Below are 72,089 nucleotides of genomic sequence, written 5' to 3' on the forward strand. Positions count from 1 at the left end.
TTCAGCCACACTGATTATAGAGTTAGGGTGTAATAAACACACCTTAAACCAGCTTATATTTCAACTCTTTCTTGGACTCGAACTCAAGTTCTGTCGAAGGGTCATGAGGACTCGAAACATCAACTCTTTTCTTCTCCGCCGATGCTGCCAGACCTGCTGAGTTTTTCCAGGTAATTCTGTTTCTGTAATAAAGCTGTGCTGGTTCCATTCAAACACACTGATTTTAGTGTTAGGGTGTAATAAAGCTGAACTGGCTCCATTCGACGACCCTGATTTTGCTACTAGACTGTAATAAAGCTGAACTGGCTCCATTCAGCCACACTAATTTTAGTACTGGGTGTAATAAAGCTGATCTGGCTCTACTCAATTGCACTGATTTTAGTCTAGGGATATAATTAAGATGATTTATTTCCATTTAGCCACACTGATTTTGATATTAGGAAGTAATAACCTGAAAATGGTCCATTCAGCCACACTGATTTTAGTATTAGGGCGTAATAAAGATCAGCTGGTTCCATTCGAACACACTGATTTTGGTATTAGTGTGTAATCACTTGAACTATTTGCATGCGGCCACACTGATTTCAGCATTAAGGTGTAATAAAGCTGAACTGGTTCCATTCAGACACATTGATTTTAATATTAGGATGTAAAAAACCTGGGCAGGTTGCATTCGATCATGCTGAATTTAGAATGAGGGGGTAATAAAGGTGAGCTGCGTACTTCGAACACTCTGATATTAGTGTTAGGGAGTAATAAGATGAACTGGTTATATTTGATCACACAGATTTTTGTAATAGGGTGTAATAAAGCTGAACTGGTTCCTTCAGCCACACTGATTAGAGAAATAGGGTGTATGAAAGGTGATCTGGTTCCATTTCTCCACACTGATTTTAGTATTTGGGTGTAATAAAGCTGATCTGATTCCATTCGACCATAGTGAGTTTAGAATTTGGGTGTTATAAAGCTGAGATGGTTCCATTCAATCATATTGATTTTAGTATGAGAGTGTAATAAAGCGGAACTATTTCCATTCAGCCACACAGATTTTAGTGTTAGGGTGTAACAAAGCTGAACTGGCTCCATTCTACCACACTGATTTTGGTATTAAAGTCAAATAAAGCTGAACGGATCCATTCAGCCACACTGATTTTAGTATCATGGTGCAATAAAGCTGAACCAGTTCCATTTTGCCACACTGATTTTAATATTATGGTGTAATAAAGCTGCACTGGCTCCATTCAACCACACTGATTTTAGTATTAGGGTGTAATAAAGCTGTGCTGGTTCAATTTGACCTCACTGTGTGGATTCCATTCTATCACACTCTTTTCACTATTAGGGTGTAATAAAGATGAGCTGGTTCCATTCGATCACACTCTTTTTAGTATTCAGGTGTAATAAAGCTGATTTCACTATTTGGGAGTGATCAAGCTGAGTTGTTTCCTTTCGATCACAATCATTTTAGTATTAGGATGTAATAAATTTGAGCTGGTTCCATTCAGCCACACTGATTTTGGTATTAGCGTGTAATAAAGCTGTGCTGGTTCAATTCAACCTCATTGATTTCAGAGTAAGGGTGTAAGAAAGCTGAGCTGGTTCCATTCGGCCACATTGGTTTCAGTATTAGGGTGTAATAAAGCTGAGATGATTCCATTGAACCACAGTGATTTTAGTATTAAGGCTGTATAAAAGCTGAACTGGCTCAATTGGACCACACTGATTTTGGGATTAGACTTTAATGAAGCTGAACTGGTTCCAATCCTCCACACTGATCTTAGTATTAGGGTTTAATAAAGATGAGCTGGTTCTATTTGGCCACACTGATTTTAGTATTAGGGTGTAATAAAGCTGAGCTGGTTCCATTCGATCACACACATTTTAGTATGAGGGTGTAATAAAGCTGATTTGATTCCAGTCGACCGTAGTGATTTTAGTATTAGGGTGTTATAAAGCTGAGATGGTTCCTTTCGAACACAATGATTTTAGTAAGAGGGTGTAATAAAGCAGAATGTTTCTATTCGGCCACACTGCTTTTAGCAATAGGGTGTAATAAAGCTGAACTAGTTCCATTCATCCACACTGATTTTAGTATAAGGGTGTAATAAAGCTGATCTGGCTCCATTCAGTCACACTGATTTTAGCCTAGGGGTGTAATTAAGCTGATTTGTTCCAGTTAGCCACACTGATTTTAGTATTAGGGAGTAATAAAGATGAGATGGTTCCATTCAGCCACACTGCTTATAGAAATAGGGTGTGTTTAAGCTGAGCTAGTTCCATTCAGTCACACTGATTTTAGAGTTAGTGTGTAATAAAGGTGTGCTGGCTCCATTCGACCACACTGATTTTAGTATGAGGGTGTAATAAAGCTGAACTAGTTCCATTCAGCCACACTGATTTTAGTATTAGGGTGTACTAAAACTGAACTGGCTCCATTCGATCACACTGATTTTGGTATTAGACTTTGATAGAGCTGAGCTGGTTCCATTCAGCCCCACTGATTTTAGTATTAGGGTGTAATAAAGATGATCTGGCTCCATTCAATCACATTGATTTTAGTCTAGGGATATAATTTAGCTGATTTGTTTCCATTTAGCACACTTGTTTTAGTATTAGGGCGTAATAAACATGATCTGTTTCCATTCGAACACACTGATTTTGGTATTAGTGGGTAATAACTTGGACTAGTTCCATGCAGCCACACTGATTTTAGTATTAGAGTGTAATAAAGCTACCCTGGCTTCATTCAACCACACTGATTTTAGTATTAGGTTGTAATAAAGCTGCACTGGTTCAATTCGGCCACACTGATTTTAGTATTCATATATCACAAAGCTGCACTGTTTCCATTAGATCACACTCATTTTACTGTTAGGGTGTAGTAAAGCTGAGCTAATTCCATTCGACCACAGCGATAGTATTAGGGTGTAATAAAGCTGAGCTGGTTCCATTCGATAACACACATTATAGCATGAGGGTGTAATAAAGCTGATATGATTCCATTTGACCACAGTGGTTAAAGTGTTAGGGTGTAATAAAGCTTCGATGGTTCCATTCAGCCACACTGATTATAGAGTTAGGGTGTAATAAAGCTGAACTGGCTCCATTCGAACACACTGATTTTAGTATGAGGGTGTAAAAAAGCTGAACTAGTTCCATTTAGCCACACTAATTTTAGTATTATGGTGTAATAAAGCTGAACTGGCTCCATTAAACCACTTGATTTTGCTATTAGACTTTAATAAAGCTGAATTGGTTCCATTCAGCCACACTGATTTTAGTATTCGGGTGTAATAAAGCTCAGCTGGTTCTATTCAGCCACACTGATTTTAGTATTAGGGTGTAATAAAGCTGCACTAGCTCCATTCAACCTCACTGATTTTAGTATTAGTGTGTAATAAAGCTCCACTGGTTCTATTCGGCCACACTGATTTTAGTATTAGGGTGTAATAAAGCTGAGCTAATTCTATTCAACAACAGAGATTTTAGTATTAGGGTGTAATAAAGCTGAACTGGTTCGAGTCGATCACACTGATTGTCGTATGAGTGTGTAATAAAGCTGAACCGGTTCTATTCGGCCACACTGATTTTAGCAGTATGGTGTAATAAAACTGAACCAGTTCCATTCAGCCACACTGATTTTAGTATTAGGGTGTAATAAAGCTGAACTGGTTCCATTCAGCCACACTGATTTTACTATTAGGCTGTAATAAAGCTGAGCTGGTTACATTCAATCACACTGATTTTAGAGTTAGGGTGTAATAAAGCTCAACTGATTCCATTCAGCCACACTGATTTTAGCAGTAGGGTGTAATAAAGCTGAACTAGTTCCATTCAGCCACACTGATTTTAGTATTAGGTTTTAATAAAGCTGATCCGGCTCCGCTCAATCACACTGATTTTAGTCTAAGGGTATAATTGTGCTGATTTGTTTCTACTTAGCCACACTGATTTCAGTATTAGCGGGTAATAATGATGAGTTGGTTCCATTCAACCACAGATTTTAGCATTAGGGCGTAATAAACCTGCATTCGATCATGCTGAATTTAGAATGAGGGTGTAGCAAAGGTGAGCTGCTTTATTCAATCACACTCATATTAGTAATAGAGTGTAATAAAGCTGAACTGGTTCTCTTCGATCACACTGATTTTTGTAATAGAGTGTAATAAAGCTGAACTTGTTCCGTTCAGCCACACTGATTTCACTATTAGGGTGTACTAAAGCTGTGCTGATTCCATTCGATCACAACGATTTCACTATTAGGGTGTAACAAAGCTGAGCTGGTTCCATTTGATCATACTCATTTTAGTATTAGGGTGTAATAAAGCTGAACTGTTGCTATTCGGCCACACTGATTTTGGTATTAGGGTGTAATAAACCTGTGCTGGTTCTGTTCGACCTCATTGATTTCAGTGTTAGGGTGTAATAAAGCTGATATGATTCCATTGAACCACAGTGATTTTAGTATTAAGGCTGTAATAAAGCTGAACTGGACACGTTCGACCGTACTGGTTTTGGGATTAGAGTTTAATAAAGCTGAATTGGTTTCATTTTGTGACACTGATTTGAGTACGAGGGTGTAATAAAGCTGAGCTGGTTCCATTCAGCCACACTGATTTTAATATTAGGGTGTAATAAAGCTGATCTGATTCCATTCAATCACAGTAGTATATCACTGCTTGCTTGTCCCTACAACCACACCCCCCCCAACTTCTCTCCCCCCAGCCCCCCCACCCCCCACCTTAAACCAGCTTATATTTCACCCTTCTCCTAATATTCACTCAGTTCTGTTGAAGGATCATGAGGACTCGAAACGTCAACTCTTTTCTTCTCTGCCGATGCTGCCAGACCTGCTGAGTTTTTCCAGGTAATTCTGTTTTTCTTTTTGACACTGATTTTAGTATTAGGGTGCAATAAAGCTGAACTATTTCCATTTGACCACACTGATTTTAGTGTTAGGGTGTAATAAAGCTGAACTTGTTCCATTCAGCCACACTGGTTTTAGTATTAGGGTGTAATAAAGCTGAGCTGGTTCCATTCTGTCACACTGATTTCTCTCAGTTCAATGAGCATCAGAGACTCGTTTCTAAAAATGATGTGCGACTCCTTTAATCAAATGCTCTTGATGGTGAGAATGCCGTCTGTTGCTTGATGATACCATTGGGAAGGCACTTCAAACAAAATCATCTACACCCTCATTAAAGGACAATGCCCTTTGCTGCGGCTTAAATTGGTTAATGTTTACCAAGCTTAATGTCTCAGTCAGCCATTGGCTCAAGGTGTCTACCTGAGTGGCCCAGTCCTGCAGCTGAATGCGAGTGAACTGCTGCAGTACAATAAAGATACAAGATAGAATAAAGTCAAACTGCTGTTTCAAAACTCATGTACACTGGAAAAGATTATTTAACCCTTACAATTCCGTTACTTCCAGAAAATCATCTATTCCATTGTTTGTCATGACTGAGTGGTAATTCTTGCCTGTATGTCAGGAGACTGGAGAATCTAGTCGGACTCCATCTACTTAAGAGCTAAAATCTATCATGTTACTCCCAATGCAGTACTGAGGGAGTGCCGCACTGTTGGTAAGTGCTGTGCTCCAGATAAGACATTAAACTGAGATCCTGTTTGCTCCCTCAAGTAAAAAAATCCCACAGCACTATTCTGACCAAAATATCCCCAGTGTCCTGTTCAATATTTATCCCTCAATCAACATCAGATTATTTTGGTCAGTTTCACATTGCTGTTTGTGGGAGCTTGCTGTGTGCAAATTGGCTGCCCATGTCGACACTTCTTGAAAAACTTCATCAACACCCTAAGGTCATGTGAGGTGCTATATAAATGCAAGCCTTTCTTTCTTTCTTTTAGAGGTGCTGTCATCTGGATGAGATGTTAAGCCGCTCGGCCCCATCTGCCCTCACAGGTGGAGGTAAAGATCCAATGGGAATGTTGGAAAAACAGCAGGGGGAGCTTTTCTACAGTGACTTTAGGCGGCACTTATCCATCAACCAATATCACTAAAACAGGCTATCGGGTTATACTACCTCATTGCAATGTGGAACTTCATTGTGGAACTTTACTGAGTACAAATTAGCTGTCGCATTGCCCAACGTTATAATGGTGACTACATTACAAAAGGGTTTCACTGGTCGTGCAGAAGGGAACGGGATAAATACTTGAAGGATAGAAAATTTAAGTGTATGGTAGCGTAGTGGCTTTGTTACTGTGCTAGTAATCCCCAGGCCTACTCTAACAAACTAGAGAATGTGTTCAAGTCCCTCTTTTGGAGTTGAACAATTTAAAAGCAGCTAATTCATTAAATCCGGAATAAAAAGCTGGTTTTAGTAATAGTGATATTAGTAGATTGGCATCAAAACTCATCTGGTTCATGAATATTGGGAAGGAAACAAGCTGTCCTTACCCATTCTGGCCTTTGGACAACTCCAGATCAGAGAAACATAACCTAGTAAGCCAGTCAGTTTGTTGGAGCTGGGTATTAAATGCTGCTGGCTGTATCAGTGCTGCCCACATCTCATGGTCAATTTTTTAAAAATATATATATTGGGCTATAGGAACAGAGCAGGGAGGTTGAGACTAATTGTATAGCTCTTTCAAAGAGCTGACATGGGCACAATGGGTTGAATGGTTTCCATCGACACTATAAAATTCTATAAAGGAGCAGTGTTGTGTAAATACAAATCTTTCTTTCGCTAGACCAGCTGCTCAAAAGAAGAGAATCAGCTCACATTCTTTAGAGGGGAGGGTCTCAGATGCTGTGAGCTCCTCTATTAAAAGGGTCCTAATGAGGGGTTGTCTTTAAACTGGGATTTGATGATGAGCCTTTCACTTGAAGCTTGTGTGGCACATTGCAAGTATCTGTGGGTCAATGTGGAGGGTGGTTTAATTCCCTATGTTGAAGACAACGTTATGGCAATGTCACGACTGCCAGTGTTAATAAAGAGACTCATTAATCACAGCTTGACTCAAGTGACAGTGTGGCTGCCTGGCCGCTCCTGTCTGGGACCAAGTGAACCTCATTAGTAGTATTGTTTCAGCCTTGATTAATTGAAGAATGATTGCAGGAAAGCAGCACTGTGCACCGTCGCTGGGTATGTGGCTGCATGACTTTCTTTGAGCTAGTTGGTGGCGAAACATCACTTTCTACAAAACAGCTAATTGATAGTGACATGTGTGCCAGCTGTGCCATTGTGTTAAGGGACATTAAGAGTCTTCAATGAAAAACCAATGAGTTCTAGATGAAAACATTGTTGTGATGATGAGCCCAATCAATTCATGGTAAATGCGTTCTAGTAGATAAATATCTCAATTTAATTGTATAGAACTGTAATAACTGTCTACCTGTTCGCTCCCACTATCTACAATCCGAAAGGATCAAGTCCTTTCCCATTCACTCCCACTATATATAATCCCAATGGATCAAATTCTTTCCCGTTCACTCCCTCTGTGTCGAATCTCATTTGATCAAAAGCCCTTCCCATTATCCCTCACAGTGCAGAATTCCAACGGATACTATATCAGGTCCCAAAATAACAAACATTTTTCCATTCTTTTCCACTATTTGGAATTCCATGCAACAAAACCATTAACCATTTTCTCCCACAATGCAAAATCATAATGAAACAAGCTGCTTAAAATTCATTCCCAATATACAGAATCCTAGGGCAAAATGTACAGGCTCAAAGGGCCGACTGACCACTACTGCTCCTATGTTCCTATGTACAAAGAACCGTTTGGCAATAATGCTAACCATGCACTCTCAGTGAACAGAATCTCAATGGAACAATTCGTGCAAATTCAGCTTGCTTCAATAGAATACTAATCAGTCAAAGCCCGTTCCATTCATTACTGCAGTACAGAAACCCAATGGAGCCAGCTCCTTCCCATTCACCTACATTGAGTCAACTCCGCCATATTCCCTGACACTGAGTCAACTCCTTCCCATTCCCTGACACTGAGTCAACTCCTTCCCATTCACTGACACTGAGTCAACTCATTCCCATTCCCTGACACTGAGCCAACTCCTTCCCATTCACTGATACTGAGCCAAATCCTCCCCATTCCCTCACACTGAGTCAACTCCTTCCCATTCACTGACACTGAGTCAACTCCTTCCCATTCCCTGACACTGAGTCAACTCCTTCTCATTCACTGACACGGAGCCAACATCTTCCCATTCACTGACACTGAGTCAACTCCTTCCCATTCCCTGACACTGAGTCAACTCCTTCTCATTCATTGACACGGAGCCAGCATCTTCCCATTCAATGACACTGAGCCAACTCCATCCCATTCACTGACACTGAGTCAACTCCTTCCCATTTCCTGACACTGAGCCAAAACCTTCCCATTCCCTGACACTGAGCAAACTCCTTCCCATTCTCTGACAATGAGCCAATTCCATCCCATTCACTGACACTGAGCCAACTCCTTCCTAATCCCCGACACTGAGCCAAATCCTTTCCATTCTCTGACAATGAGCCAATTCCATCCCATTCACTGACACTGAGTCAACTCCTTCCCATTCCCTGACACTGAGCCAACTCCTCCACATTCCCTGACACTGAGTCAACTCATTCCCATTCACTGACACTGAGTCAACTCATTCCCATTCACTGACACTGAGTCAACTCATTCCCATTCACTGACATTAAGCCAACTCCTTCCCATTCCCTGACACTGAGCGAACTCCTTCCCATTCTCTAACAATGAGCCAATTCCATCCCATTCACTGACACTGAGCCAACTCCTTCCCAATCCCTGACACTGAGCCAACTCCTTCGCATTCTCTGACAATGAGCCAATTCCATCCCATTCACTGACACTGAGCCAACTCCTTCCCATTCCCTGACACTGAGTCAACTCCTTCCCATTCACTGACACTGTGCCAATTCGTTTCCATTACTTGACACTGAGTCAACTCCTTACCGTTCACCCACAGTGAGTCAAATCCTTTTGATTCACTGTCAATGAGCCAAAACTTCCCATTCCCTGACACTGAGCCAAATCGGTCCCATTCACTGACACTGAGCCAACGCCATCCCATTCACGGACACTGAGCCAACTCTTTTCCATTCGTAGAGAGTGAGCCAACTCCTTCCCATTCCCTGACACTGAGCCAACTCCTTCCCAATCAATGACACTGAACAAACTCCTTCCCATTCACTGACACTGAGCCAACTCCTTCCCACGCACTGAAACTGAGCCAACTGCTTCCCATTCACTGAAACTGAGCCAAATCCTTAGCATTCCCTGACACTGAGCCAACTCCTTCCCATTCACTGACACTGAGCCAACTCCATCCCATTCAACCACACTGAGCCAACTCCTTCCCATTCACTGACACTGAGACAAATCCTTCCCATTCCATGACGCTGAGCAGACTGCTTCCCATTCCGAGACACTGAGCCAACTCCTTCCCATTCACTGACACTGAGTCAATACCTTCCCATTCCCTGACAATGAGTAAATTCCTTCCCATTCACTGACACTGAGCCAACTCCTTACCATTCCCTGACACTGAGTCAAATCCTTTCCATTCACTGAAAATGAGCCAAAACTACCCATTCCCAGACACTGAGCCAACTCCTTCCCATTCATGGACACTGAGCCAACTGAATCCCATTACCTGACACTGAGCCAACAACATCCCATTCACCCACAATGAGTTGAATCCTTCCCATTCCCTGACACTGAACCAAATCCTTCCCATTCCCTGAGACTGAGCCAAATCTTTACCATTCCCTGACACTGAGCCAACTCCTTCCCATTCCCTGACACTGAGATAACTCTATCCCATTCTTTGACACTGAGCCAACTCCATTCCATTCACCGACACTGAGCCAAATCCTTCCCATTTCCTGATACTGAACCAACTTCTTTCCATTCACTGATACTGAGCCAACCGCTTCCCATTCACTGAAACTGAGCCAAATCCTTCCCATTTCCTGACACTGAGACAACTAATTTATTTCCCTGACATTAAGTCAACTCCTTCCCATTCAATGACACTGAGCCAACTCCTTCCCATTCCCTGACCCTGAGCCAACTCATTCCCATTCACTGACATTGAGACAACACCTTCCCATTCACTGACACTGAGTCAACCCCTTTCCACTCACTGACACTGGGTCAACCCCTTTCCATTCCCTGACACTGAGTCAACTCTTTACCAGTCACCAACACTGAGCCAAATACTTCCCATTCCCTGACACTGAGCTAAATCCTTCCCATTTCCTGATAATGAACAAACTCCTTTCCATTCCCTGATACTGAGAAAAATCCTTGCCATTCATCGACGCTAAGCCAACTCCTTCCGATTCACGGACACTGAGTCAACACCATCCCATTAGCTGACACTGAGCCAACACCATCCCATTCAACCACACTGAGCCAACTCCTTCCCATTAAATGACACTGAACCAACTCCTTCCCATTCACTGACACTGAGCCAACTCCTTCCCATTCCGAGACACTGAGTCAACACCTTCCCATTACCAGACAATGAGTAAATTCCTTCCCATTCCAAGACACTGAGCCAACTTCTTCCCATTCACTGACACTGGGTCACCTCCTTTCCAGTCCCTGACACTGAGCAAACTGCTTCCCATTCCCCGACACTGAGTCAAATATATCGCATTCACCGAATCTGAGCCAACTCCTTCCCATTCCCTGATACTGAGCCAAATCCTTCACATTCCCGGACACTGAGCAAACTCCTTCCCATTCCCTGACACTGAGCAACTCTATCCCATTCTTCCACACTGAGCCAACTCCATTCCATTCACTGACACTGAGCCAAATCCTTCCCATTTCCTGACACTGAACCAACTCCTTTCCATTCACTGAAACTGAGCCAAATCCTTTGTATTCCCTGACACTGAGCCATTTACTTCCCATTCACAGACACGAATTCAACTCATTCCCATTTCCTGACACTGAGCCAAATACTTTCTTTCCCTATCAATGAGTCAATGTCTTCCCATTCACTGACACTGAGCCAACTCCTTCCCATTCTCTGACACTGAGCCAACTCCATCCCATTCTCCGACACTAGGCCAACTCCATTCCATTCGCCGACACTGATCCAATCCTTCCCATTCCCTAAAACTGAGACAACTCCTTCCCATTCACTGACACTGTGTCAATTCCTTTCCATTCATCGACACTGAGCCAACTCCTTGCCATTCAGCCACACTGAGCCAAAACCTTCCCATTCAGTCACACTGAGTCAACTCCTTACCAATCACCAACACTGAGCCAAATCTTTCCCATTCCCTGACACTGAGCTAACTCCTTCCCATTCCATGACACTGAAACAGGTTCTTCTCATTCCCTGACACTGAGATAAATCTTTGCCATTCATCGACATGCAGGCAACACCTTACCATTCACGGACATTGATCCAATCCTTTCCATTCCCTGACATGGAGCCAATTCCTTCCCATTCACGGACACTGAGCCAACACCATCCCATTCAACCACACTGAGCCAACACCATCCCATTCAACCACACTGAGCCAACACCATCCCATTCAACCACACTGAGCCAACTCCTTCCAATTCACTGACACTGAGACAAATCCTTCCCATTCCCTGACACTCAGCCAACTGCTTCCCATTCCGAGACACTGAGACAAATTCTTCCAATTCCCAGACACTCAGCCAACTGCTTCCCATTCCGAGACAATGAGCCAAATCCTTCTCATTCCAAGACACTGAGCCAACAACTTCCCATACCTTGACAATGAGTAAATTCCTTCCCATTCACTGACAATGCGCCAACACCTTCCTATTCACTGACACTGAGCCAACTCCTTACCATTCCTTGACACTGAGTCAAATCCTTTCCATTCACTGAAAATGAGCCAAAACTTCCCGTTCCCTGACACTGAGCCAAATCCTTCCCATTCACTGACACTGAGCCAACTCCTTCCCATTCATGGACACTGAGCCAACTGAATCCCATTACCTGACACTGAGCCAACAACATCACGTTCAGCCACAATGAGCCAACTCCTTGCCATTCAATGACACTGAACCAACTGCTTCCCATTCCCTGATACTGAGCCAAATCCTTAACAGTCCCTGACACTGAGACAACTCTATCCCATTCTTCGACACTGAGCCAACTGCATTCCATTCACCGACACTGAACCAACACCTTCCCATTTCTTGACACTGAACCAACTCCTTTCCATTCACCGACACTGAACCAACTCCTTCCCATTTCCTGACACTAAGCCAACTCCATTCCATTCACCGACACTGAGCCAACTCCTTACCATTTCCTGAAAATGAACCAACTCCTTTCCATTCACTGACACTGAGCCAACTGCTTCCCATTCACAGACACGAATTCAACTCATTCCCATTTCCTGACACTGAGCCAACTCTTTTCTTTCCCTGACACTAAGTCAACTCCTTCCCATTCAATGACACTGAGCCAACTCCTTTCCATTCCCTGACAATGAGTAAACTTCTTCCCATTCCCTGACACTGAGCCAACTGCTTCCCATTCAATCTCACTGAGCAAATTGCTTCCCATTCCCTGACACTGAGCCAACTACTTTCCATTCATTGACACTGAACCAAATCCTTCCCATTCCCTGACACTGAGCCAACTGCTTCCCATTCCGAGACACTGAGCCAACTCCTTCCCATTCACTGACATTGAGACAACATCTTCCCATTCACTGACACTGAGTCAACTACTTTCCACTCACTGATGCTGGGCCAACTCCTTTCCATTCAATGACACTGAGCCAACACCTTTCCATTCCCTGACACTGAATCAACACCTTACCAACCACCAACACTGAGCCAAATACTTCCCATTCCCTGACAATGAGCTAACTCCTTCCCATTTCCTGATAATGAACAAACGCCTTCCCATTCCCTGACACTGAACCAACTTCTTCCCATTCCCTGACACTGAGACAAATCCTTGCCATTCATCAACGCTGAACTAACTCCTTACCATTCACCGACATTGATCCAATCCTTCCCATTCCCTGACATTGAGCCAACTCCTTCCGATTCACGGACACTGAGCCAACACCATCCCATTAGCTGACACTGAGCCAACACCATCCCATTCAACCACACTGAGCTAACTCCTTCCCATTCAATGACACTGAACCAACTCCTTCCCATTCGCCGACACTGAGCCAACTCCCTCCCATTCACTGACACTGAGTCAACACCTTCCCATTCCCTGACAATGAGTAAATTCCTTCCCAATCAATGACAATGCGCCACAACTTCCCATTCACTGACACTGAGCCAAATCCTTACCATTCCCTGACACTGAGTCAAATCCTTTCCATTCACTGAAAATGTGCCAAAACATCCCATTCCCTGACACTGAACAAAATCCTTCCCATTCACTGAAACTGAGCCAACTCCTTCCCATTCATGGACACTGAGCCAACTGAATCCCATTACCTGACACTGAGCCAACAACATCCCATTCACCCACAATGAGCCAACTCCTTCCCATTCAATGACACTGAACCAACTGCTTCCAATTCCTTGACACTGCGCCAACTGCTTCCCATTGCCCGACACTGAGTCAAATATATCGCATTCACAAAATCTGAGCCAATTCCTTCCCATTCCCTGATACTGAGCCAAATCCTTCACATTCCCTGACACTGAGACAACTCTATCCCATTCTTTGACACTGAGCCAACTCCATTCCATTCCCCGACACTGAACCAACTCCTTCCCATTTCTTGACACTGAACCAACTCCTTTCCATTCACCGACACTGAACCAACTCCTTCCCATTTCCTGACACTGAGCCAACTCCATTCCATTCACCGACACTGAGCCAAATCCTTCCCATTTCCTGACACTGAGCCAACTCCATTCCATTCACCGACACGGAGCCAAATCCTTCCCATTTCCTGACACTTAACCAACATCTTTCCATTCATTGACACTGTGCCAACCGCTACCCATTCACTGAAACTGAGCCAAATCCTTCCCATTTCCTGACACTGAGCCAACTGCTTCCCATTCACAGACACAAATTTAAATCATTCCCATTTCCTGACACTAAGCCAACTACTTTCTTTCCCTGACACTAAGTCAACTCCTTCCCATTCAATGACACTGAGCCAACTCCTTTCCATTCCCTGACAATGAGTAAACTTCTTCCCATTCCCTGACACTGAGCCAACTCCTTCCGATTCACTCTCACTGAGCGAAATGCTTCCCATTCCCTGACACTGAGCCAACTACTTTCCATTCACTGACACTGAACCAAATCCTTCCCATTCCGAGACACTGAGCCAACTCCTTCCTATTCACTGACATTGAGACAACACCTTTCCATTCACTGACACTTAGTCAACTACTTTCCACTCACTGACGCTGGGCCAACTCCTTCCCATTCAATGACACTGAGCCAACAGCTTCCCATTCCCTGATACTGAGTCAACTCCTCAACAACCACCAACACTGAGCCAAATACTTCCCATTCCCTGACAATGAGCAATCTCCTTCCCATTTCCTGATAATGAACAAACTCCTTCCCATTCCCTGACACGGAATCAACTTCTTCCCATTCCCTGATACTGAGACAAATCCTTGCCATTCCTCGACGCTAAGCTAACTCCTTACCATTCACCGACATTGATCCAATCCTTCCCATTCCCTGACAATGAGCCAACTCTTTCCCATTCACGGATACTGACTCAACACCATCCCATTACCTGACACTGAGCCAACACAATCCCATTCAACCACACTGAGCTAACTCCTTCCCATTCAATGACACTGAACCAACTCCTTCCCATTCCCTGACACTGAACCAACTGCTTCCAATTCACCGACACTGAGCCAACTCCCTCTCATTCAATGATACTGAGTCAAGATCTTCCCATTCCCTGACAATGAGGAAATTACTTCCCAATCATTGACAATGCGCCAACACCTTCCCATTCCCTGACACTGAGCCAACTGCTTACCATTCCCTGGCACGGAGTGAAATCCTTTCCATTCACTGAAAATGAGCCAAAACTTCCCATTCCCTGATACTGAGCCAAATCCTTCTCATTCACTGACACTGAGCCAACTCCTTCCCATTCATGGACACTGAGCCAACTGAATCCCATTATCTGACACTGAGCCAACAACATCTCATTCACCCACAATGAGCCAACTCCTTCCCACTCAATGACACTGAACCAACAGCTTCCCATTGCCTGACACTGAGTCAAATATATCGCATTCACAGAATCTGAGCCAACTCCTTCCCATTCCCTGACACTGAGCCAAATCCTTCACATTCCCTGACACTGAGACAACTCCACTCCATTCACCGACACTGAGCCAAATCCTTCCCATTTTCTGACACTGAACCAACTCCTTTCCATTCACTCACACTGAGCCAACCGCTTCCCATTCACTGAAACTGAGCCAAATCCTTCGCATTCTCTGTAACGGAGCCAACTGCTTCCCACTCACAGACACGAATTCAACTCATTCCCATTTCCTGACACTGAGCCAACAATTTTCTTTCCCTGACACTAAGTCAACGCCTTCCCATTCCCTGACAATGAGTAAACTTCTTCCCATTCCCTGACACTGAGCCAACTCCTTCCGATTCACTCTCACTGAGCGAAATGCTTCCCATTCCCTGACACTAAGCTAACTACTTTCCATTCACTGACACTGAACCAAATCCTTCCCATTCCCTGACACTGAGTCAATCCTTCCCATTCCCTGACACTGAGACAACTCCTTCCCATTCCGAGACACTGAGCCAACTCCTTCCTATTCACTGACACTGAGCCAACACCCTCCCATTCACTGACACAGAGTCAACACCTTCCCATTCCCTGACAATGAGTAAATTCCTTCCCAATCACTGACAATGTGCCAACACCTTCCCATTCACTGACACTGAGCAATCTACTTAACATTCCCTGACACTGACTCAAATCCTTTCCATTTACTGACAATGAGCCAAAACTTCCCATTCCCTGACACTGAGCCAAATCCTTCCCATTCACTGACACTGAGCCAACTCCTTCCCATTCATGGGCACTGAGCCAACTGCATCCCATTACCTGACACTGAGCCAACAACTTCCCATTCATCCAAAATGAGCCAACTCCTTCCCATTCCCTGATACTGAGCCAAATCCTTCACATTCCCTGACACTGAGACAACTCTATCCCATTCTTCGACACTGAGCCAACTCCATTCCATTCAATGACACTGAGCCAAATCCTTCCCATTTCCTGACACTGAACCAACTCCTTTCTATTCACCGACACTGAGCCAACCACTTCCCATTCACTGAAACTGAGCAAAATCCTTCGAATTCCCTGACAATGATTCAACGTCTTCCCATTCACTGACACTGAACAAACTCCTTCCCATTCACTCTCACTGAGCGAAGTGCTTCCCATTCCCTGACACTGAGCCAACTACTTTCCATTCCCTGACAATGAGTAAACTTCTTCCCATTACCTGACACTGCGCCAACACCATCCCATTCAACCACACTGAGCCAACTCCTTCCCATTCAATGACACGGAACCAACTCCTTCCCATTCACTGACACTGAGCCAAATCCTTCCCATTCCCTGACACTGAGCCAACTCCTTTCAAATCACTGACACTGAAACAACTCCTTCCCATTCCCTGACACGGAGCCAAATCCTTCCCATTCCGGAACACTGTGTCAACTCCTTCATAATCAGTGACACTCAGACAACTCCTTTCCATTCACTGACACTAAGTCAACTCCTTTCCATTCATTGACACTGAGCCAACTATTATCCATTCACCGACACTGAGCCAACTGCTTCTCATTCCCTGACACTCAGCCAAAACCTTACCATTCAACCACTCTGAGCCAACTCCTTCCCATTCAATGACACTGAAGCAACTCCTTCCCATTCACCCACACTGAGCCAACTCCTTTTAAATCACTGACACTGAACCAACTCCTTCCTATTCCCTGACACTGAGCCAACTCCTTCCCAATCACTGACAATAAGCAACACTCCTTCCCATTCACCGACACTGAGCCAACTCCTTCCCATTCCCTGACACTAAGCCAACTGCTGCCCATTCACAGACACAGATTCAACTCATTCCCATTTCCTGACATCGAGCCAACTACCTTCTGTCCCTGACACTAAGTCGACTCCTTCCCATTCAATGACACTGAGCCAACTCCTTCCCATTCCCTCACACTGAGCCAACTACTTCCCATACCCTGATACCAGATGAACTCTGTCCCATTCCCTGACACTGAGTAAACTCCATCCCATTACCGGAGACTGAGTCAAATCCTTCCCATTCACACAGACTGAGCCAACTGCTTCCCATTCCCTGACACTGAACCAACTCTTTCCCATTCACTGTCACTGAGCCTACTCCTTCCCATTCATTGACACTGAGCCAACTCCTTCCCATTCCCTGACTCTGAGCCTACTCCTTCCCATTCACTGACACTGAGCCTACTCCTTCCCACTCCCAGAGACTCAGCCAACTCTTTCCGATTCCCTAACACTGAGACAACTCCTTTCCAATCACCTACACTGAGCCAAATCCTTCCCATTCACTGACACTGAGCTAAATCCTTCACATTTATTGACACTGAGCCAATTCCTTCCCATTCGCTGACACTGAAACAACTCCTTCCCATTCCCTGGCACTGAGTCAATTCCTTTCCATTCATTGACACTGAGCCAACTCCTTGCCATTCAGCGACACTGAGCCAAATCATTCCCATTCCCTGACACCGAGCCAAAACCTTCCCATTCACTGACACTGAGATAACTCCTTCCTATTCACTGACACTGAGTCAACTACTTTCCACTCAATGACACTAAGCCAAATCCATCCCCTTCACGGACACTGTTCCAATCATTCCCATTCGAGGAAACTGAGCCAACTGCTTCCCATTGATCGGAACTAAGCCAACACCTTTCAATTCACTGACACGGAACCAACTCCTTCCCATTCCCTGACACTGAGCCAAATTCTTCCCATTCCCGGACATTGAGTCAACTCCTTCTTATTCACTGAAACTGAGACAACTTCTTCCCATTCACTTACACTGAGTCAAATCCTATCCATTCCATGACACTGAGCCAACTCTTTCCCATTCCCTGACTCTGAGCCTACTCCTTCCCATTTACTGACAAGGAGCCTACTCCTTCACACTCCCAGAGACTCAGCCAACTCTTTCCGATTCCCTAACACCGAGACAACTCCTTTCCAATCACCTACACTGAGCCAAATCCTTCCCATTCACTGACACTGAGCCAACTCCTTCCCATTCACTGACACTGAGCTAAATCCTTCACATTTATTGACACTGAGCCAATTCCTTCCCATTCACTGACACTGAGACAACTCCTTCCCATTCCCTGACACTGAGACAATTCCTTTCCATTCATTGACACTGAGCCAACTCCTTGCCATTCAGCGACACTGAGCCAAATCATTCCCATTCCCTGACACTGAGCCAAAACCTTCCCATTCCCTGATACTGAGTCAACTCCTTCCCATTTTCTGACACTGAACCAACTCCTTTCCATTCACTGACACTGAACCAACCGCTTCACATACACTAAAACTGAGCCAAATCCTTTGGATTCCCTGACACTGAGCCAACTGCTTCCCATTCACAGACACGAATTCAACTCATTCCCAATTCCTAACACTAAGCCAACTACTTTCTTTCCCTGACACTAAGTCAGCTCCTTCCCATTCAATGACACTGAGCGAACTCCTTACCATTCACTCTCACTGAGCGAACTGATTCCGATTCCTGACACTGAGCCAACTGCTTTCCATTCCCTGACACTGAACCAACTCCTTCCCTTCCGAGACACTGAGCCAACTCCTGCCTATTCACTGACATTGAGACAACACCTTCCCATACAGTGACACTGAGTCAACTACTTTCCACTCACTGACACTGGGCCAAATCCTTCCCATTCAATGACACTGAGCCAACACCTCTCCGTTCCCTGACAATGAGTCAACTCCTTACCAATCACCAGCACTGAGCCAAATACTTCCCATTCCCTGACACTGAGCTAACTCCTTACTATTCACTGACATTGAGCCAAATCCTTCGCATTCCCTGACACGGAACCAACTTCTTCCCATTCCCTGATACTGAGACAAATCCTTGCCAATCATCAACGCTAAGCCAACTCCTTACCATTTACCAACATTGATCCAATTTTTCACATTCCCTGACACTGAGCCAGCTCCTTCCCATTCACGGACACTGAAAGAAATCCTTCCCATTCCCTGACACTGAGTCAATTCCATTCCATTCATTGACACTGAGCCAACTCCATGCCATTTAGCGACACTGATCCAAATCATTCCCATTCCCATAGACCGAGTCAAAACCTTCCCATTCAATCACACTGAGACAACTCTTTCCTATTCTCTAACACTGTGTCAAAACTTCTATTCCCTGACACTGAGCCAACTCCTTCCCATTCCGAGTCAATGAGCCAACTACTTCCTATTCACTGACGTTGAGACAACACCTTCCCATTCAGTGACACTGAGTCAACAACTTTCCACTCACTGACAATGGGCCAACTCCTTTCCATTCAATGACACTGAGCCAACACCTTTCCATTCCCTGACACTGAGTCAATTCCTTACCAATCACCAACACTGAGCCAAATACTTCCCATTCACGGATAATGCGCCAAACCCCTCCCATTCACTGACACTGAGCCAACTGCTTACCATTCACCGACAGTGAATGAAATCCTTTCCATTCACTGAAAATGAGCCAAAACTTCCCATTCCCTGATACTGAGACAACTCCTTCCCATTCGCTGACACTGAGCCAACTGCTTCCCATTCCGAGACACTGAGCCAACTTCCTCCCATTCACTAACACTGAGTCAACACCTTCCCATTCCCTGACAATGAGTAAATTCCTTCCCATTCACTGACAATGCGCCAACACCTTCCCATTCACTGACACTGAGCCAACTGCTTACCATTCCCTGATACTGAATCAAATCCTTTCCATTCACTGAAAATGAGCCAAAACTTCCCATTCCTTGACACTGAGCCAAATCCTTCCCATTCACTGACAATGAGCCAAATCCTTCCCAAACATGGACACTGAGCCAACTGAATCCCATTACCTGAAGCTGAGCCAACAACATCTTATTCAGCCACAATGAGCCAACTCCTTCCCATTCAATGACACTGAACCAACTCCTTCCCATTCACCAACACTGAGTCAAGTATATCGCATTCACCGAATCTGAGCCAATTCCTTCCCATTCCCTGATACTGAGACAAATCCTTCCCATTTTCTGACACTGAACCAACTCCTTTCCATTCACTGACACTGAACCAACCGCTTCCCATACACTGAAACTGAGCCAAATCCTTCGCATTCCCTGACACTGAGCCAACTGTTTCCCATTCACAGACACGAATTCAACTCATTCCCAATACCTGACACTAAGCCAACTATTTTCTTTCCCTGACACTAAGTCAGCTCCTTCCCATTCAATGACATTCAGCGAACTCCTTACCATTCACTCTCACTGAGCGAACTGATTCCGATTCCTGACACTGTGCCAACTACTTTCCATTCACTGACACAGAAACAACTCCATCCCGTTCCCTGACACTGAACCAACTCCTTCCCATTCCGAGACACTGAGCCAACTCCTTCCTATTCACTGACATTGAGACAACACCTTCCCATACAGTGACACTGAGTCAACTACTTTCCACTCACTGACACTGGGCCAACTCCTTCCCATTCAATGACACTGAGCCAACACCTTTCCATTCCCTGACACTGAGTCAATTCCTTACCAATCACCAACACTGAGCCAAATACTTCCCATTCACGAACAATGCGCCAAACCTTTCCCATTCACTGACACTGAGCCAACTGCTTACCATTCACCGACACTGAATGAAATCCTTTCCATTCACTGAAAATGAGCCAAAACTTCCCATTCCCTGACACTGAGCCAAATCCATCCCATTCACTGACACTGAGCCAACTCCTTCCCATTCCCTGACACTGAGACAACTCCTTCCCATTCGCTGACACTGAGCCAACTGCTTCCCATTCCGAGACACTGAGCCAACTCCCTCCCATTTACTAACACTGAGTCAACACCTTCCCATTCTCTGACAATGAGTAAATTCCTGCCCATTCACTGACAATGCGCCAACACCTTCCCATTCACTGACACTGAGCCAACTGCTTACCATTCCCTGACACTGAATCAAATCCTTTCCATTCACTGAAAAAGAGCCAAAACTTCCCATTCCCTGACACTGAGCCAAATCCTTCCCATTCACTGACACTGAGCCAATTCCTTCCCATTCATGGACACTGAGCCAACTGAATCCCATCACCTGAAGCTGAGCCAACAACATCCTATTCAGCCACAATGAGCCAACTCCTTCCCATTCAATGACACAGAACCAACTCCTTCCCATTCACCAACACTGAGTCAAGTATATCGCATTCACCGAATCTGAGCCAACTCCTTCCCATTCACTGACATTGAACCAACTTCTTCCCATTCCCTGACATTGAGCCAACTCCATCCCATTCCCTGACATTGAGCCAACTCCTTCCCATTCCGAGACACTGATCCAAATCCTTACTATTCACTGACATTGAGACAACACCTTCCCATTCAGTGACACTGAGCCAACACCTTTCCATTCCCTGACACTGAGTCAACTCCTTACCAATCACCAGCACTGAGCCAAATACTTCCCATTCCCTGACACTGAGCCTACTCCTTCCCATTTCCTGATAATGAACAAACTCCTTCCCATTCCCTGACACGGAACCAACTTCTTCCCATTCCCTGATACTGAGACAAATCCTTCCCATTCACTGACACTGAGCTAAATCCTTCACATTTATTGACACTGAGCCAATTCCTTCCCATTCGCTGACACTGAGACAACTCCTTCCCATTCCCTGACACTGAGTCAATTCCTTTCCATTCATTGACACTGAGCCAACTCCTTGCCATTCATTGACACTGAGCCAAATCATTCCCATTCCCTGACACCGAGCCAAAACCTTCCCATTCACTAACACTGAGTCAACACCTTCCCATTCCCTGACAATGAGTAAATTCCTTCCCATTCACTGACAATGCGCCAACACCTTCCCATTCACTGACAATGCGCCAACACCTTCCCATTCCCTGACACTGAATCAAATCCTTTCCATTCACTGAAAATGAGCCAAAACTTCCCAATCCCTGACACTGAGCTAAATCCTTCCCATTCACTGACACTGAGCCAAATCCTTCCCACTTATGGACACTGAGCCAACTGAATCCCATTACCTGAAGCTGAGCCAACAACATCCTATTCAGACACAATGAGCCAACTCCTTCCCATTCAATGACACGGAACCAACTCCTTCCCATTCACCAACACTGAGTCAAGTATATCGCATTCACCGAATCTGAGCCAACTCCTTCCCATTCCCTGATACTGAGACAAATCCTTCCCATTTTCTGACACTGAACCAACTCCTTTCCATTCACTGACACTGAACCAACCACTTCTCATACACTGAAACTGAGCCAAATCCTTCGCATTTCCTGACACTGAGCCAACTGCTTCCCATTCACAGACACGAATTCAACTCATTCCCAATTATTGACACTAAGCCAACTACTTTCTTTCCCTGACACTAAGTCAGCTCCTTCCCATTCCATGACAGTGAGCGAACTCCTTACCATTCACTCTCACTGAGCGAACTGATTCCGATTCCTGACACTGAGCCAACTACTTTCCATTCACTGACACAGAAACAACTCCATCCCATTCCCTGACACTGAACCAACTCCTTCCCTTCCGAGACACTGAGCCAGCTCCTGCCTATTCACTGACATTGAGACAACACCTTCCCATACAGTGACACTGAGTCAACTACTTTCCACTCACTGACACTGGGCCAACTCCTTCCCATTCAATGACACTGAGCCAACACCTCTCCATTCCCTGACAATGAAGCAACTCCTTACCAATCATCAGCACTGAGCCAAATAATTCCCATTCCCTGACACTGAACTAACTCCTTCCCATTCCCTGATACGGAACCAACTTCTTCCCATTCCCTGATAGTGAGACAAATCCTTCCCATTTTCTAACACTGAACCAACTTCTTTCCATTCACTGACAATGAGCCAACCGCTTCCCATACACTGAAACTGAGCCAAATCCTTCGCATTCCCTGACACTGAGGCAACTGCTTCCCATTCACAGACACGAATTCAACTCATTCCCAATTCCTGACACTAAGCCAACTATTTTCTTTCCCTGACACTGAGTCAGCTCCTTCCCATTCAATGACATTGAGCGAACTCCTTACCATTCACTCTCACTGAGCGAACTGATTCCGATTCCTGACACTGAGCTAACTACTTTCCATTCACTGACACTGAACCAACTCCATCCCATTCCCTGACACTGAACCAACTCCTTCCCATTCCGAGACACTGAGCCAACTCTTTCTTATTCACTGACATTGAGACAACAACTTCCCATACAGTGAAACTGAGTCAACTACTTTCCACTCACTGACACTGGGCCAACTCCTTCCCATTCAATGACACTGAGCCAAAACCTCTCCATTCCCTGACACTGAGCCAACTACTTTCAATTCACTGACACTGAACCAACTCCATCCCATTCCCTGACACTGAACCAACTCCTTCCCATTCAATGCCACTGAGCCAACACCTCTCCATTCCCTGACACTGAGTCAACTCCTTACCAATCACCAGCACTGAGACAAATACTTCCCATTCCCTGACACTGAGCTAACTCCTTTCCATTTCCTGATAATGAACAAACTCCTTCCCATTCCCTGACACGGAACCAACTTCTTCCCATTCCCTGATAATGAGACAAATCGTTCCCATTTTCTGACACTGAACCAACTCCTTTCCATTCACTGACACTGAAGCAACCGCTTCCCATTCACTGAAACTGAGCCAAATCCTTCGCATTCCCTGACACTGAGCCAACTGCTTCCCATTCCGAGACACTGAGCCAACTCCTTCCTATTCACTGACATTGAGACAACACCTTCCCATACAGTGACACTGAGTCAACTACTTTCCACTCACTGACACTGGGCCAACTCCTTCCCATTCAATGACACTGAGCCAACACCTCTCCATTCCCTGACACTGAGTCAACTCCTTACCAATCACCAGCACTGAGCCAAATACTTCCCATTCCCTGACAATGAGCTAACTCCTTCCCATTTCCTGATATTGAACAAAGTCCTTCCCATTCCCTGACACGAAACCAACTTCTTCCCATTCCCTGATACTGAGACAAATCCTTTCCATTTTCTGACACTGAACCAACTCCTTTCCATTCACTGACACTGAACCAACCGCTTCACATACACTGAAACTGAGCCAAATCCTTCGCATTCCCTGACACTGAGCCAATTGCTTCCCATTCACAGACACGAATTCAACTCATTCTCAATTCCTGACACTAAGCCAACTACTTTCTTTCCCTGACACTAAGTCAGCTCCTTCCCATTCCATGACAGTGAGCGAACTCCTTACCATTCACTCTCACTGAGCGAACTGATTCCGATTCCTGACACTGAGCCAACTACTTTCCATTCACTGACACAGAAACAACTCCATCCCATTCCCTGACACTGAACCAACTCCTTCCCTTCCGAGACACTGAGCCAGCTCCTGCCTATTCACTGACATTGAGACAACACCTTCCCATACAGTGACACTGAGTCAACTACTTTCCACTCACTGACACTGGGCCAACTCCTTCCCATTCAATGACACTGAGCCAACACCTCTCCATTCCCTGACAATGAAGCAACTCCTTACCAATCATCAGCACTGAGCCAAATAATTCCCATTCCCTGACACTGAACTAACTCCTTCCCATTCCCTGATACGGAACCAACTTCTTCCCATTCCCTGATAGTGAGACAAATCCTTCCCATTTTCTAACACTGAACCAACTTCTTTCCATTCACTGACAATGAGCCAACCGCTTCCCATACACTGAAACTGAGCCAAATCCTTCGCATTCCCTGACACTGAGGCAACTGCTTCCCATTCACAGACACGAATTCAACTCATTCCCAATTCCTGACACTAAGCCAACTATTTTCTTTCCCTGACACTGAGTCAGCTCCTTCCCATTCAATGACATTGAGCGAACTCCTTACCATTCACTCTCACTGAGCGAACTGATTCCGATTCCTGACACTGAGCTAACTACTTTCCATTCACTGACACTGAACCAACTCCATCCCATTCCCTGACACTGAACCAACTCCTTCCCATTCCGAGACACTGAGCCAACTCTTTCTTATTCACTGACATTGAGACAACAACTTCCCATACAGTGAAACTGAGTCAACTACTTTCCACTCACTGACACTGGGCCAACTCCTTCCCATTCAATGACACTGAGCCAAAACCTCTCCATTCCCTGACACTGAGCCAACTACTTTCAATTCACTGACACTGAACCAACTCCATCCCATTCCCTGACACTGAACCAACTCCTTCCCATTCAATGCCACTGAGCCAACACCTCTCCATTCCCTGACACTGAGTCAACTCCTTACCAATCACCAGCACTGAGACAAATACTTCCCATTCCCTGACACTGAGCTAACTCCTTTCCATTTCCTGATAATGAACAAACTCCTTCCCATTCCCTGACACGGAACCAACTTCTTCCCATTCCCTGATAATGAGACAAATCGTTCCCATTTTCTGACACTGAACCAACTCCTTTCCATTCACTGACACTGAAGCAACCGCTTCCCATTCACTGAAACTGAGCCAAATCCTTCGCATTCCCTGACACTGAGCCAACTGCTTCCCATTCCGAGACACTGAGCCAACTCCTTCCTATTCACTGACATTGAGACAACACCTTCCCATACAGTGACACTGAGTCAACTACTTTCCACTCACTGACACTGGGCCAACTCCTTCCCATTCAATGACACTGAGCCAACACCTCTCCATTCCCTGACACTGAGTCAACTCCTTACCAATCACCAGCACTGAGCCAAATACTTCCCATTCCCTGACAATGAGCTAACTCCTTCCCATTTCCTGATATTGAACAAAGTCCTTCCCATTCCCTGACACGAAACCAACTTCTTCCCATTCCCTGATACTGAGACAAATCCTTTCCATTTTCTGACACTGAACCAACTCCTTTCCATTCACTGACACTGAACCAACCGCTTCACATACACTGAAACTGAGCCAAATCCTTCGCATTCCCTGACACTGAGCCAATTGCTTCCCATTCACAGACACGAATTCAACTCATTCTCAATTCCTGACACTAAGCCAACTACTTTCTTTCCCTGACACTAAGTCAGCTCCTTCCCATTCAATGACACTGAGCGAACTCCTTACCATTCACTCTCACTGAGCGAACTGATTCCGATTCCTGACACTGAGCCAACTACTTTCCATTCCCTGACACTGAACCAACTCCTTCCCATTCCGAGACACTGAGCCAACTCCTTCCTATTCACTGACATTGAGACAACACCTTCCCATACAGTGACACTGAGTCAACTACTTTCCACTCACTGACACTGGGCCAACTCCTTCCCATTCAATGACACTGAGCCAACACCTCTCCATTCCCTGACACTGAGTCAACTCCTTACCAATCACCAGCACTGAGCCAAATACTTCCCATTCCCTGACAATGAGCTAACTCCTTCCCATTTCCTGATATTGAACAAAGTCCTTCCCATTCCCTGACACGAAACCAACTTCTTCCCATTCCCTGATACTGAGACAAATCCTTTCCATTTTCTGACACTGAACCAACTCCTTTCCATTCACTGACACTGAACCAACCGCTTCACATACACTGAAACTGAGCCAAATCCTTCGCATTCCCTGACACTGAGCCAATTGCTTCCCATTCACAGACACGAATTCAACTCATTCTCAATTCCTGACACTAAGCCAACTACTTTCTTTCCCTGACACTAAGTCAGCTCCTTCCCATTCCATGACACTGAGCGAACTCCTTACCATTCACTCTCACTGAGCGAACTGATTCCGATTCCTGACACTGAGCCAACTACTTTCCATTCACTGACACTGAACCAACTCCATCCCATTCCCTGACACTGAACCAACTCCTTCCCATTCCGAGACACTGATCCAACTCCTTCCTATTCACTGACATTGAGACAACACCTTCCCATACAGTGACACTGAGTCAACTACTTTCCAATCACTGACATTGGGCCAACTCTTTCCCATTCAATGACACTGAGCAAACAGCTTTCCATTCCCTGACACTGAATGAAATCCTTTCCATTCACTGAAAATGAGCCAAAACTTCCCATTCCCTGACACTGAGCCAAATCCATCCCATTCACTGACACTGAGCCAACTCCTTCCCACTCATGGACACTGCGCCAACTGAATCCCATTACCTGACACTGAGCCAACAACATCCTATTCACCCACAATGAGCCAACTCCTTCCCATTCAATGACACGGAACCAACTCCTTCCCCTTCACCAACACTGAATCAAGTATATTGCATTCACCGAATCTGAGCCAACTCCTTCCCATTCCCTGATACTGAGCCAAATCCTTCCCATTCCCTGACACTGAGCCAACTCCACTCCATTCACCAACAATGAGCCATATCCTTCCTATTGTCTGACACTGAACCAACTCCTTTCCATTCAATGACACTGAACCAACCGCTTCCCATTCACTGAAACTGAGCCAAATCCTTCGCATTCCCTGACACTGAGCCAACTGCTTCCCATTCACAGTCGCAAATTCAACTCATTCCCAATTCCTGACAATAAGCCAACTACTTTCTTTCTCTGACACTAAGTCAACTCCTTCCCATTCAATGACACTGAGCGAACTCTTTACCATTCACTCTCACTGAGCGAACTGCTTCCCATTCTCTGACACTGAGCCAACTACTTTCCATTCCCTGACACTGAGCCAACTCCTTCCCATTCCCTGACACTGAGCCAAATCCTTCCCATTCCGAGACACTGAGCCAACTCCTTCCTATTCACTGACATTGAGCCAACTCCTTCCCATTCAATGACACTGAGCCAACACCTTTCAATTCCCTGACACTGAGTCAAGTCCTTAGCAATCACCAGCACTGAGCCAAATACTTCCCATTCACTGACACTGAGCTAACTCCTTCCCATTTCCTGATAATGAACAAACTCCTTCCCATTCCCTGACACTGAACCAACTTCTTCCCATTCCCTGATTCTGAGACAAATCCTTGCCATTCATCGATGCTAAGCCAACTCCTGACCATTCACCGACATTGATCCAATCCTTCCCATTCCCTGACACTGAGCCAACTCCTTCCTATTCACTGACATTGAGACAACACCTTCCCATTCAGTGACACTGAGTCAACTACATTCCACTCACTGACACTGGGCCAACTCGTTCCCATTCAATGACACTGAGCCAACACCTTTCAATCCCCTGACACTGAGTCAAGTCCTTACCAATCACCAGCACTGAGCCAAATACTTCCCATTCCCTGACACTGAGCTAACTCCTTCCCATTTCCTGATAATGAACAAACACTTTCCCATTTCCTGACACGGAACCAACTTCTTCCCATTCCCTGATACTGAGACAAATCCTTGCCAATCATTGACGCTAAGCCAACTCCTTACCATTTACCAACATTGATCCAATCTTTCACATTCCCTGACACTGAGCCAACACCTTCCCATTCACGGACACTGAAAGAAATCCTTCCCATTCCTTGACACTGAGTCAATTCCATTCCATTCATTAACACTGAGCCAACTCCTTGCCATTTAGCGACACTGATCCAAATCATTCTCATTCCCTTACACCGAGTCAAAACCTTCCCATTCAATCACACTGAGTCAACTCTTTCCTATTCCCTGACACTGAATCAAAAACTTCTATTCCCTGACACTGAGCCAACTCCTTCCCATTCCGAGTCACTGAGCCAACTACTTCCTATTCACTGATGTTGAGACAACACCTTCCCATTCAGTGACACTGAGTCAACAACTTTCCACTCACTGACATTGGGCCAACTCTTTCCCATTCAATGACACTGAGCCAACAGCTTTCCATTCCCTGACACTGAATGAAATCCTTTCCATTCACTGAAAATGAGCCAAAACTTCCCATTCCCTGACACTGAGCCAACTCCTTCGCATTCACTGACAATGAGCCAATTCCATCCCATTCACTGACACTGAGCCAACTCCTTCCCATTCCCTGATACTGAGACAAATCCTTGCCATTCATTGACGCTAAGCCCATTCCTTCCCATTCACAGACACTGAAACAAATTCTTAACATTCACTGATTATGAAACAACTGCCTCCCATTCACTGACACTGAGCCAAATCCTTTCAAATCACTGACACTGAACCAACTCCTTCATATTCCCTGACACGGAGCCAAGTCCTTCCCATTCCGGAACACTGAGTCAACTCCTTCGTAATCAGTGACACTCAGACAACTCCTTCCCATTCACTGACACTAAGGAAACACCTTTCCATTCATTGACAATGAGCCAACTCCGTGCCGTTCACCGACACTGAGCCAACTCTTTTCCATTCCCTGACACTGAGCCAACTCCTTCCCATTCAATGACACCGAAGCAACTCACCATGGATCGACACTGAGCCAAATACCTCCCATTCCCTGACACTGAGCTAACTCCTTCCCATTCACCCACACTGAGCCAACTCCTTCCCATTCACCGACACTGAGCCAACTCTTCCCATTCGTAGAGAGTGAGCCAACTCCTTCGCATTCACTGACACTGAGCCAACTCCATCCCATTCCCTGACACTGAGCCAACTCCTTCCCAATCACTGACAATGAGCAACACTCCTTCCTATTCACCGACACTGAGCCAACTCTTTCCCATTCCCTGACACTGAGCCAACTCCTTCCCATTCAATGACACTGAAGCAACTCACCATGGATCGACACTGAGCCAAATACCTGCCATTCCCTGACACTGAGCTAACTCCTTCCCATTCACCCACACTGAGCCAACTGCATCCCATTCCCTGGCACTGAGCCAACTCCTTCCCAATCACTGACAATGAGCAACACTCCTTCCTATTCACCGACACTCAGCCAACTCCTTCCCATTCACTGACACTGAGCCAACTGCAGCCCATTCACAGATAAGGATTCAACTCATTCCCATTTCCTGACACTGAGCTAACAACTTTCTTTCCCTGACACTAAGTCAACTCGTTCCTATTCAAAGACACTGAGCCAACTCCTTCCCATTCACCGACGCTGAACCGACTCCATCCCATTCCCTGACACTGAACCAACTCTTACCCATTCACTGACACTGAGCCAACTCCTTTCCATTCACTGTCACTGAACCAACTCTTACCCATTCCCTGACACTGAGCCAACTCCTTCCCATTCCCTGACTCTGAGCCAACTCCTTCCCAGTCAATGACGCTGAGTGAACTCCTTACCATTCATTCTCACTGAGCGAACTGCTTCCCATTCTCTGACACTGAGCCAACTACTTTCCATTCACTGACACTGAACCAACTCCTTCCCATTCCCTGACACTGAGCCAACTCCATCCCATTCCCTGACATTGAGCCAACTCCTTCCCATTCCGAGACACAGATCCAAATCCTTACTATTCACTGACATTGAGACAACACCTTTCCATTCAGTGACACTGAGTCAACTACTTTCCACTCACTGACACTGGGCCAACTCCTTCCCATTGAATGAAACTGAGCCAACACCTTTCCATTCCCTGATACTGAGTCAACTCCTTACCAATCACCAGCACTGAGCCAAATACTTCCCATTCACTGACACTGAGCCAACTGCTTCCCATTCACAGACACGAATTCAACTCATTCCCATTTCATGACACTAAGCCAACTACTTTGTTTCCCTGACACTAAGTCAACTCCTTCCCATTCAATGACACTGAGCGAACTCCTTCCCATTCCCTGACACTGAGCCAACTCCTTGCCATTTAGCGACACTGATCCATATCATTCCTATTCCCTTACACCGAGTCAAAACCTTCTCATTCAATCACACTGAGCCAACTCCTTCCCATTCCGAGTCACTGAGCCAATTCCTTCCTATTCACTGATGTTGAGACAACACCTTCCCATTCAGTGACACTGAGTCAACAACTTTCCACTCACTGACACTGGGCTAACTCCTTCCCATTCAATCACACTGAGCCAACACCTTTCCATTCCCTGACACTGAGTCAATTCCTTACCAATCACCAACACTGAGCCAAATACTTCCCATTCACTGACAATGCGCCAAATCCATCCCATTCACTGACACTGAGCGAACTCCTTCCCATTCATGGACACTGCACCAACTGAATCTCATTACCTGACACTGAGCCAACAACATCCTATTGACCCACAATGAGCCACCTCCTACCAATTTAATGACACGGAACCAACTCCTTCCCATTCACCAACACTGAATCAAGTATATCGCATTCACCGAATCTGAGCCAACTCCATCCCATTCCCTGATACTGAGCCAAATCCTTCCCATTCCCTGACACTGAGCCAACTCCACTCCATTCACCAACACTGAGCCATATCCTTCCCATTGTCTGACACTGAACCAACTCCTTTCCATTCAATGACACTAAACCAACCGCTTCCCATTCACTGAAACTGAGCCAAATCCTTCGCATTCCCTGACACTGAGCCAACTGCTTCCCATTCACAGTCGCAAATTCAACTCATTCCCAATTCCTGACACTAAGCCAACTACTTTCTTTCCCTGACACTAAGTCAACTCCTTCCCATTCAATGACACTGAGCGAAATCTTTACCATTCACTCTCACTGAGCGAACTGCTTCCCATTCTCTGACACTGAGCCAACTACTTTCCATTCCCTGACACTGAACCAACTCATTCCCATTCCCTGACACTGAGCCAACTCCTTCCCATTCCCTGACACTGAGCCAAATCCTTCCCATTCCGAGACACTGAGCCAACTCCTTCTTATTCACTGACATTGAGACAACGCCTTCCCATTCAGTGACACTGAGTCAACTACATTCCACTCACTGACACTGGGCCAACTCCTTCCCATTCAATGACACTGAGCCAACACCTTTCAATTCCCTGAAACTGAATCAAGTCCTTCCCAATCACCAGCACTGAGCCAAATACTTCCCATTCACTGACACTGAGCTAACTCCTTCCCATTTCCTGATAATGAACAAACTCCTTCCCATTCCCTGACACTGAACCAACTTCTTCCCATTCCTTGATTCTGAGACAAATCCTTGCCATTCATCGACATTGATCTAATCCTTCCCATTCCCTGACACTGAGCCAACTCCTTCCTATTCACTGACATTGAGACAACACCTTCCCATTCAGTGACACTGAGTCAACTACATTCCACTCACTGACACTGGGCCAACTCCTTCCCATTCACTGACACTAAGCCAACTGCAGCCCATTCACAGATAAGGATTCAACTCATTCCCATTTCCTGACACTGAGCTAACAACTTTCTTTCCCTGACACTAAGTCAACTCGTTCCTATTCAAAGACACTGAGCCAACTCCTTCCCATTTGCCGATACTGAGCCAACTTCTTCCCATTCACTGACACGGATTCAACTTCTTCCCATTAAATGACACTGAGCCAACTCCTTCCCATTCCCTGACACTGAGCCAACTCCACCCCATTCACTCTGACTGAACGAACTGTTTCCCATTCCCTCACACTGAGCCAACTAATTCCCATACTCTGATACCAGGTGAACTCCGTCCCATTTGCTGACACTGAGTCAACTCCTTCCCATTACCGGAGACTGAGCCAAATCCTTCCCATTCACACAGACTGAGCCAACTGCTTCCCATTCCCTGACACTGAGTAAACTCCTTCCCATTCACTGAGACTGAGTCAACTCCTTCCCGTTTACCCAGAGTGAGCCAACTGCTTCCCATTCCATGACACTGAGTCAACTCCTTCCCATTCACCGACGCTGAACCGACTCCATCCCATTCCCTGACACTGAACCAACTCTTACCCATTCACTGACACTGAGCCAACTCCTTTCCATTCACTGTCACTGAGCCTACTCCTTCTCATTCCCTGACACTGAGCCAACTCCTTCCCATTCCCTGACTCTGAGCCAACTCCTTCCCAGTCAATGACACTGAGCGAACTCTTTACCATTCATTCTCACTGAGCGAACTGCTTCCCATTCTCTGACACTGAGCCAACTACTTTCCATTCACTGACACTGAACCAACTCCTTCCCATTCCCTGACACTGAGCCAACTCCTACCCATTCCCTGACATTGAGCCAACTCCTTCCCATTCCCTGACACTGAGCCAACTCCTACCCATTCCCTGACACTGAGCCAACTCCTACCCATTCCCTGACATTGAGCCAACTCCTTGTCATTCATCCACACTGACCCAACTCCTTGCCATTCAATGACTTTGAACCAACTTGTTACCATTCACCGACACTGAGCCAAATACTTCCCATTCCCTGGCACTAGCTAACTCCTTCTCATTCACACACACTGAGCCAACTGCTTCCCACTCACTGGCACTGAGTCAAATCCTTTCCATTCCATGACACTGAGCCAAATCCTTCCCATTCCTTGACACTGAGCCAACTGCTTCCCATTCCGAGACACTGAGCCAACTCGCTCCCATTCACTAACATTGAGTCGACACCTTCGCATTCCCAGACAATGAGTAAATTCCTTCCCATTCACTGACACTGAGTCAAATCCTTCCCATTCCCTGATACTGAGCCACATCCTTCCCATTCCCTGACATGGAGCCAAATCCTTTCCATTCACCGACACTGAGCCATATCCTTCCCATTGTCTGACACTGAACCAACTCCTTTCCATTCACTCACACTGAACCAACCGCTTCACTGAAACTGAGCTAAATCCTTCGCATTCCCTGACACTGAGCCAACTGCTTCCCGTTCACAGACACGAATTCAACTCATTCCCAATTCCTGACACTAAGCCAACTACTTTCTTTCCCTGACACTAAGTCAATTCCTTCCCATTCAATGACACTGAGCGAACTCCTTACCATTCACTCTCAATGAGCGAACTGCTTCCCATTCTCTGACACTGAGCCAACTCCTTCCCATTACCTGACACAGAGCCAACTCCTTCCCATTCCGAGGCACTGAGCCAACTCCTTCTTATTCACTGACATTGAGACAACTCCTTCCCATTCAGTGACACTGAGTCAACTACTTTCCACTCACTGACACTGAGCCAACTCCTTCCCATTCAATGACACTGAGCCAACACATTTCCATTCCCTGATACTGAGTCAACTCCTTACCAATCACCAGCACTGAGCCAAATACTTCCCATTCACTGACACTGAGCTAACTCCTTCACATTTCCGGATAATGAACAAACTCCTTCCCATTCCCTGACACTGAAACAACTTCTTACTATTCCCTGATACTGAGACAAATCCTTGCCATTCATCGATGCTAAGCCAACTCCTGACCATTCACCGACATTGATCCAATCCTTCCCATTCCCTGACACTGAGCCAACTCCTTCCCATTCACGGACACTGAAAGAAATCCTTCCCATTCCCTGACACTGAGTCAATTCCATTCCATTCATTGATATTGAGCCAACTACTTGCCATTCAGCGACACTGAGCCAAATCATTCCCATTCCATTACACCGGGCCAAATCCTTCCCATACACTCACACTGAGTCAACTCCTTCCCATTCACTCTGACTGAACGAACTGTTTCCCATTCCCTCACACTGAGCCAACTGCTTCCGATTCAATCACACTGAGCCAACTCCTTCCCATTCCGAGTCACTGAGCCAATTCCTTCCTATTCACTGACATTGAGACAACACCTTCCCATTCAGTGACACTGAGTCAACAACTTTCCATTCTCTGACACTGGGCCAACTCCTTCCCATTCAATCACACTGAGCCAACACCTTTCCATTCCCTGACACTGAGTCAATTCCTTAACAATCACCAACACTAAGCCAAATACTTCCCATTCACTGACAATGCGCCAAATCCATCCCATTCACTGACACTGAGCCAACTCCTTCCCATTCATGGACACTGAGCCAACTGAATCCCATTACCTGACACTGAGCCAACAATATCCTATTGACCCACAATGAGCCACCTCCTACCAATTTAATGACACGGAACCAACTCCTTCCCATTCACCAACACTGAATTAAGTATATCGCATTCACCGAATCTGAGCCAACTCCTTCCCATTCCCTGATACTGAGCCAAATCCTTCCCATTCCCTGACACTGAGCCAACTCCACTCCATTCACCAACACTGAGCCATATCCTTCCCATTGTCTGACACTGAACCAACTCCTTTCCATTCAATGACACTAAACCAACCGCTTCCCATTCACTGAAACTGAGCCAAATCCTTCGCATTGCCTGACACTGAGCCAACTGCTTCCCATTCACAGTCGCAATTTCAACTCATTCCCAATTCCTGACACTAAGCCAACTACTTTCTTTCCCTGACACTAAGTCAACTCCTTCCCATTCAATGACACTGAGCGAACTCTTTACCATTCACTCTCACTGAGCGAACTGCTTCCCATTCTCTGACACTGAGCCAACTCCTTCCCATTTCCTGACACTGAGCCAAATCCTTCCCATTCCGAGACACTGAGCCAACTCTTTCTTATTCACTGACATTGAGACAACACCTTCCCATTCAGTGACACTGAGTCAACTACTTTCCACTCACTGACACTAGGCCAACTCCTTCCCATTGAATGAAACTGAGCCAACACCTTTCCATTCCCTGATACTGAGTCAACTCCTTACCAATCACCAGCACTGAGCCAAATACTTCCCATTCACTGACACTGAGCTAACTCCTTCCCATTTCCTGATAATGAACAAATTCCTTCCCATTCCCTGACACTGAACCAACTTCTTACTATTCCCTGATACTGAGACAAATCCTTGCCATTCATCGATGCTAAGCCAACTCCTGACCATTCACCGACATTGATCCAATCCTTCCCATTCCCTGACACTGAGCCAACTCCTTCCCATTCACGGACACTGAAAGAAATCCTTCCCATTCCCTGACACTGAGTCAATTCCATTCCGTTCATTGATTCTGAGCCAACTCCTTGCCATTCAGCGACACTGAGCCAAATCATTCCCATTCCCTTGCACCGAGCCAAATCTTTCCCATACACTGACACTGAGTCAACTCCTTCCCATTCACTCTGACTGAACGAACTGTTTCCCATTCCCTCACACTGAGCCAACTGCTTCCGATTCCTGACACTGAGCCAACTACTTTCCATTCACTGACACTGAACCAACTCCATCCCATTCCCAGACACTGAGTCAACTCCTTACCAATCACCAGCACTGAGCCAAATACTTCCCATTCACTGACACTGAGCTAACTCCTTCCCATTTCCTGATAATGAACAAATTCCTTCCCATTCCCTGACACTGAACCAACTTCTTACTATTCCCTGATACTGAGACAAATCCTTGCCATTCATCGATGCTAAGCCAACTCCTGACCATTCACCGACATTGATCCAATCCTTCCCATTCCCTGACACTGAGCCAACTCCTTCCCATTCACGGACACTGAAAGAAATCCTTCCCATTCCCTGACACTGAGTCAATTCCATTCCGTTCATTGATTCTGAGCCAACTCCTTGCCATTCAGCGACACTGAGCCAAATCATTCCCATTCCCTTGCACCGAGCCAAATCCTTCCCATACACTGACACTGAGTCAACTCCTTCCCTTTCACTCTGACTGAACGAACTGTTTCCCATTCCCTCACACTGAGCCAACTGCTTCCGATTCCTGACACTGAGCCAACTACTTTCCATTCACTGACACTGAACCAACTCCATCCCATTCCCAGACACTGAGTCAACTTCTTGCCAATCACCAGCACTGAGCCAAATACTTCCCATTCCCTGACACTGAGCTAACTCCTTACTATTCACTGACATTGAGCCAAATCCTTCACATTCCCTGACACAGAACCAACTTCTTCCCATTCCCTGATACTGAGAAAATTCCTTGCCAATCATCGACGCTAAGCCAACTCCTTACTATTTACCAACATTGATCCAATCTTTCACATTCCCTGACACTGAGCCAACTCCTTCCCATTCACGGACACTGAAAGAAATCCTTCCCATTCCCTGACACTGAGTCAATTCCATTCCATTCATTGACACTGAGCCAACTCCTTGCCATTTAGCGACACTGATTCAAATCATTCCCATTCCCTTACACCGAGTCAAAACCTTCCCATTCAGTCATACTGAGTCAACTCTTTCCTGTTCCCTGACACTGTGTCAAAAACTTCTATTCCCTGACACTGAGCCAACTCCATCCCATTCCTAGTCACTGAGCCAATTCCTTCCTATTCACTGACGTTGAGACAACACCTTCCCATTCAGTGACACTGAGTCAACAACTTTCCACTCTCTGACACTGGGCCAACTCCTTCCCATTCAATCACACTGAGCCAACACCTTTCCATTCCCTGACACTGAGTCAATTCCTTACCAATCACCAACACTAAGCCAAATACTTCCCATTCACTGACAATGCGCCAAATCCATCCCATTCACTGACACTGAGCCAACTCCTTCCCATTCCTAGTCACTGAGCCAATTCCTTCCTATTCACTGACGTTGAGACAACTCCTTCCCATTCACCAACACTGAATCAAGTATATCGCATTCACCGAATCTGAGCCAACTCCTTCCCATTCCCTGATACTGAGCCATATCCTTCCCATTGTCTGACACTGAACCAACTCCTTTCCATTCAATGACACTAAACCAACCGCTTCCCATTCACTGAAACTGAGCCAAATCCTTCGCATTGCCTGACACTGAGCCAACTGCTTCCCATTCACAGTCGCAATTTCAACTCATTCCCAATTCCTGACACTAAGCCAACTACTTTCTTTCCCTGACACTAAGTCAACTCCTTCCCGTTCAATGACACTGAGCGAACTCTTTACCATTCGCTCTCACTGAGCGAACTGCTTCCCATTCTCTGACAGTGAGCCAACTCCTTCCCATTCCCTGACACTGAGCCAACTCCTTCCCATTTCCTGACACTGAGCCAAATCCTTCCCATTCCGAGACACTGAGCCAACTCCTTCCTATTCACTGACATTGAGCCAAAACCTTCCCATTCCGAGACACTGAGCCAACTCCTTCTTATTCACTGACATTGAGACAACACCTTCCCATTCAGTGACACTGAGTCAACTACTTTCCACTCACTGACACTAGGCCAACTCCTTCCCATTAAATGAAACTGAGCCAACACCTTTCCATTCCCTGATACTGAGTCATCTCCTTACCAATCACCAGCACTGAGCCAAATACTTCCCATTCACTGACACTGAGCTAACTCCTTCCCATTTCCTGATAATGAACAAATTCCTTCCCATTCCCTGACACTGAACCAACTTCTTACTATTCCCTGATACTGAGACAAATCCTTGCCATTCATCGATGCTAAGCCAACTCCTGACCATTCACCGACATTGATCCAATCCTTCCCATTCCCTGACACTGAGCCAACTCCTTCCCATTCACGGACACTGAAAGAAATCCTTCCCATTCCCTGACACTGAGTCAATTCCATTCCGTTCATTGATTCTGAGCCAACTCCTTGCCATTCAGCGACACTGAGCCAAATCATTCCCATTCCTTTGCACCGAGTCAAATCCTTCCCATACACTGACACTGAGTCAACTCCTTCCCTTTCACTCTGACTGAATGAACTGTTTCCCATTCCCTCACACTGAGCCAACTGCTTCCGATTCCTGACACTGAGCCAACTACTTTCCATTCACTGACACTGAACCAACTCCATCCCATTCCCAGACACTGAGTCAACTCCTTACCAATCACCAGCACTGAGCCAAATACTTCCCATTCCCTGACACTGAGCTAACTCCTTACTATTCACTGACATTGAGCCAAATCCTTCACATTCCCTGACACAGAACCAACTTCTTCCCATTCCCTGATACTGAGAAAATTCCTTGCCAATCATCGACGCTAAGCCAACTCCTTACTATTTACCAACATTGATCCAATCTTTCACATTCCCTGACACTGAGCCAACTCCTTCCCATTCACGGACACTGAAAGAAATCCTTCCCATTCCCTGACACTGAGTCAATTCCATTCCATTCATTGACACTGAGCCAACTCCTTGCCATTTAGCGACACTGATTCAAATCATTCCCATTCCCTTACACCGAGTCAAAACCTTCCCATTCAGTCATACTGAGTCAACTCTTTCCTGTTCCCTGACACTGTGTCAAAAACTTCTATTCCCTGACACTGAGCCAACTCCATCCCATTCCTAGTCACTGAGCCAATTCCTTCCTATTCACTGACGTTGAGACAACACCTTCCCATTCAGTGACACTGAGTCAACAACTTTCCACTCTCTGACACTGGGCCAACTCCTTCCCATTCAATCACACTGAGCCAACACCTTTCCATTCCCTGACACTGAGTCAATTCCTTACCAATCACCAACACTAAGCCAAATACTTCCCATTCACTGACAATGCGCCAAATCCATCCCATTCACTGACACTGAGCCAACTCCTTCCCATTCCTAGTCACTGAGCCAATTCCTTCCTATTCACTGACGTTGAGACAACTCCTTCCCATTCACCAACACTGAATCAAGTATATCGCATTCACCGAATCTGAGCCAACTCCTTCCCATTCCCTGATACTGAGCCATATCCTTCCCATTGTCTGACACTGAACCAACTCCTTTCCATTCAATGACACTAAACCAACCGCTTCCCATTCACTGAAACTGAGCCAAATCCTTCGCATTGCCTGACACTGAGCCAACTGCTTCCCATTCACAGTCGCAATTTCAACTCATTCCCAATTCCTGACACTAAGCCAACTACTTTCTTTCCCTGACACTAAGTCAACTCCTTCCCGTTCAATGACACTGAGCGAACTCTTTACCATTCGCTCTCACTGAGCGAACTGCTTCCCATTCTCTGACAGTGAGCCAACTCCTTCCCATTCCCTGACACTGAGCCAACTCCTTCCCATTTCCTGACACTGAGCCAAATCCTTCCCATTCCGAGACACTGAGCCAACTCCTTCCTATTCACTGACATTGAGCCAAAACCTTCCCATTCCGAGACACTGAGCCAACTCCTTCTTATTCACTGACATTGAGACAACACCTTCCCATTCAGTGACACTGAGTCAACTACTTTCCACTCACTGACACTAGGCCAACTCCTTCCCATTAAATGAAACTGAGCCAACACCTTTCCATTCCCTGATACTGAGTCATCTCCTTACCAATCACCAGCACTGAGCCAAATACTTCCCATTCACTGACACTGAGCTAACTCCTTCCCATTTCCTGATAATGAACAAATTCCTTCCCATTCCCTGACACTGAACCAACTTCTTACTATTCCCTGATACTGAGACAAATCCTTGCCATTCATCGATGCTAAGCCAACTCCTGACCATTCACCGACATTGATCCAATCCTTCCCATTCCCTGACACTGAGCCAACTCCTTCCCATTCACGGACACTGAAAGAAATCCTTCCCATTCCCTGACACTGAGTCAATTCCATTCCGTTCATTGATTCTGAGCCAACTCCTTGCCATTCAGCGACACTGAGCCAAATCATTCCCATTCCTTTGCACCGAGTCAAATCCTTCCCATACACTGACACTGAGTCAACTCCTTCCCTTTCACTCTGACTGAATGAACTGTTTCCCATTCCCTCACACTGAGCCAACTGCTTCCGATTCCTGACACTGAGCCAACTACTTTCCATTCACTGACACTGAACCAACTCCATCCCATTCCCAGACACTGAGTCAACTCCTTACCAATCACCAGCACTGAGCCAAATACTTCCCATTCCCTGACACTGAGCTAACTCCTTACTATTCACTGACATTGAGCCAAATCCTTCACATTCCCTGACACAGAACCAACTTCTTCCCATTCCCTGATACTGAGAAAATTCCTTGCCAATCATCGACGCTAAGCCAACTCCTTACTATTTACCAACATTGATCCAATCTTTCACATTCCCTGACACTGAGCCAACTCCTTCCCATTCACGGACACTGAAAGAAATCCTTCCCATTCCCTGACACTGAGTCAATTCCATTCCATTCATTGACACTGAGCCAACTCCTTGCCATTTAGCGACACTGATTCAAATCATTCCCATTCCCTTACACCGAGTCAAAACCTTCCCATTCAGTCATACTGAGTCAACTCTTTCCTGTTCCCTGACACTGTGTCAAAAACTTCTATTCCCTGACACTGAGCCAACTCCATCCCATTCCTAGTCACTGAGCCAATTCCTTCCTATTCACTGACGTTGAGACAACACCTTCCCATTCAGTGACACTGAGTCAACAACTTTCCACTCTCTGACACTGGGCCAACTCCTTCCCATTCAATCACACTGAGCCAACACCTTTCCATTCCCTGACACTGAGTCAATTCCTTACCAATCACCAACACTAAGCCAAATACTTCCCATTCACTGACAATGCGCCAAATCCATCCCATTCACTGACACTGAGCCAACTCCTTCCCATTCCTAGTCACTGAGCCAATTCCTTCCTATTCACTGACGTTGAGACAACTCCTTCCCATTCACCAACACTGAATCAAGTATATCGCATTCACCGAATCTGAGCCAACTCCTTCCCATTCCCTGATACTGAGCCATATCCTTCCCATTGTCTGACACTGAACCAACTCCTTTCCATTCAATGACACTAAACCAACCGCTTCCCATTCACTGAAACTGAGCCAAATCCTTCGCATTGCCTGACACTGAGCCAACTGCTTCCCATTCACAGTCGCAATTTCAACTCATTCCCAATTCCTGACACTAAGCCAACTACTTTCTTTCCCTGACACTAAGTCAACTCCTTCCCGTTCAATGACACTGAGCGAACTCTTTACCATTCGCTCTCACTGAGCGAACTGCTTCCCATTCTCTGACAGTGAGCCAACTCCTTCCCATTCCCTGACACTGAGCCAACTCCTTCCCATTTCCTGACACTGAGCCAAATCCTTCCCATTCCGAGACACTGAGCCAACTCCTTCCTATTCACTGACATTGAGCCAAAACCTTCCCATTCCGAGACACTGAGCCAACTCCTTCTTATTCACTGACATTGAGACAACACCTTCCCATTCAGTGACACTGAGTCAACTACTTTCCACTCACTGACACTAGGCCAACTCCTTCCCATTAAATGAAACTGAGCCAACACCTTTCCATTCCCTGATACTGAGTCATCTCCTTACCAATCACCAGCACTGAGCCAAATACTTCCCATTCACTGACACTGAGCTAACTCCTTCCCATTTCCTGATAATGAACAAATTCCTTCCCATTCCCTGACACTGAACCAACTTCTTACTATTCCCTGATACTGAGACAAATCCTTGCCATTCATCGATGCTAAGCCAACTCCTGACCATTCACCGACATTGATCCAATCCTTCCCATTCCCTGACACTGAGCCAACTCCTTCCCATTCACGGACACTGAAAGAAATCCTTCCCATTCCCTGACACTGAGTCAATTCCATTCCGTTCATTGATTCTGAGCCAACTCCTTGCCATTCAGCGACACTGAGCCAAATCATTCCCATTCCTTTGCACCGAGTCAAATCCTTCCCATACACTGACACTGAGTCAACTCCTTCCCTTTCACTCTGACTGAATGAACTGTTTCCCATTCCCTCACACTGAGCCAACTGCTTCCGATTCCTGACACTGAGCCAACTACTTTCCATTCACTGACACTGAACCAACTCCATCCCATTCCCAGACACTGAGTCAACTCCTTACCAATCACCAGCACTGAGCCAAATACTTCCCATTCCCTGACACTGAGCTAACTCCTTACTATTCACTGACATTGAGCCAAATCCTTCACATTCCCTGACACAGAACCAACTTCTTCCCATTCCCTAATACTGAGACAAATCCTTGCCAATCATCGACGCTAAGCTAACTCCTTACTATTTACCAACATTGATCCAATCTTTCACATTCCCTGACACTGAGCCAACTCCTTCCCATTCACGGACACTGAAAGAAATCCTTCCCATTCCCTGACACTGAGTCAATTCCATTCCATTCATTGACACTGAGCCAACTCCTTGCCATTTAGCGACACTGATTCAAATCATTCCCATTCCCTTACACCGAGTCAAAACCTTCCCATTCAATCACACTGAGTCAACTCTTTCCTGTTCCCTGACACTGTGTCAAAAACTTCTATTCCCTGACACTGAGCCAACTCCTTCCCATTCCGAGTCACTGAGCCAATTCCTTCCTATTCACTGACGTTGAGACAACACCTTCCCATTCAGTGACACTGAGTCAACAACTTTCCACTCACTGACACTGGGCCAACTCCTTCCCATTCAATCACACTGAGCCAACACCTTTCCATTCCTTGACACTGAGTCAATTCCTTACCAACCACCAACACTAAGCCAAATACTTCCCATTCACTGACAATGCGCCAAATACATCCCATTCACTGACACTGAGCCAACTCCTTCCCATTCATGGACACTGCACCAACTGAATCCCATTACATGACACTGAGCCAACAACATCCTATTGACCCACAATGAGCCACCTCCTACCAATTTAATGACACGGAACCAAATCCTTCCCATTCACCAAACTGAATCAAGTATATCGCATTCACCGAATCTGAGCCTACTCCTTCCCATTCCCTGATACTGAGCCAAATCCTTCCCATTCCCTGACACTGAGCCAACTCCACTCCATTCACCAACACTGAGCCATATCCTTCCCATTGTCTGACACTGAACCAACTCCTTTCCATTCAATGACACTAAACCAACCGCTTCCCATTCACTGAAACTGAGCCAAATCCTTCGCATTGCCTGACACTGAGCCAACTGATTCCCATTCACAGTCGCAATTTCAACTCATTCCCAATTCCAGACACTAAGCCAACTACTTTCTTTCCCTGACCCTAAGTCAACTCCTTCCCATTCAATGACACTGAGCGAACTCTTTACCATTCACTGTCACTGAGTGAACTGCTTCCCATTCTCTGACACTGAGCCAAATCCTTCCCATTCCGAGACACTGAGCCAACTCCTTCCTATTCACTGACATTGAGCCAACACCTTCCCATTCCGAGACACTGAGCCAACTCCTTCTTATTCACTGACGTTGAGACAACACCTTCCCATTCAGTGACACTGAGTCAACTACTTTCCACTCACTGACACTAGGCCAACTCCTTCCCATTGAATGAAACTGAGCCAACACCTTACCATTCCCTGATACTGAGTCAACTCCTTACCAATCACCAGCACTGAGCCAAATACTTCCCATTCACTGACACTGAGCTAACTCCTTCCCATTTCCTGATAATGAACAAATTCCTTCCCATTCCCTGACACTGAACCAACTTCTTACCATTCCCTGATACTGAGACAAATCCTTGCCATTCATCGATGCTAAGCCAACTCCTGACCATTCACCGACATTGATCCAATCCTTCCCATTCCCTGACACTGAGCCAACTCCTTCCCATTCACGGACACTGAAAGAAATCCTTCCCATTCCCTGACACTGAGTCAATTCCATTCCATTCATTGATACTGAGCCAACTCCGCGCCATTCAGCGACACTGAGCAAATCATTCCCATTCCCTTACACCGAGCCAAATCCTTCCCATACACTCACACTGAGTCAACTCCTTCCCATTCACGCTGACTGAACGAACTGTTTCCCATTCCCTTACACTGAGCCAACTGCTTCCGATTCCTGACACTGAGTCAATTACTTTCCACTCACTGACACTGGGCCAACTCCTTCCCATTCAATGACACTGAGCCAACACCTTTCCATTCCCTGATACTGAGTCAACGCCTTCCCATTTCCTGATAATGAACAAACTCCTTGCAATTCCCTGACACTGAAGCAACTTCTTCCCATTCCCTGATACTGAGTCAAATCCTTGCCATTCATCGAAGCTAAGCCAACTCCTTACCATTTACCAACATTGATCCAATCTTTCCCATTCCCTGACACTGAGCCAACTCCCTCCCATTCACGGACACTGAAAGAAATCCTTCCCATTCCATGACAATGAGTCAATTCCATTCCATTCATTGAAACTGAGCCAACTCCTTGCAATTCAGCGACACTGAGCAAAATCATTCCCATTCCCTTACACTGAGTCAACTCCTTCCTATTCCCTGACACTGAACCAACTCCTTCCCATTCCGAGTCACTGAGCCAACTCCTTCCTATTCACTGACGTTGAGACAACACGTTCCCATTCAGTTACACTGAGTCAGCAGCTTTCCCCTCACTGACACTGGGCCAACTCCTTCCCATTCAATGACACTGAGCCAACAGCTTTCCATTCCCTGACACTGAGTCAACTTCTTACCAACCCCTAACGCTGAGCCAAATACTTCCCATTCACGGACAATGCGCCAAAACCTTCCCATTCACTGACACTGAGCCGACTGCTTACCATTCCCTGACACTGAATGAAATCCTTTCCATTCACTGAAAATGAGCCAAAACTTCCCATTCCCTGACACTGAGCCAAATCCTTCCCATTCACTGACACTGAGCCAACTCCATCCCATTCATGGACACTGCGCCAACTGAATCCCATTACCTGACACTGAGCCAACAACATCCTATTCAGCCACAATGAGCCAACTCCTTCCCATTCAATGACACGGAACCAACTCCTTCCCATTCACCAACACTGAGTCAAGTATATCGCATTCAACGAATCTGAGCCAACTCCTTCCCATTCCCTGACACTGAGCCAACTCCTTCTCATTCCCGGACAGTGAGCCAACTCCTTCCTATTCACTGACACTGAGACAACTCCTTCCTATTCACTGACACTGAGTCAACTCCTTTCAATTCATTGACACTGAGCCAACTCCTTGCCATTCACCGACACTGAGCTAACTCCTTCCCATTCACTCACACTGAGTTAACTCCTTCCCATTCACTGACACAGAGCTAACTCCTTCCCATTCACCCACATGGAGCCAACTGCTTCCCATTCACCAACAAGTCAAATCCTTTCCATTCACCAACACTGAGCCCACCCCTTCCCATTCCCTGACACGGAATCTTCTCCTTCCCATTCCCTGACACTGAGCCAAATCTATCCCAATATCTGACACTGAGCCCACCCCTTCCTATTCCCTGACACGTTACTGTCTCCTTCCCATTCCCTGACACTGAGCCAAATCTATCCCAATCTCTGACACTGAACCAACTCCTTCCCATTCCCTGACACTGAACCAACAAATTCCCATTGACTGACACTGAGCCAACTTCTTCCTATTCACTGACACTCAGCCAACTGCTTCCCATTCACCGACACTGAGCCAACTCCTTCCCATTCTCTGACACTGAGTGAACTCCTTCCCATTGCCAGACAGTGAGCTAACTCCTTCACATTCTCTGACACTGATCCAACTCCATCCCCTTCTCCAACACTGAGCCAACTCCATTGCATTCGCTGACACTGATCCAATCCTTCCCATTCCCTGACACTGAGCAAACTCCTTCCCATTCACCGACACTGAGCCTTCTCCTTCCCAATCACAGAAACTGAGCCAACTGCTTCCCAATCACTGACACTGAGTGAAATCCTGTACATTCCATGACACTGAGCCAACTCTTTCCCGTTCCCTGACATTGAGACAACTCTTTCCCATTCCCAGACACTGAGAAAACTCCTTCCCATTCCCTGACACTGAGCCAAAACCGTCCCATTCACTCACACTGAGTCAAATCCTTCCTATTCACTGACGCAGAGACAACTCCTTCCCATTCCCTGACACTGAGACAAAACCTTCCCATTCTCCCACAATGAGCCAACTCCTTCCTATTCACTGACATTGAAACAAATTCTTCCCATTCGCCGACACTGAGCCAACTGCTTCCCATTCACTGACACTGAGCCAACTCCTTCTCATTCCCTGAAACCGAGCCAAATTTTTCCCATTTCCTGACACTTAGCCAACTACTTTCCTTCACTGACACTAAATTAACTCCTTCCCATTCAATGACACTCAGCCAACTCCTTCCCATTCACGGACTCTGAGCCAGCTCCTTCCTATTCACTGACACTGAGACAACTCCTTTCCTTTCACTGACACTGAGTCAACTCCTTTCCATTCATTGACACTGAGCCAACTCCTTCCCATTCCATTTCACTGAGCCAAAACCTTCCCATTCACTCACACTGAGTCATCTCCTTCCTATTCACTGACACTGAGACAACTCCTTGCCATTCACCCACACTGAGCCAACTCCTTCCCATTCAATGACCCTGAACCAACTCCTTACCATTCACCGACACTGAGCCATATACTTCCCATTCCCTGACACTGAGCTAACTCCTTCCCATTCATCCACACTGAGCCATCTGCTTCCCTTTAACTGACACGGATTCAATTATTTCCCTTTCAATGACACTGAGCCAGATCCTTCCCATTCCCTTACACTGAGCAAACTCATTCCCATTCCCGCTGACTGAATGAACTGTTTCCCATTCCCTCACACTGAGCCAACTACTTCCCATACACTGGTACCAGGTGAACTCCATCCCATTCACTGACACTGAGTCAATTCCTTCCTTTTACCAGAGACTGTGTCAAATCCTTCCCATTCACTCTGACTGAGCCAACTGCATCCCATTCCCTGACTTTGAGTCAGCTCCTTCCCATTCACTGACACTGAGCTAACTCCTTTCCATTCACTCTAACTGAGTGAACTGCTTCCCATTCCCTGACAATGAGCCAACTCCTTCCCATTCACTCTCACTGAGTGAACTGCTTCCCATTCCCTGACAGTGAGCCAACTACTTTCAAATCACTGACACTCAACCAGCTCCTTCCAATTCCCTGACACTGAGCCAACTCCTTCCCATTCCTGAACACTGAGCCAACTCCTTCCTATTCACTGACACTGAGCCAACTCCTTCCCATTCCTGAACACTGAGCCAACTCCTTCCCATTCACTGAAACTGAGCCAACATGCTTCCCATTGATTGACACTGTGTCAACTCCTTTCAATTCACTGACACGTAACCAACTCCTTCCCATTCCCTGAAACTGAGCCAAATTCTTCCCATTTCCAAACACTGTGCCAACTACTTTCCTTCCTTGACACTAATTCAACTCCGTCACATTCAGTGACACAGAGCCAACTCCTTTCCATTCCCTGACAATGAGCCAACTCCTTCCCATTCACTCTCACTGAGCGAACCGCTTCTCATTCCCTGACACTGAGCCAACTACTCTCAAATCACTGACAATGAACTAGCTCCTTCCCATTCACTGACACTGAGCCAACTCCCTCTCATTCCCGGACAGTGAGCCAACTCCTTCCTATTCACTGACACTGAGACAACTCCTTCCTATTCACTGACACTGAGTCAACTCCTTTCAATTCATTGACACTGAGCCAACTCCTTGCCATTCACCGACACTGAGCTAACTCCTTCCCATTCACCCACATGGAGCCAACTGCTTCCCATTCACCAACAAGTCAAATCCTTTCCATTCACCAACACTGAGCCCACCCCTTCCCATTCCCTGACACGGAACCGTCTCCTTTCCATTCCCTGACACTGAGCCAAATCTATCCCAATATCTGACACATAGCCAACTCCATCCCATTCCCTGACACGGAAACATCTCCTTCCCATTCCCTGACACTGAGCCAACTCTATCCCAATCTCTGACACTGAGCCAACTCCTTCCCATTCCCTGACACTGAACCAACAAATTCCCATTGACTGACACTGAGCCAACTTCTTCCTATTCACTGACACTCAGCCAACTCCTTCCCATTCCCTGACACTGAGTGAACTCCTTCCCATTGCCAGACAGTGAGCTAACTCCTTCACATTCTCTGACACTGATCCAACTCCATCCCCTTCTCCAACACTGAGCCAACTCCATTGCATTCGCTGACACTGATCCAATCCTTCCCATTCCCTGACACTGAGCAAACTCCTTCCCATTCACCGACACTGAGCCTTCTCCTTCCCAATCACTGAAACTGAGCCAACTGCTTCCCAATCACTGACACTGATTCAAATCCTGTACATTCCATGACACTGAGCCAACTCTTTCCCATTCCCTGACATTGAGACAACTCCTTCCCATTCCTGGACACTGAGAAAACTCCTTCCCATTCCCTGACACTGAGCCAAAACCGTCCCATTCACTCACACTGAGTCAACTCCTTCCTATTCACTGACGCAGAGACAACTCCTTCCCATTCCCTGACACTGAGACAAAACCTTCCCATTCTCCCACAATGAGCCAACTCCTTCCTATTCACTGACATTGAAACAAATTCTTCCCATTCGCCGACACTGAGCCAACTGCTTCCCATTCACTGACACTGAGCCAACTCCTTCTCATTCCCTGAAACCGAGCCAAATTTTTCCCATTTCCTGACACTTAGCCAACTACTTTCCTTCACTGACACTAAATTAACTCCTTCCCATTCAATGACACTGAGCCAACTCCTTTCAATTCACTGACACTGAACCAACTTCTTCCCATTCCCTGACACTCAGCCAACTCCTTCCCATTCACGGACTCTGAGCCAGCTCCTTCCTATTCACTGACACTGAGACAACTCCTTTCCTTTCACTGACACTGAGTCAACTCCTTTCCATTCATTGACACTGAGCCAACTCCTTCCCATTCCATTTCACTGAGCCAAAACCTTCCCATTCACTCACACTGAGTCAACTCCTTCCTATTCACTGACACTGAGACAACTCCTTGCCATTCACCCACACTGAGCCAACTCCTTCCCATTCAATGACCCTGAACCAACTCCTTACCATTCACCGACACTGAGCCATATACTTCCCATTCCCTGACACTGAGCTAACTCCTTCCCATTCATCCACACTGAGCCATCTGCTTCCCTTTAACTGACACGGATTCAATTATTTCCCTTTCAATGACACTGAGCCAGATCCTTCCCATTCCCTTACACTGAGCAAACTCATTCCCATTCCCGCTGACTGAATGAACTGTTTCCCATTCCCTCACACTGAGCCAACTACTTCCCATACACTGGTACCAGGTGAACTCCATCCCATTCACTGACACTGAGTCAACTCCTTCCTTTTACCAGAGACTGTGTCAAATCCTTCCCATTCACTCTGACTGAGCCAACTGCATCCCATTCCCTGACTTTGAGTCAGCTCCTTCCCATTCACTGACACTGAGCTAACTCCTTTCCATTCACTCTAACTGAGTGAACTGCTTCCCATTCCCTGACAATGAGCCAACTCCTTCCCATTCACTCTCACTGAGTGAACTGCTTCCCATTCCCTGACAGTGAGCCAACTACTTTCAAATCACTGACACTCAACCAGCTCCTTCCAATTCCCTGACACTGAGCCAACTCCTTCCCATTCCTGGACACTGAGCCAACTCCTTCCTATTCACTGACACTGAGCCAACTCCTTCCCATTCCCGGACACTAAGCCAACTCCTTACCAATCACAGACACAGAACCAACTCCTTCCCATTCACTGAAACTGAGCCAACATGCTTCCCATTGATTGACACTGTGCCAACTCCTTTCAATTCACTGACACGTAACCAACTCCTTCCCATTCCCTGAAACTGAGCCAAATTCTTCCCATTTCCAAACACTGTGCCAACTACTTTCCTTCCTTGACACTAATTCAACTCCGTCACATTCAGTGACACTGGCCAACTCCTTTCCGTTCCCTGACAATGAGCCAACTCCTTCCCATTCACTCTCACTGAGCGAACCGCTTCTCATTCCCTGACACTGAGCCAACTACTCTCAAATCACTGACAATGAACTAGCTCCTTCCCATTCACTGACACTGAGCCAACTCCCTCTCATTCCCGGACAGTGAGCCAACTCCTTCCTATTCACTGACACTGAGACAACTCCTTCCTATTCACTGACACTGAGTCAACTCCTTTCAATTCATTGACACTGAGCCAACTCCTTGCCATTCACCGACACTGAGCTAACTCCTTCCCATTCACCCATATGGAGCCAACTGCTTCCCATTCACCAACAAGTCAAATCCTTTCCATTCACCAACACTGAGCCCACCCCTTCCCATTCCCTGACACGGAACCGTCTCCTTCCCATTCCCTGACACTGAGCCAAATCTATCCCAATATCTGACACATAGCCAACTCCATCCCATTCCCTGACACGGAAACATCTCCTTCCCATTCCCTGACACTGAGCCAACTCTATCCCAATCTCTGACACTGAGCCAACTCCTTCCCATTCCCTGACACTGAACCAACAAATTCCCATTGACTGACACTGAGCCAACTTCTTCCTATTCACTGACACTCAGCCAACTCCTTCCCATTCCCTGACACTGAGCGAACTCCTTCCCATTGCCAGACAGTGAGCTAACTCCTTCACATTCTCTGACACTGATCCAACTCCATCCCCTTCTCCAACACTGAGCCAACTCCATTGCATTCGCTGACACTGATCCAATCCTTCCCATTCCCTGACACTGAGCAAACTCCTTCCCATTCACCGACACTGAGCCTTCTCCTTCCCAATCACTGAAACTGAGCCAACTGCTTCCCAATCACTGACACTGATTCAAATCCTGTACATTCCATGACACTGAGCCAACTCTTTCCCATTCCCTGACATTGAGACAACTCCTTCCCATTCCTGGACACTGAGAAAACTCCTTCCCATTCCCTGACACTGAGCCAAAACCGTCCCATTCACTCACACTGAGTCAACTCCTTCCTATTCACTGACGCAGAGACAACTCCTTCCCATTCCCTGACACTGAGACAAAACCTTCCCATTCTCCCACAATGAGCCAACTCCTTCCTATTCACTGACATTGAAACAAATTCTTCCCATTCGCCGACACTGAGCCAACTGCTTTCCATTCACTGACACTGAACCAACTCCTTCTCATTCCCTGAAACTGAGCCAAATTTTTCCCATTTCCTGACACTTAGCCAACTACTTTCCTTCACTGACACTAAATTAACTCCTTCCCATTCAATGACACTGAACCAACTCCTTCCCATTCCCTGACACTCAGCCAACTCCTTCCCATTCATGGACTCTGAGCCAGCTCCTTCCTATTCACTGACACTGAGACAACTCCTTTCATTTCACTGACACTGAGTCAACTCCTTTCCATTCATTGACACTGAGCCAACTCCTTCCCATTCCATATCACTGAGCCAAAACCTTCCCATTCACTCACACTGAGTCAACTCCTTCCTATTCACTGACACTGAGACAACTCCTTGCCATTCACCCACACTGAGCCAACTCCTTCCCATTCCGTGACACTGAGCCATCTCCTTCCCATTCACTGACACTGCGACAAAACCTTCCCATTCACCCACACTGAGCCAACTCCTTCCCATTCACCGACACTGAGCAAAATACTTCCCATTCCCTGACACTGAGCTAACTCATTCCCATTTCCTGACACTGATGCAACTGCTTCCCATTCACTGACACAGATTCAATTCTTTCCCATTCAATGACACTGAGCCAACTCCTTTCCATTCCCTGACAATGAGTCAACTCCTTCCCATTCACTGACACTGAGCAAAATACTTCCCATTCCCTGACACTGTGCTAACTCATTCCCATTTCCTGACACTGAGGCAACTGCTTCCCATTCACTGACACAGATTCAATTCCTTCCCATTCAATGACACTGAGCCAACTCCTTTCCATTCCCTGACAATGAGTCAACTCCTTCCTGTTCCCTGACACTGAGCCAATTCCTTCCCAAACCCTCTGACTGAAGGAACTGTTTCCCATTCCCTCACACTGAGCCAACTACTTCCTATACCCTGATACCAGGTGAACTCCGTCACATTCCCTGACACTGAGTCAACACCTTCCCATTACCGGAGACTGAGTCAAATCCTTCCCATTCACTAACATTGAGCCAACACTTTCTCATTCACTGACACTGAACCAACTCCTTCCCATTCACTGATACTGAGACAAATCCTTTCCATTCATCGACACAAAGCCAAATCCATCCCATTCACCGACACTGATCCAATCCTTCCCATTCCCTGACCCTGAGCCAAGTGCTTTCAATTCACTGACACTGAGCAAACTCCTTCCCATTTCCTGACACTGATTCAACTCTTTCCCATTCACTGACACTCAGATAACGCCTTCCCATTCACTTACACTGAGTCAACTCCTTTCCATTCACTGCCACTGAGCCAAACACTTTCCATTCCCTGACACTGAGCCAATTTCTTCCCATTCCCTGATACTGAGACAAATCCTTTCGATTCATCAACGCTAAGCCAAATCCTTGCCATTCACTGACACTGTACCAACTCCTTCCCATTCCCTGACACTGAACCAACTCCTTCCCTTTCACTGACACTGAGACAACACCTTCCCATGCACCGACACCGAAAGAACTCTTCCCATTCACTAACACTGAGCCAACTCCTTCCCATTCACTGACGCTGAGCCAACTCCTTCCCATTCACTGACACTGAGCCAACTCCTTCCCATTTCCTAACACTGAGCCTACTGCTTCCCATTCCATGAGTGAGCCAACTTCTTCCCATTCCCTGATACTGAGACAAATCCTTTAGATTCATCGACGCTAAGCCAAAACCATGCCATTCACTGACACTGTTCCAAATCTTCCCATTCCCAGACACTGAGCCAACTCCTTCCTATTCAATGACATTGAGACAACTCCTTCCCACTCACTGACAAAGAACCAAGTCCTTCCCGTTCACTGAAACTGAGCCAAGTCCTTCCCATTCAAGACATTGAAACAACTCCTTCCCATTCCCTGACACTGAGCAAAAGCCTTCCCATTCACGTACAATCTGCCAACTCCTTCCCATTCCCTGACACTCAGCCAACTCCTTCCCATTCCCAGAGACTCAGCCAACTCCTTCCCATTCCCTGACAATGAGGCAATTCCTTCCCATTCACCTACACTGAGCCAAAACCTTCCCATTCACTGACATTGAGCCAAATCCTTCACATTTACTGATACTGAGACAAGTCCTTCCCATTCCCTGACACTGAGACAAATCCTTTCCATTCATCGACACTACGCCAAATCCATCCCATTCACTGACACTGATCTGATCCATCCCATTCCCTGACACTGAGCCAACACCTTACCATTCAATGACGCAGAACCAACTCCTTCCCATTCACTGAAATTGAGCCAACTGCTTCCCATTCATTGACACTGAGCCAACTCCTTTCAATTCACTGACACATAAACAAACTCCTTCCCATTCACTTACACTGAGTCAACTCCTTTCTATTCATTGACAATGAGCCAACTCCTTGCCATTCACTGACACTGACTCAACTCCTTCCCATTCCTTGACACTGAAACAACTCCTCCCCATTCAGGGACACTGAGCCAACTCCTTCCCACTCATGGCCACTGAGTCAACCCTTTCCCATTCCTTGACATTGAGCCAACTCCTTCCCACTCACGGACACTGAGACAACTTGTTCACATTCCCGGACGCTTAGTCAACTCCTTTCCATTCCCTGACACTGAGCCAACACCGTTCCATTCACAAACACTGTGCCAACTCCTTCCAGTTCACCTACACTGTGCCAACAGCTTCCCATTCACATACACTGTGCCAACTCCTTCCCATTCATGGACACTGGGCCAACTCCTTCCCATTCACCGCCACAGAGCCAACTCCCTCCCTTTCATGGACATGAAGCCAACTCCTTCCCATTCATCGACACTTAGCCAACTCCTTTTGATTCCCTGACACTGAGACAACTCATTCCCATTCCCTGACACTGGGCCAACTCCTTGCCATTCACCAACACTGAGCCAAAACCTTCCCTTTCATTGACTCTGAGCCAACTCCTTCCCATTCACACACTCTGAGCTAACTCCTTCCCATTCACCGACACTGAGCCAACTCCCTCCCTTTCATGAACATAGAGCCAACTCCTTCCCATTCACCGACACTAAGCCAACTCCTTCCAATTCCCTGACACTGAGCCAACTCCTTTCCATTCACTGACACTGAGCCAACTCCTTCCGATTTCCTGACACTGAGGCAACTCCTTTCCAATCACCGACACTGAGCCAACTCCTTCCCATTCCCTGACACTGAGTCAACTCCTTCCCATTCACTGACACTCAGACAACTCCTTCCCCTTCACTGACACTGAGTCAAATACTTCCCGTTCACTGACACTGAGCCAAGTCCTTCACATTTCCTGACACTGAACAAACACCTTCCCAATCCCTGACACTGAGCCAACGTCTTCACATTCCCTGACACTGAGCCAACTCCTTCCCATTCACTGACACAGAACCAAGTCCTTCCCATTCAGTGAAACTGAGCCAAGTCCTTTCCATTCATTGACATTGAGACAACTCCTTCCCATTCCGTGACACTGAGCAGAAATCTTCCCATTCACCCACACTGAGCCAACTCCTTCCAATTCCCTGACCCTGAGCCAACTCCTTCCCATTCCCAGAGACTCAGCCAACTCCTTCCGATTCCCTGACACTGAGACAACTCCTTTCCAATCACCTACACTGAGCCAAATTCTTCCCATTCACTGACACTGAGCCAACTCCTTCCCATTTCCTGACACTGAACCAACTCCTTTCTATTCACTGACACTGAGCCAACTACTTCCCATTCCCTGACACTGAGTCAACTCCTTCCCATTCACTGACACTCAGACAACTCCTTCCCCCTCGCCGACACTGAGCCAACTCCTTTCCATTAACCAACACTGAGCCAACTCCTTTCCATTCCCTGACACTCAGTCAAATCCTTTCCATTCATCAGCATTGAGCATATTCCTTCCCATTCCCTGATACTGAGCCAACCTCTTCCCATTCAATGACACTGAATCAACTCTGTCCCATTCATGGACACTGAGCCAACTCCTTCCCATTGACCAACACTGATCCAACTCCTTCCCTTTCACGGACATGGAGCCAAATGCTTCCCAATCACGAATACTGAGCAAGCTCCTTTCCATTCCCTGAATCTGTGACAAATCCTTCCCATTCCCTGACACTGAGCCAACTCCATTCCCATTCTGCCACCCTAAGCCAACTCATTTCCAGTCCCTGACACTCAGTCAACTGCTTTCCATTCACCGACATTGAGCCCAATGCTTCCCATTCCTTGACAAAGAGTCAACTCCTTTCCATTTCCTGACACTGAGGCAACTTCTTCCCATTCAGGGACACTGAGATACATCCTTCCCATTCACGGAAACTGAGCCAACTCCGTTCCATTCCCTAACACTGAGCCAACTCCTTCCCATTCACTGACACTGTGCCAACTGCTTCTCATTCACTGACACTGTGCCAACTCCTTCCCATTCACGGATACCGAGCCAAATCCATTCCATTCCCTGACACTGAGCCAAATGCTTCCCATTCACCGACACTGACCCAGCTCCTTCCCATTCCCTGACACTGAACCAACTACGTCCCATTCATGGACCCTGAGCCAACTCCTTCCCATTCACGGCTACTGAGGCAACCACTTCTCATTCCGTGACACTGAGCCAAATCCTTCCCACTCATGGACACTGAGACAACTCGTTCCCATTCCCTAGCATCCTGACACTGAGTCAACTCCTATCCATTCCCTGACACTGAGCCAACTCCTTTCCATTCACCGACACTGAGCCAAATCCGTCCCATTCACCAGCACTGAGCCAACTCCTCCCCATTCCTTGACACTGAAACAACTCCTTCCCACTCACGGACACTGAGACAACTCGTTCACATTCCCGGACGCTTAGTCAACTCCTTTCCATTCCCTGACACTGAGCCAACTGCGTTCCATTCACAAACACTGAGCCAACTGCTTCCCATTCACCTACACTGTGCCAACTCCATCCCTTGCAAGGACATGAAGCCAACGCCTTCCCATTCATCGACACTTAGCCAACTCCTCTTGATTCCCTGACACTGAGACAACTCCTTCCCATTCCCTGACACTGGGCCAACTCCTTGCCATTCACCGACACTGAGCCAACTTCTTCCCTATCATTGACTCTGAGCCAACTCCTTCCCATTCACACACTCTGAGCCAACTCCTTCCCATTCACTGACAATGTGCCAACACCCTCCCATTCATGGACATAGAGCCAACTCCATCCCATCCGTCGACAGTGAGCCAACTCCTTCCAATTCCCTGACACTGAGCCAACTCCTTTCCATTCACTGACACTGAGCCAACTCCTTCCGATTCCCTGACACTGAGGCAACTCCTTTCTAATCACCTACAATGAGCAAACTCCTTCCCATTCCCTAACACTGAGTCAACTCCTTCCCCTTCACCGACACTGAGCCGAATACTTCCCGTTCACTGACACTGAGCCAAGTCCTTCACATTTCCTGACACTGAAAAAACACCTTCCCAATCCCTGACACTGAGCCAACGTCTTCCCATTCCCTGATACTGAGCCAACTCCATCCCATTCAGCGACACTGATCCAATCCTTTACATTCCCTGATACTGAGCCAACTCCTTCCAATTCACTGACACAGAACCAAGTCCTTCCCGTTCACTGAAAATGAGCCAAGTCCTTTCCATTCATTGACATTGAGACAACTCCTTCCCATTCCCTGACACTGAGCAAAAATCTTCCCATTCACCCACACTGAGCCAACTGCTTCACATTCCCTGACCCTGAGCCGACTCCTTCCCATTCCCAGAGACTCAGCCAACTCCTTCCGAATCCCTGACACTGAGACAACTCCTTTCCAATCACCTACACTGAGCCAAATTCTTCCCATTCACTGACACTGAGCCAACTCCTTCCCATTTCCAGATACTGAACCAACTCCTTTCTATTCACTGACACTGAGCCAACTACTTCCCATTCCCTGAAACTGAGTCAACTCCTTCCCATTCACTGACACTCAGACAACTCCTTCCTCTTCACCGCCACTGAGCCAACACCTTTCCATTAACCGACACTGAGCCAAATCCTTTCCATTCCCTGACACTCAGTCAAATCCTTTCCATTCATCGGCATTGAGCATATTCCTTCCCATTCCCTGATACTGAGACAACTCCTTCCCATTCAACGACACTGAGTCAACTCCGTCCCATTCACGGACACTGAGCCAACTCCTTCCCATTGACCAACACTGATCCAACTCCTTCCCTTTCATGGACATGGAGCCAACAGCTCCCCAATCACGAATACTGAGCAAGCTCCTTTCCATTCCCTGAATCTGAGACAACTCCTTCCCATTCCCTGACACTGAGCAAACTCCTTTCCCATTCTGCCACTCTAAGCCAAATCCATTTCATTCCCTGACACTGAGCCAACTGCTTCCCATTCACCGACACTGACCCAACTCCTTCCCATTCCCTGACACTGAACCAACTATGTCCCATTCATGGACCCTGAGACAACTCCTTCCCATTCACGGCTACTGAGGCAACCACTTCTCATTCCGTGACACTGAGCCAAATCCTTCCCACTCACGGACACTGAGACAACTCGTTCCCATTCCCTGACACCCTGACACTGAGTCAACTCCTATCCATTCCCTGACACTGAGCCAACTCTTTTCCATTCACCAACACTGAGCCAAATCCGTCCCATTCACCAGCACTGAGCCAACTCCTCCCCATTCCTTGACACTGAAACAACTCCTTCCCATTCACGGACACTGAGCCAACTCCTTCCCATTCACTGACACTGTGCCAACTGCTTCTCATTCACTGACACTGTGCCAACTCCTTCCCATTCACGGATACCGAGCCAAATCCATTCCATTCCCTGACACTGAGCCAACTGCTTCCCATTCACCGACACTGACCCAGCTCCTTCCCATTCCCTGACACTGAACCAACTACGTCCCATTCATGGACCCTGAGCCAACTCCTTCCCATTCACGGCTACTGAGGCAACCACTTCTCATTCCGTGACACTGAGCCAAATCCTTCCCATTCATGGACACTGAGACAACTCGTTCCCATTCCCTAGCATCCTGACACTGAGTCAACTCCTATCCATTCCCTGACACTGAGCCAACTCCTTTCCATTCACCGACACTGAGCCAAATCCATCCCATTCACCAGCACTGAGCCAACTCCTCCCCATTCCTTGACACTGAAACAACTCCTTCCCACTCACGGACACTGAGACAACTCGTTCACATTCCCGGACGCTTAGTCAACTCCTTTCCATTCCCTGACACTGAGCCAACTGCGTTCCATTCACAAACACTGAGCCAACTGCTTCCCATTCACCTACACTGTGCCAACTCCATCCCTTGCAAGGACATGAAGCCAACGCCTTCCCATTCATCGACACTTAGCCAACTCCTCTTGATTCCCTGACACTGAGACAACTCCTTCCCATTCCCTGACACTGGGCCAACTCCTTGCCATTCACCGACACTGAGCCAACTTCTTCCCTATCATTGACTCTGAGCCAACTCCTTCCCATTCACACACTCTGAGCCAACTCCTTCCCATTCACTGACAATGAGCCAACACCCTCCCATTCATGGACATAGAGCCAACTCCATCCCATCCGTCGACACTGAGCCAACTCCTTCCAATTCCCTGACACTGAGCCAACTCCTTTCCATTCACTGACACTGAGCCAACTCCTTCCGATTTCCTGACACTGAGGCAACTCCTTTCCAATCACCGACACTGAGCCAACTCCTTCCCATTCCCTGACACTGAGTCAACTCCTTCCCATTCACTGACACTCAGACAACTCCTTCCCCTTCACTGACACTGAGTCAAATACTTCCCGTTCACTGACACTGAGCCAAGTCCTTCACATTTCCTGACACTGAACAAACACCTTCCCAATCCCTGACACTGAGCCAACGTCTTCACATTCCCTGACACTGAGCCAACTCCTTCCCATTCACTGACACAGAACCAAGTCCTTCCCATTCAGTGAAACTGAGCCAAGTCCTTTCCATTCATTGACATTGAGACAACTCCTTCCCATTCCGTGACACTGAGCAGAAATCTTCCCATTCACCCACACTGAGCCAACTCCTTCCAATTCCCTGACCCTGAGCCAACTCCTTCCCATTCCCAGAGACTCAGCCAACTCCTTTCGATTCCCTGACACTGAGACAACTCCTTTCCAATCACCTACACTGAGCCAAATTCTTCCCATTCACTGACACTGAGCCAACTCCTTCCCATTTCCTGACACTGAACCAACTCCTTTCTATTCACTGACACTGAGCCAACTACTTCCCATTCCCTGACACTGAGTCAACTCCTTCCCATTCACTGACACTCAGACAACTCCTTCCCCCTCGCCGACACTGAGCCAACTCCTTTCCATTAACCAACACTGAGCCAACTCCTTTCCATTCCCTGACACTCAGTCAAATCCTTTCCATTCATCAGCATTGAGCATATTCCTTCCCATTCCCTGATACTGAGCCAACCTCTTCCCATTCAATGACACTGAATCAACTCTGTCCCATTCATGGACACTGAGCCAACTCCTTCCCATTGACCAACACTGATCCAACTCCTTCCCTTTCACGGACATGGAGCCAAATGCTTCCCAATCACGAATACTGAGCAAGCTCCTTTCCATTCCCTGAATCTGTGACAAATCCTTCCCATTCCCTGACACTGAGCCAACTCCATTCCCATTCTGCCACCCTAAGCCAACTCATTTCCAGTCCCTGACACTCAGTCAACTGCTTTCCATTCACCGACATTGAGCCCAATGCTTCCCATTCCTTGACAAAGAGTCAACTCCTTTCCATTTCCTGACACTGAGGCAACTTCTTCCCATTCCCTGACACTGAGCCAACTCCTTTCCTTTCACCGACACTGAGCCAACTCCTTCCCATTCAGGGACACTGAGATACATCCTTCCCATTCACGGAAACTGAGCCAACTCCGTTCCATTCCCTAACACTGAGCCAACTCCTTCCCATTCACTGACACTGTGCCAACTGCTTCTCATTCACTGACACTGTGCCAACTCCTTCCCATTCACGGATACCGAGCCAAATCCATTCCATTCCCTGACACTGAGCCAACTGCTTCCCATTCACCGACACTGACCCAGCTCCTTCCCATTCCCTGACACTGAACCAACTACGTCCCATTCATGGACCCTGAGCCAACTCCTTCCCATTCACGGCTACTGAGGCAACCACTTCTCATTCCGTGACACTGAGCCAAATCCTTCCCACTCATGGACACTGAGACAACTCGTTCCCATTCCCTAGCATCCTGACACTGAGTCAACTCCTATCCATTCCCTGACACTGAGCCAACTCCTTTCCATTCACCGACACTGAGCCAAATCCGTCCCATTCACCAGCACTGAGCCAACTCCTCCCCATTCCTTGACACTGAAACAACTCCTTCCCACTCACGGACACTGAGACAACTCGTTCACATTCCCGGACGCTTAGTCAACTCCTTTCCATTCCCTGACACTGAGCCAACTGCGTTCCATTCACAAACACTGAGCCAACTGCTTCCCATTCACCTACACTGTGCCAACTCCATCCCTTGCAAGGACATGAAGCCAACGCCTTCCCATTCATCGACACTTAGCCAACTCCTCTTGATTCCCTGACACTGAGACAACTCCTTCCCATTCCCTGACACTGGGCCAACTCCTTGCCATTCACCGACACTGAGCCAACTTCTTCCCTATCATTGACTCTGAGCCAACTCCTTCCCATTCACACACTCTGAGCCAACTCCTTCCCATTCACTGACAATGTGCCAACACCCTCCCATTCATGGACATAGAGCCAACTCCATCCCATCCGTCGACACTGAGCCAACTCCTTCCAATTCCCTGACACTGAGCCAACTCCTTTCCATTCACTGACACTGAGCCAACTCCTTCCGATTCCCTGACACTGAGGCAACTCCTTTCTAATCACCTACAATGAGCAAACTCCTTCCCATTCCCTAACACTGAGTCAACTCCTTCCCCTTCACCGACACTGAGCCGAATACTTCCCGTTCACTGACACTGAGCCAAGTCCTTCACATTTCCTGACACTGAAAAAACACCTTCCCAATCCCTGACACTGAGCCAACGTCTTCCCATTTCCTGATACTGAGCCAACTCCATCCCATTCAGCGACACTGATCCAATCCTTTACATTCCCTGATACTGAGCCAACTCCTTCCAATTCACTGACACAGAACCAAGTCCTTCCCGTTCACTGAAAATGAGCCAAGTCCTTTCCATTCATTGACATTGAGACAACTCCTTCCCATTCCCTGACACTGAGCAAAAATCTTCCCATTCACCCACACTGAGCCAACTGCTTCACATTCCCTGACCCTGAGCCGACTCCTTCCCATTCCCAGAGACTCAGCCAACTCCTTCCGAATCCCTGACACTGAGACAACTCCTTTCCAATCACCTACACTGAGCCAAATTCTTCCCATTCACTGACACTGAGCCAACTCCTTCCCATTTCCAGATACTGAACCAACTCCTTTCTATTCACTGACACTGAGCCAACTACTTCCCATTCCCTGAAACTGAGTCAACTCCTTTCCATTCACTGACACTCAGACAACTCCTTCCTCTTCACCGCCACTGAGCCAACACCTTTCCATTAACCGACACTGAGCCAAATCCTTTCCATTCCCTGACACTCAGTCAAATCCTTTCCATTCATCGGCATTGAGCATATTCCTTCCCATTCCCTGATACTGAGACAACTCCTTCCCATTCAACGACACTGAGTCAACTCCGTCCCATTCACGGACACTGAGCCAACTCCTTCCCATTGACCAACACTGATCCAACTCCTTCCCTTTCATGGACATGGAGCCAACAGCTCCCCAATCACGAATACTGAGCAAGCTCCTTTCCATTCCCTGAATCTGAGACAACTCCTTCCCATTCCCTGACACTGAGCAAACTCCTTTCCCATTCTGCCACTCTAAGCCAAATCCATTTCATTCCCTGACACTGAGCCAACTGCTTCCCATTCACCGACACTGACCCAACTCCTTCCCATTCCCTGACACTGAACCAACTATGTCCCATTCATGGACCCTGAGACAACTCCTTCCCATTCACGGCTACTGAGGCAACCACTTCTCATTCCGTGACACTGAGCCAAATCCTTCCCACTCACGGACACTGAGACAACTCGTTCCCATTCCCTGACACCCTGACACTGAGTCAACTCCTATCCATTCCCTGACACTGAGCCAACTCTTTTCCATTCACCAACACTGAGCCAAATCCGTCCCATTCACCAGCACTGAGCCAACTCCTCCCCATTCCTTGACACTGAAACAACTCCTTCCCATTCACGGACACTGAGCCAACTCCTTCCCATTCACTGACACTGTGCCAACTGCTTCTCATTCACTGACACTGTGCCAACTCCTTCCCATTCACGGATACCGAGCCAAATCCATTCCATTCCCTGACACTGAGCCAACTGCTTCCCATTCACCGACACTGACCCAGCTCCTTCCCATTCCCTGACACTGAACCAACTACGTCCCATTCATGGACCCTGAGCCAACTCCTTCCCATTCACGGCTACTGAGGCAACCACTTCTCATTCCGTGACACTGAGCCAAATCCTTCCCATTCATGGACACTGAGACAACTCGTTCCCATTCCCTAGCATCCTGACACTGAGTCAACTCCTATCCATTCCCTGACACTGAGCCAACTCCTTTCCATTCACCGACACTGAGCCAAATCCATCCCATTCACCAGCACTGAGCCAACTCCTCCCCATTCCTTGACACTGAAACAACTCCTTCCCACTCACGGACACTGAGACAACTCGTTCACATTCCCGGACGCTTAGTCAACTCCTTTCCATTCCCTGACACTGAGCCAACTGCGTTCCATTCACAAACACTGAGCCAACTGCTTCCCATTCACCTACACTGTGCCAACTCCATCCCTTGCAAGGACATGAAGCCAACGCCTTCCCATTCATCGACACTTAGCCAACTCCTCTTGATTCCCTGACACTGAGACAACTCCTTCCCATTCCCTGACACTGGGCCAACTCCTTGCCATTCACCGACACTGAGCCAACTTCTTCCCTATCATTGACTCTGAGCCAACTCCTTCCCATTCACACACTCTGAGCCAACTCCTTCCCATTCACTGACAATGAGCCAACACCCTCCCATTCATGGACATAGAGCCAACTCCATCCCATCCGTCGACACTGAGCCAACTCCTTCCAATTCCCTGACACTGAGCCAACTCCTTTCCATTCACTGACACTGAGCCAACTCCTTCCGATTTCCTGACACTGAGGCAACTCCTTTCCAATCACCGACACTGAGCCAACTCCTTCCCATTCCCTGACACTGAGTCAACTCCTTCCCATTCACTGACACTCAGACAACTCCTTCCCCTTCACTGACACTGAGTCAAATACTTCCCGTTCACTGACACTGAGCCAAGTCCTTCACATTTCCTGACACTGAACAAACACCTTCCCAATCCCTGACACTGAGCCAACGTCTTCACATTCCCTGACACTGAGCCAACTCCTTCCCATTCACTGACACAGAACCAAGTCCTTCCCATTCAGTGAAACTGAGCCAAGTCCTTTCCATTCATTGACATTGAGACAACTCCTTCCCATTCCGTGACACTGAGCAGAAATCTTCCCATTCACCCACACTGAGCCAACTCCTTCCAATTCCCTGACCCTGAGCCAACTCCTTCCCATTCCCAGAGACTCAGCCAACTCCTTTCGATTCCCTGACACTGAGACAACTCCTTTCCAATCACCTACACTGAGCCAAATTCTTCCCATTCACTGACACTGAGCCAACTCCTTCCCATTTCCTGACACTGAACCAACTCCTTTCTATTCACTGACACTGAGCCAACTACTTCCCATTCCCTGACACTGAGTCAACTCCTTCCCATTCACTGACACTCAGACAACTCCTTCCCCCTCGCCGACACTGAGCCAACTCCTTTCCATTAACCAACACTGAGCCAACTCCTTTCCATTCCCTGACACTCAGTCAAATCCTTTCCATTCATCAGCATTGAGCATATTCCTTCCCATTCCCTGATACTGAGCCAACCTCTTCCCATTCAATGACACTGAATCAACTCTGTCCCATTCATGGACACTGAGCCAACTCCTTCCCATTGACCAACACTGATCCAACTCCTTCCCTTTCACGGACATGGAGCCAAATGCTTCCCAATCACGAATACTGAGCAAGCTCCTTTCCATTCCCTGAATCTGTGACAAATCCTTCCCATTCCCTGACACTGAGCCAACTCCATTCCCATTCTGCCACCCTAAGCCAACTCATTTCCAGTCCCTGACACTCAGTCAACTGCTTTCCATTCACCGACATTGAGCCCAATGCTTCCCATTCCTTGACAAAGAGTCAACTCCTTTCCATTTCCTGACACTGAGGCAACTTCTTCCCATTCCCTGACACTGAGCCAACTCCTTTCCTTTCACCGACACTGAGCCAACTCCTTCCCATTCAGGGACACTGAGATACATCCTTCCCATTCACGGAAACTGAGCCAACTCCGTTCCATTCCCTAACACTGAGCCAACTCCTTCCCATTCACTGACACTGTGCCAACTGCTTCTCATTCACTGACACTGTGCCAACTCCTTCCCATTCACGGCTACCGAGCCAAATCCATTCCATTCCCTGACACTGAGCCAACTGCTTCCCATTCACCGACACTGACCCAGCTCCTTCCCATTCCCTGACACTGAACCAACTACGTCCCATTCATGGACCCTGAGCCAACTCCTTCCCATTCACGGCTACTGAGGCAACCACTTCTCATTCCGTGACACTGAGCCAAATCCTTCCCACTCATGGACACTGAGACAACTCGTTCCCATTCCCTAGCATCCTGACACTGAGTCAACTCCTATCCATTCCCTGACACTGAGCCAACTCCTTTCCATTCACCGACACTGAGCCAAATCCGTCCCATTCACCAGCACTGAGCCAACTCCTCCCCATTCCTTGACACTGAAACAACTCCTTCCCACTCACGGACACTGAGACAACTCGTTCACATTCCCGGACGCTTAGTCAACTCCTTTCCATTCCCTGACACTGAGCCAACTGCGTTCCATTCACAAACACTGAGCCAACTGCTTCCCATTCACCTACACTGTGCCAACTCCATCCCTTGCAAGGACATGAAGCCAACGCCTTCCCATTCATCGACACTTAGCCAACTCCTCTTGATTCCCTGACACTGAGACAACTCCTTCCCATTCCCTGACACTGGGCCAACTCCTTGCCATTCACCGACACTGAGCCAACTTCTTCCCTATCATTGACTCTGAGCCAACTCCTTCCCATTCACACACTCTGAGCCAACTCCTTCCCATTCACTGACAATGTGCCAACACCCTCCCATTCATGGACATAGAGCCAACTCCATCCCATCCGTCGACACTGAGCCAACTCCTTCCAATTCCCTGACACTGAGCCAACTCCTTTCCATTCACTGACACTGAGCCAACTCCTTCCGATTCCCTGACACTGAGGCAACTCCTTTCTAATCACCTACAATGAGCAAACTCCTTCCCATTCCCTAACACTGAGTCAACTCCTTCCCCTTCACCGACACTGAGCCGAATACTTCCCGTTCACTGACACTGAGCCAAGTCCTTCACATTTCCTGACACTGAAAAAACACCTTCCCAATCCCTGACACTGAGCCAACGTCTTCCCATTCCCTGATACTGAGCCAACTCCATCCCATTCAGCGACACTGATCCAATCCTTTACATTCCCTGATACTGAGCCAACTCCTTCCAATTCACTGACACAGAACCAAGTCCTTCCCGTTCACTGAAAATGAGCCAAGTCCTTTCCATTCATTGACATTGAGACAACTCCTTCCCATTCCCTGACACTGAGCAAAAATCTTCCCATTCACCCACACTGAGCCAACTGCTTCACATTCCCTGACCCTGAGCCGACTCCTTCCCATTCCCAGAGACTCAGCCAACTCCTTCCGAATCCCTGACACTGAGACAACTCCTTTCCAATCACCTACACTGAGCCAAATTCTTCCCATTCACTGACACTGAGCCAACTCCTTCCCATTTCCAGATACTGAACCAACTCCTTTCTATTCACTGACACTGAGCCAACTACTTCCCATTCCCTGAAACTGAGTCAACTCCTTCCCATTCACTGACACTCAGACAACTCCTTCCTCTTCACCGCCACTGAGCCAACACCTTTCCATTAACCGACACTGAGCCAAATCCTTTCCATTCCCTGACACTCAGTCAAATCCTTTCCATTCATCGGCATTGAGCATATTCCTTCCCATTCCCTGATACTGAGACAACTCCTTCCCATTCAACGACACTGAGTCAACTCCGTCCCATTCACGGACACTGAGCCAACTCCTTCCCATTGACCAACACTGATCCAACTCCTTCCCTTTCATGGACATGGAGCCAACAGCTCCCCAATCACGAATACTGAGCAAGCTCCTTTCCATTCCCTGAATCTGAGACAACTCCTTCCCATTCCCTGACACTGAGCAAACTCCTTTCCCATTCTGCCACTCTAAGCCAAATCCATTTCATTCCCTGACACTGAGCCAACTGCTTCCCATTCACCGACACTGACCCAACTCCTTCCCATTCCCTGACACTGAACCAACTATGTCCCATTCATGGACCCTGAGCCAACTCCTTCCCATTCACGGCTACTGAGGCAACCACTTCTCATTCCGTGACACTGAGCCAAATCCTTCCCACTCACGGACACTGAGACAACTCGTTCCCATTCCCTGACACCCTGACACTGAGTCAACTCCTATCCATTCCCTGACACTGAGCCAACTCTTTTCCATTCACCAACACTGAGCCAAATCCGTCCCATTCACCAGCATTGAGCCAACTCCTCCCCATTCCTTGACACTGAAACAACTCCTTCCCATTCACGGACACTGAGCCAACTCCTTCCCATTCACTGACACTGTGCCAACTGCTTCTCATTCACTGACACTGTGCCAACTCCTTCCCATTCACGGATACCGAGCCAAATCCATTCCATTCCCTGACACTGAGCCAACTGCTTCCCATTCACCGACACTGACCCAGCTCCTTCCCATTCCCTGACACTGAACCAACTACGTCCCATTCATGGACCCTGAGCCAACTCCTTCCCATTCACGGCTACTGAGGCAACCACTTCTCATTCCGTGACACTGAGCCAAATCCTTCCCATTCATGGACACTGAGACAACTCGTTCCCATTCCCTAGCATCCTGACACTGAGTCAACTCCTATCCATTCCCTGACACTGAGCCAACTCCTTTCCATTCATCGACACTGAGCCAAATCCATCCCATTCACCAGCACTGAGCCAACTCCTCCCCATTCCTTGACACTGAAACAACTCCTTCCCACTCACGGACACTGAGACAACTCGTTCACATTCCCGGACGCTTAGTCAACTCCTTTCCATTCCCTGACACTGAGCCAACTGCGTTCCATTCACAAACACTGAGCCAACTGCTTCCCATTCACCTACACTGTGCCAACTCCATCCCTTGCAAGGACATGAAGCCAACGCCTTCCCATTCATCGACACTTAGCCAACTCCTCTTGATTCCCTGACACTGAGACAACTCCTTCCCATTCCCTGACACTGGGCCAACTCCTTGCCATTCACCGACACTGAGCCAACTTCTTCCCTATCATTGACTCTGAGCCAACTCCTTCCCATTCACACACTCTGAGCCAACTCCTTCCCATTCACTGACAATGAGCCAACACCCTCCCATTCATGGACATAGAGCCAACTCCATCCCATCCGTCGACACTGAGCCAACTCCTTCCAATTCCCTGACACTGAGCCAACTCCTTTCCATTCACTGACACTGAGCCAACTCCTTCCGATTCCCTGACACTGAGGCAACTCCTTTCTAATCACCTACAATGAGCGAACTCCTTCCCATTCCCTAACACTGAGTCAACTCCTTCCCCTTCACCGACACTGAGCCGAATACTTCCCGTTCACTGACACTGAGCCAAGTCCTTCACATTTCCTGACACTGAAAAAACACCTTCCCAATCCCTGACACTGAGCCAACGTCTTCCCATTCCCTGATACTGAGCCAACTCCATCCCATTCAGCGACACTGATCCAATCCTTTACATTCCCTGATACTGAGCCAACTCCTTCCAATTCACTGACACAGAACCAAGTCCTTCCCATTCACTGAAAATGAGCCAAGTCCTTTCCATTCATTGACATTGAGACAACTCCTTCCCATTCCCTGACACTGAGCAAAAATCTTCCCATTCACCCACACTGAGCCAACTCCTTCAAATTCCCTGACCCTGAGCTGACTCCTTCCCATTCCCAGAGACTCAGCCAACTCCTTCCGAATCCCTGACACTGAGACAACTCCTTTCCAATCACCTACACTGAGCCAAATTCTTCCCATTCACTGACACTGAGCCAACTCCTTCCCATTTCCAGATACTGAACCAACTCCTTTCTATTCACTGACACTGAGCCAACTACTTCCCATTCCCTGAAACTGAGTCAACTCCTTCCCATTCACTGACACTCAGACAACTCCTTCCTCTTCACCGCCACTGAGCCAACACCTTTCCATTAACCGACACTGAGCCAAATCCTTTCCATTCCCTGACACTCAGTCAAATCCTTTCCATTCATCGGCATTGAGCATATTCCTTCCCATTCCCTGATACTGAGACAACTCCTTCCCATTCAACGACACTGAGTCAACTCCGTCCCATTCACGGACACTGAGCCAACTCCTTCCCATTGACCAACACTGATCCAACTCCTTCCCTTTCATGGACATGGAGCCAACAGCTCCCCAATCACGAATACTGAGCAAGCTCCTTTCCATTCCCTGAATCTGAGACAACTCCTTCCCATTCCCTGACACTGAGCAAACTCCTTTCCCATTCTGCCACTCTAAGCCAAATCCATTTCATTCCCTGACACTGAGCCAACTGCTTCCCATTCACCGACACTGACCCAACTCCTTCCCATTCCCTGACACTGAACCAACTATGTCCCATTCATGGACCCTGAGCCAACTCCTTCCCATTCACGGCTACTGAGGCAACCACTTCTCATTCCGTGACACTGAGCCAAATCCTTCCCACTCACGGACACTGAGACAACTCGTTCCCATTCCCTGACACCCTGACACTGAGTCAACTCCTATCCATTCCCTGACACTGAGCCAACTCTTTTCCATTCACCGACACTGAGCCAAATCCGTCCCATTCACCAGCACTGAGCCAACTCCTCCCCATTCCTTGACACTGAAACAACTCCTTCCCATTCACGGACACTGAGCCAACTCCTTCCCATTCATGGCCACTGAGTTAACCCCTTCCCATTCCGTGACATTGAGCCAAATCCTTCCCACTCACGGACACTGAGACAACTTGTTCACATTCCCGGACGCTTAGTCAACTCCTTTCCATTTCCTGACACTGAGCCAACTGCGTTCCATTCACAAACACTGAGCCAACTCCTTCCCTTGCATGAACATGAAGCCATCTCCTTCCCATTCATCGACACTTAGCCAACTCCTTTTGATTCCCTGACACTGAGACAACTCCTTCCCATTCCCTGACACTGGGCCAATCCTTGCCATTCACCGACACTGAGCCAACTCCTTCCCTTTCATTGACTCTGAGCCAACTCCTTCCCATTAACACACTCTGAGCCAACTCCTTCCCATTCACACACTCTGAGCCAACTCCTTCCCATTCACCGACACTGAGCCAACACCCTCCCGTTCATGGACATAGAGCCAACTCCATCCCATTCATCGACACTGAGCCAGCTCCTTCCAATTCCCTGACACTGAGCCAACTCCTTTCCATTCACTGACACTGAGCCAACTCCTTCCAATTCCCTGACACTGAGGCAACTCCTTTCCAATCACCTACAATGAGCGAACTCCTTCCCATTCCCTGACACTGAGTCAACTCCTTCCCCTTCACAGACACTGAACTGAATACTTCCCGTTCACTGACACTGAACCAAGTCCTTCAAATTTCCTGACACTGAACAAACACCTTCCCAATCCCTGACACTGAGCCAACGTCTTCCCATTCCCTGATACTGAGCCAAATCCATCACATTCAGCGACACTGATCCAATTCTTTACTTTCTCTGACAATGAGCCAACTCCTTCCCATTCACTGACACAGAACCAAGTCCTTCACATTCACTGAAACTGAGCCAAGTCCTTTCCATTCATTGACATTGAGCCAACTCCTTTCCATTCCCTGACACTGAGCAAAAATCTTCCCATTCACCCACACTGAGCCAACTCCTTCCAATTCCCTGACCCTGAGCTGACTCCTTCCCATTCCCAGAGACTCAGCCAACTCCTTCCGATTCCCTGACACTGAGACATCTCCTTTCCAATCACCTACACTGAGCCAAATTCTTCCCATTCACTGACACTGAGCCAACTCCTTCCCAATTCCAGACACTGAACCAACTCCTTTCTATTCACTGACACTGAGCCAACTACTTTCCATTCCCTGACACTGAGTCAACTCCTTCCCATTCACTGACACTCAGACAACTCCTTCCTCTTCACCGACACTGAGCCAACTCCTTTCCATTAACCGACACTGAGCCAACTCCTTTCCATTCCCTGACACTCAGTCAAATCCTTTCCATTCATCGGCATTGAGCATATTCCTTCCCATTCCCTGATACTGAGACAACTCCTTCCCATTCAATGACACTGAGCCAACTCCTTCCCATTGACCAACACTGATCCAAGTCC

The sequence above is a fragment of the Carcharodon carcharias genome, chromosome 16 (assembly GCF_017639515.1).
Source record: "Carcharodon carcharias isolate sCarCar2 chromosome 16, sCarCar2.pri, whole genome shotgun sequence".
NCBI lineage: Eukaryota > Metazoa > Chordata > Chondrichthyes > Lamniformes > Lamnidae > Carcharodon > Carcharodon carcharias.